This window comes from Phyllostomus hastatus, unplaced genomic scaffold (assembly GCF_019186645.2).
Source record: "Phyllostomus hastatus isolate PE091 unplaced genomic scaffold, TTU_PhHast_1.1 phas_scaffold_28, whole genome shotgun sequence".
Lineage (NCBI taxonomy): Eukaryota > Metazoa > Chordata > Mammalia > Chiroptera > Phyllostomidae > Phyllostomus > Phyllostomus hastatus.
The window spans coordinates 13,240,251-13,312,339 of record NW_025334022.1 but is presented as its reverse complement, the minus strand read 5'-3'; the positions used below and the strand labels follow the sequence as shown (position 1 = coordinate 13,312,339).

The 72,089-nt window shown below is 38.6% G+C and overlaps 1 protein-coding gene and 2 pseudogenes across 3 annotated transcripts; 1 reads left to right on the top strand and 2 right to left on the bottom strand.

Moving 5' to 3' along the window:
- Positions 1–17,183: 17,183 nt before the first annotated feature.
- LOC123805095 lies at positions 17,184–41,657 on the bottom strand (annotated as a pseudogene).
- On the bottom strand, positions 25,171–25,291 carry LOC123805268 (annotated as a pseudogene).
- Positions 41,658–42,028: 371 nt separating the features above from the next.
- Positions 42,029–65,928, top strand: CSTF2 (cleavage stimulation factor subunit 2). 3 transcript variants are annotated; one of them, XM_045817502.1, is made up of 16 exons: positions 42,029–42,164; positions 43,234–43,312; positions 44,063–44,232; positions 44,911–45,047; positions 45,502–45,621; positions 45,731–45,868; positions 48,144–48,267; positions 54,386–54,448; positions 56,725–56,784; positions 56,958–57,059; positions 57,423–57,564; positions 58,330–58,505; positions 58,790–59,097; positions 62,684–62,794; positions 63,537–63,662; positions 65,702–65,928. In XM_045817502.1, the coding sequence occupies exons 1-15, from the start codon at positions 42,107–42,109 to the stop codon at positions 63,657–63,659; spliced, it is 1,911 nt and encodes a 636-aa protein (XP_045673458.1). In that variant the 5' UTR covers positions 42,029–42,106; the 3' UTR covers positions 63,660–63,662; positions 65,702–65,928. The 3 variants fall into 3 exon arrangements, with proteins under 3 accessions (XP_045673458.1, XP_045673459.1, XP_045673460.1); XM_045817503.1 differs by lacking the exon at positions 56,958–57,059; XM_045817504.1 differs by lacking the exons at positions 56,725–56,784; positions 56,958–57,059.
- The last annotated feature ends 6,161 nt before the right edge of the window (positions 65,929–72,089 follow it).

The following is a 72,089-nucleotide window of genomic DNA, read 5'->3' as shown; positions in this document are numbered from 1 at the left end:
CTTGCCTGGCTCACTGTGGGGGGGGTGACATTGGAGCGGGGTCACAGGTTATTAAATATTTTACCACATTTTTTGCTTGAAAAATTTTTTTACCTATTTTCCTCCTCTACAACCTAGGTATGTCTTATGGTCTGGTGTGTCTTATAGTCCTAAAAATATGGTAAAACCACAATGAGATACCACTTCACACCAATCAGAATGGCCATCATAAACAAATCAACAAATAAGTGTTGGAGAGGCTGTGGAGAAAAGGGAACCCTAGTGCACTGTTGGTGGGAAGGCAGACTGGTGCAGCCACTGTGAAAAACAGTATGGAACTTCCTCAGAATACTAAAAATGGAACTGCCTTTTGACCCAGCAATTCCACTGCTGGGAGTATATCCTAAGAACCCTGAAACACCAACCCAAAAGAGTCTGTGCACTGCAATGTTCATAGCAGCACAATTTACAATAGCCAAGTGCTGGAAGCAACCTGGATGCCAATCAGTAAATGAGTGGATTAAAAAACCGTGGTACAGCCCTGGCTGGTGTAGCTCAGTGGATCGAGCGCGGGCTGCAAACCAAAGTGTCACAGGTTCGATTCCCAGTCAGGCCACATACCTGGGTTGCAAGCCACAGCCCCCAGCAACTGCACATTGATGTTTTTCTCTCTCTTTCTCCCTCCCTTCCCTCTCTAAAAATAAATAAATAAAATTTATTTTACCCCACAAAACAGTGGTACACTTATACAATGGAATACTATGCAGCAGAAAAAAAGGAGCTCCTAGCCTTCACAACAGCATGGATGGAACTGGAGAGCATTATGCTAAATGAAATACAGTCGCCCCTCGCTATATCATGGTTCACTTATTGAGCCTTCACTGTATTGTGGTTTTTTTAAAACCGCGATTCAGTGAATCCGCGATAAATGAACTGCGATATAGCGAGGGACAACTATATTTCACTGGTGAGTACCCATATAGAATTTTATATGTTGTTAAAATTATGTGGGTTTAAGAGTATAGAAAGTGTTTAAGAGCATATGAAGTGTTTATAAGAGTGTGGGAAAGGTTAAGAGAGTGACAAAGGTTTATAGGAGTGTGGGAAGGGTTTATAAAGCCTTAAAATATATATAAATGATAAAATAAATATAATGCCGCTACTTCATGTATTTTCACCTATCGCGGGGATCTATAGAACATAACTCCTGAGATAGGTGAGGGATCACTGTAAGCCAGGTGGTGAGGGACAAATACCATATGATCTCACCTTAACTGAAACCTAATCAACAAAAGAAAAAAAGCAGTCAAAATATAACCAGAGACATTGAAATTAAGAACAATCTGATAGTAACCAGAGGGGAGATGGGAGGAAATAAGGGGGGGAAGGGTTTTCAGGAACAATTACAAAGGACACATGGACAAACCAAGGGGAGGTGGAAGCAAGGGAAGGGGTTGGGTTTGGCTGGGGTGGGGGGGGAGTGGTGGTGGGTAAGTGCAAACAACTGTAATTGAATAATAAAATAATTTTTAAAAATAAAAATACATACTCCTGTAGCCAAAATTGTTTCATAAAAGACACAAGATGTTTTATAGAATTTCTAGCAAAAAATAAGAATGTGAAAAAATGACTATATATGGAATGTATAATGCATGGTTTTGAATATATAAAAAGGGATGTGTACCCCAGGAAATGATACTAAGAAGGGCTCCTTAGGGCTAACTGGGTTCAAATTATATACACATATATAAAGTGACATGTAAGACACAGACAACAGTATGGTGATTTCCACAGGGAAAGGGAGGTGGGGAAAGGTCAAAGAGGACAAGGGGATATATGGAGACAGAAAGAGACTTTACTTTGGATGATAGCTGCACACAATGTAGTATGCAAATTATGTCTTGTTGAGTTGTACACTTGAAACCTGCATGGTTTTATAAACTCAAAATAAACCAAATAAACTGAATTTTAAAAATAAAAAAGCCTAGGTGCCATTTCTACACAAGAGCCTCTCACAGAAACTGCCTTTCAGAGAGAAGCCTGCACTAAGCTCTCTGCCTCCTGCACTGAAATGCCTTTTTACACTGCATTCCTGCCATCTGAGCCAGCCATTATAAATGAGTCCCTGGAATCCTCTTTCAACCAATAAGACTCAGACTTTCCCCATCCAATGATAACTGAGCACACAGCTTTATCACCATCAGCATCTTCACCAGCCAATCAGAGTTGCTCTATTCTTACTAATCAGGACAGTGCTTTTGGATCCAGCCAAACTGTAAGAATTCGGAGGCCTCATCTGCATGAGGCTTGGCCAATTAGGGTACAGTGGTGGGGACTTCTGCATATATAAGTCAAACCCTCTCTGGATCAGAGAGCAGAGCACACTCTCCCTTCCCACCAAAGAGTGAAGACTGTTTCCTCCTCTGGAGCCTCACCAGAGAAGGGTAGGGCAGACTGGCTCAGGAGCAGAGTGAAGCAAACTGGACCAGACTGGTGCAGGTGGAGCAGAGCAGAGCTATCTAGATAGAGAGGGGTCTCACCCCAGGGCTGCCTTACCCCAGAATCACCTCAAAGCCTTGCTGTTTCAAAGCTGTGCTGTATCAAAATTGATCTGTTTGCACTGCATAAAGTTTCCTTCTTTACCACACCCCAAACTGGGGATTCATATCAAAATTGAATTGGTGTCAATGACCATCAATTGACAAGGTCATGGATTTTTTTTTCAGGAAAAGGGAAATAAAATGTTTTTTTTAAAATAAGAAACTATATAAAGGATATGAGTGGGGTGGTGTTTTGGTAAAGGAGAGAAAAAAGAAACTAATTTTGTCCTAAAGTAAAAATATTGTTTCAAAATTAAAAGGGAAAATATAGGATGAGAGCTAAACGGTATGAGAACATTGCAAAAAGTTTGTAGAACTTGAAGTTTTATAGAAAAGAAATCTTGAGAATGGAATTCTATGTGTGGACAAGCTAACTAAGATTGGAATGAATAACTAAGTCAATTGAATCATTTCATGTGTTTATGTGAACTCTCACCAAATATTCAACTATAGTCATTTCAAAGTCTTGTCACATGCAGATAGTTGTTGTTTTACTCTGGTGCTTTTGCAAAAGTGTTCCTCCCAAGATATTTTATCTTCAAGGAGAGTCATGGAAAAAATCTGAAAAGTACAGTTTCCTGATAACTAAAATCAGTGTCTTTATTTGGGAGGACCAACAATAAACCTTCCAAGTACTTTCCCTAGGCTACCTACTCAAACGTCATGGGATGGTACCCTGAGATCTGTCCCTGTTCTGCTTCCCCACATCAGTAAAACAGGCTCATTACATTGATGGTATAATGTTAACATGTGAAAACTTGCCTCTGCTGCAGGACACTCCATAGACTTTGCTGGAACATCTTTGAGAGAGGCTTGGTGATGAACTGTCAGAAAATTCAAGGCCCAGTCACTGCCATAAAGTGTTGGGAAGTCATTTGGTCAGGTAAGACAAACATTGTTGCAGAAGCTGTGAATGATAAGGGGCAAGCCTATCCAACCACTACATATGTGAAACACATGTAAGGCTTTGTAGAGATTTGGGAGTTTGGGAGCACTTTTATTCCCCATCTGGCACAACGTCTCCATCCCTTATAACACCTGACAAAGAAAGGGTACATGTGGAACTGAGGATCAAAACGGTAAGCTTCCTTTGAGAAGGCAAAAATACTAGTTTAGCAATATTAAAGCCCTGGGCATCTCCCAAGCACAGCTACCATTTAGTTGAGTTAGATGTGTCTGTGACTCTGGAGTTAAGGGTCAAATACCGTGGTAGAGACAACAGAAGGGAAAAGTACCCCGACAATTTTGGTCTGCCAAAGGAGTCTGCAAGATCCACCAGAGTTCTCAACAGGTGGGGGCCTAGCAAATTGAATATAGTGGTTGCTATATTGAGAATGGAATGGCATATCAACAACCCTCACTCCCGGTGAGTGAGGGTTGTTGATATGCCTTGGTTTATGTAAACACTATGTCTGGTTTAACCCAAGCTTTCCCTTGTAGTACCGCAAACCAGACTGCCACCATTAGGGGATTAGAGAAGCTGAGTACCACATATGGATACCCTTGTCAAATCAACAGTGATGGGGTGGGGGGTCATATATCAAAGGTCATGGTTTGCAAGACTGGGCAAAAGAACATGACATTGCATGGAGGTTCCATCTCACCTATAACCACAAGCAGCAGGGTTGACAGGAAGAATGGACTATTAAAGCAGCAGATTATATTACTAACAGTATAAAAATACTATCCCAGGCTTAAGAAAAAGATTTATTTATTTATTTTTTAGATAGAGGGGAAGGGAGAGAGAGAGGGAGAGAAACATCAATGGGTGGTTGCTTCTCACACACACCATACTGGGAACCTGGCACGCAACCCAGGTGTGTGCCCTAACTGGGAATCAAACTGGTGACCCTTTGGTTCACAGGCTGGTGCTCAATCTACTGAGCCACAGCAGTCAGGGCCCATCCTAGGCCTTAATATACTTGCATAATCACCCAGTAGGTCCTGTTTCTCCATGTGCCAAACTGGAAACCCCAGTGGAGACACCCAGTACCATTAAGGTATGTAAAGGTATGGAAGCGGTGAGAGACAGCCATCACTGTGACTGTCATCATGGATCAATGGGCTATGTTGCTGATAACGCCAAGCCCATGATGCCTTAGAAAGTCATTATTTACTGGAATTTGCAATAGGACATCCCACCAGGATGGATGATTTACTTCACACTGCTAGGCGAGGGGGAACTACTCAATCAACACTGGGTTCCCATTTCCCTGCTGCAAGCCGGACTTACTGAAATGTACTATACCTGGAATGAAACAAACACCATTAAAAGAAGGGAGAAGGTGGGAGTCCTGGTCTGGCATATCCCATCCCCAGTATATCTCCTCACACCTGACATGCTGCTTCCCCAGGGCAACATATATGGTATGCACAACAAGGTCAAGTTCCTAAAGCTACAACCACATTAACATCTAAGGATCAGGCCACAAGTGTGATTTTATAAAAAGGGGGAAGACCTCCCCATACAAGTTTTTACTAAATATCTGCCTTTATGACCTTAGGCTTCTGCTGTTCCTGTGGTATGTAGTAATGGGATAGGCATATTCTGTTTTCCAGTGGTATGATCATTTGGCTGCTGTTTATTCCCTCCATTGGCCTAGAGGACACAGAAATCCTTACTAAACTCACTCAACAAGACTTAAATGATAGCCAGCAAAGCCTGTCTTTACTGAACACTAAAATGTCTATAATGAGAAAAACTCTCCTTCAAACCAGAATGGCCTTTGAGGTTATTACTGCTTCACATGGAGTCACCTGTGTAATTAACCAAACAGAATGTTGTGCTCATACCTGCTGAGTCTGCTCACATGCCATCTTTAGTAAGTCATAAAAGGACACATGTGAATGCCTACAGTGATCCAACCCCCACCTTAGTGGACTTGGTAAATCAATTGTTTGGAACGTGGGGCTTTTGGCAGAAAACTATTACTTATATTGGCAACCATTATCCTGATCTGTGTTTTCTCTTAATGTGCTTATTATTTTTTTCTGTAGTATCTGCCTCCAGTGCATCCAGACCTCTGCCAAATGAGCCAACTCCACACTAATAAAACCCCTTACAGACTGCTCAGAGATGGAAGAAAGGATCCATATAAGATTCTAAGAGCTGGTTACAAGGGATCAAGTGTTGGAGGAGGTCATCAAGAGGCCGTAATCACCAGTTTACCCAAGAGCTAGACCAAAGCATTTGGAGGCTCCTTACCCCTTCCCTGTCCTTGGGATATACATTCTTCCCACCTTTCCCATGCTAGGAGCTATTTCAAAGAAAGTTTTGAGTGAGTCATGTGTTGTCCAGACCATCTGGACTGTTTTCATGACTGAACCCCATTAAGGTTTCTATATAAACTTGTTTTTCTTTTCTTTTTATTTAATTGTTGTTCAAGTACAGTTTTCTGTCTTTTACTCCCATCCCAGCCAACTCCCCCAGCCCTCCTCACCTCCCTCCCATTTCCACCCCACCCCCAGTTTTTGTCCATGTGTCCTTTATACTTGTTCCTGTAAACCCTTCCCCTTCTATATAAACTTTTAAGATTCTGGCTGGTAGAGGTAGAGATTTACTAGTCTTGTGGTTACACAAGATGAGCCTTATATACAAGTTCCCTTGCTTATTAAAACTGCCACCTGGAGCATTCTGGAGCACTCTGCCTCTTCAGTCTCTCCTTGCTCTACTTTTACAAGTTTCAAATTTCACCCAGGGAACTCCTAAGGTGGAAAACCAACATAGGCCCATATCAATAAATTCAGCCTGATCCAACTTCATGTCCATTCCACTACTATCCCATACTCTTAGTATACATTCCTAGAATTTCCCCAAGATTTATTCTTGTGAAAATTAGAAAATTCACATAGTTCATTTGGAGTGTCATTTACCTCCTCATGGGTCACTCTTTGTGCCTGGCATTTAGAGGCCTGCTGGAACTTGAGACTAGTTACAGGTCTAGAAACAGAGAGTGGTAACGAAAGTGGATCCTGGGGAGACTCGGCACTGTCTTCCATGGCAAACTACCTAAGGGGAGGCAATACCATTCCTTAGGCAATGTATGGTTAATCCCCAGTAACAAGTGGGGAGGCCCATACCATTGTGTGGAGTCTCCTACAGTTGTGTGTGGGCATGCTGCTGACATTGTGGGTAGACAGGCTACTTCTGCTGGAGTTGGGAAAGACACTTTTTCTGGAACTGGGGAGTTCAATTATGCTTCCATTGATGGGTAGGCCACTTCCAGTGGGAGTGGAGAGACCACTTTTTTTACTGGCAAAGATGATGAAATCAGTATTTCAGGGCTCAATGTCCTCAGCTTCATAAGGTGCACATATCCCCACCCCTACTTACAGGATCCCATTCTTTCCAAGTAAATGCTCTCACTTTAACAGTAGACACTCTTTAAGACTGAGTCAAACTTGTGTTGTAATTCAGCCAATCACAGGGTGATTGTTTGATTTCCAGAAATTCCATCCCTGCAGCTACTGGACATAAGACTCTCCTTCAGGGAACACATAGAAGCTGTTAGGTCATTTACTTGGCATTTGAACTGAAAATTTGAATCCTAAAGCTTATGTTTTTTTTTTATCTTTTCCCACTTTGTCTAGCAAAATTAGGAGAAAATAACCAATGCCATTATATTCCTTAGTTTTCAAGAAATGTCCAAAAGTATATACTGAATCCCTTAACTACTTGCTTCCTATAAGTAGCTGATTAGGAATATCCAATGCAGATATTTTGTGTATCTTTATAAGCAGTTCACACCATAAGCTATGGATGCTCATTTTACTACTGGAAATAGTTATCAGTGTCTTTAATCTAATTGGATTAGAGAGCCAATTCCAGAAACAACAGAATCAAATCAGAAAATTCACCCTTAAAATTCTGTTTCTCAAGAACCATTCTGAGTACCTATTCCAGAAACAGAATCAATAGGGGGAGGGAGGGATGAGAGAGTATTTATTATACAAATTGAATCATGATATGCCATCTGCAAGCTGGAGAACCAAGAAAGCCAGTGGTATAATTCAGTCTGAGTCCAAAGGCCTGAGAACCAGAGGAGCTGATGGTGTATGACGATAACCAAAGGCCCAAAAACCAGGAGCACCAATGTTCAACAGCAGGATATGGATGTCCCAAGTCATGCAAAGGGAGCAAATTTTCCCTTCTTGTGCCTTCTTGTTCTACTCAGGCCCTCAACAGATTGGATGATGCCCACTTGTGTTGATAAAGGTGATTTTTACTGTCTACCAATTCAAATGCTAATCTCTGATGAAAAAAATCCTCACAGACATACCCAGAAATATTTTGTTATCTGAGCTGCATCCCAGTCATAATGACACATAAAAGTAATCATCACAAACATGAAAGTGAGATTATGAATTATTGTGTTTCTGTATCTGGCTTATTTTACTTAGTTAGCATAATGTCTTCCAGATTTACCTAAGTTTTACAAATGGAAGGATTTCTTTCTTTTTCAAAGCTAAGTAATATTCATATAGACAACTTTATTTATCTACTCATTTATTATGGATATTTAGGCTGTTTCCATATCTTAGCTATTGTGAATAATGCTGCAATAAATATGGGACTGCAGATTTCTCTTCAAGATACTATTTTTTTTCTTTTTTAGATATATATCAAGAACTAAGATTGCAGGATCATATGGTAGTTCCATTTTTAATTTTTTTGAGAAATATCCCTACTGTTTACTATAGCTGTTGCATCATTTTACACTCCCATAAACAAAGTTGTCCTGGCTGGTGTGGCTCAGTGGATTAAGCACCAGACTGTGAACCAAAGGGTCACAGGTTCAATTCTCAATCAGGGCACATGCCTGGGCTGCAAGCCAAGTCCCCAGTATGGGTGCACAAGAGGCAACAACACATTGATGTTTCTCTTCCTCTATTTCTTCTTCCCTTCCCCTATCTCTAAAAATAAATAAATAGAATCTTCAAAGTTTAAAAAGAAACAAAGTACAAGTGTTTCCTTTTATCCACATTCTTACCAACACTTATTATCTTTTGTCATTTGAATAATGGCCACCCTAACATGTATGAGGTGATATGTCATTCTGGTTTTGATTTGTATTTCCCTAATGATTAGTGATGTTGAGCACCTTTTTGCATATCATTGGTCATTTGTACGACTTGTTTGGAGAAATGTATATTCAACTCCTTTGTCCAATTTTTGATTGGTTATTTTGTGGGGTGTATTAAGTTGAATTCCTTATACATTTTGGGTATTAGCCCCTTACAAGATTCATTATTGACAAATAGTTTCTCCCATTTGCATAGATTTCCTTGTCATTCTGATTATTAATTCTTTTGCTGCACAGAGGCTTTTTTAGTTTCATGAGTTCCATGTGTCTATTTTTGCTGTTGTTGTTACCTGTGCTATAGGTGACATTACCAAGAACTCTTTGCAAAGAGCAATGTCAAAAAGCTTTCCTGTATGTTGTATTCTAGAAGTTTTACAGTTTCTTACATTCAAGTCTTTAATTTATTTTAAATTATTTTTTGTATGTGATGTAAGGGTCCGATTTCATTCTTCTGTATTTGTATATCCAGTTTCACCAACACTATTTGTTGAAGAGACTATGTTTTTCCAATTGTGTGTTTTGGCACGTGGACTCTCTATTCTGTTCCATTTATCTACATATCTGACTTTAATGTTAGTACCTTACTGTTTTACTTACTGTGGCTTTGTAATATATTTTGAAATCAGGACATGTAATGCCCCCAGCTTTGCTATTTTGTCAAAATCCCTTTGGCTATTCAGACCACTTGAAATTCCATATGAAACTGAGAACTGGCTTTTCCATTTCTGTAAAGATAGTTGTTGGAAGTTTGACAGGGATTTCAACAAATTTTTCATAGTTTTTGTAATACTGACATCTTAACAAGATTAAATTTTCCTATCCATGTGCATAAAATATCTTCCCTTTATTTAGGTCTTCTTTAATTTCTTGCAGTAATGTTTTCTATTTTTCAGCACACAAGGTTTTTGCCTCCTTGGTTAGATTTATTCCTAAGTACTAATTCTTTTAGATGGCATTTTAAATCAAATTCCTATTTTAATTTCCATTCAAGATGCTAATTGCTGGTATATAGAAACAGAAACTGGACTTCCAGCCAAGATGGAGGTGTAGGTAGACACACTGTGCCTCCTTGCACAACTGAATGTTTAACAACAATTAACCAAATGTTTAACAACAATTTAAAAACAAAACAAACAAACAAACAAACAACCAGAACTGACAGAAAAATTGAACTGTATGGAAGTCTGACAATCAAGGAGTTAAAGAAGACACATTCATCCACGGCAGTAGGAGGGGCAGAGACGGGCAGCCAGGGCAAAGAGGGCTCATGACATAGCGGCGGCTGAGGACCGAGCAAGGCAGCAGATTGTGGAACAGAGTGCAGTGTGCAAGGCAGCTGGTGGACTGGGCAGTCCCACATTCATGTGCCGATAAACCAGGTGAAACTGGGTAGCAGGACAGACCAAGCTGCAACTCAAGGTCCCAGTGTGGGGAAATAAAGCCTCAAACCACTGACTGAAAACATCTGTGGGGGTTGATGTGCCAGGAGAAACTCCCAGCCTCACAGGAGAGTTCACTGGAGAGACCCACAGTGTCCTAGAATGTACACAAGTCCACCCACCAGGAATCAGCACCACAAGGGCCAACTTTGCTTGTGGAAAGTGGGAGCAGTGACTGAAATCCGACAGAGAGCAGAACAAGTGACATAGTTCCCTCTCAGACCACTGCCCCACATACAGCTTCACAACCCAGCAACTGGGTTGCCCCGCCCAGGTGAACACCTAAGGCTCCGCCCCTCACTACATAACAGGCATATCAAGACAAAAAAAATGGCCCAAATGAAAGAAAAGATCAAAGCTCCAGAAAATAACACAACTAAGCAATGAACAGGTAGCCAACCTATCAGATGCACAGTTCAAAACACTGGTAATCACGATGCTCACACAATTAGCTGAATTTGCTTGCAAATTAGATTAAAAAATTTGGCTATGTTAAGTGAAATAAAGGCAAATGTACAGGGAACCAATAGTGATGGGAAGGAAACTAGAACTCAAATCAATGGAGTGGACCAGAAGGAAGAAAGAAACACCCAATCAGAAAAGAATGAAGAAACAAGAATTCAAAAAAATGAGGAGAGGCTTAGGAACCTCCAGGACATCTTTAAACATTTCAAGATCTGACTTTTAGGGGTACCAGAGGGGAAGAGGAAGAGCAACAAGTGGAAAGTTATTTGAACAAATAATAAAGGAGAACTTCTCCAATCTGGCAAAGGAAATAGACTTCCAGGAAGTCCAGGAAGCTCAGAGAGTCCCAAAGAAGCTGGACACAAGGAGGAACACACCAAAGCACATCATAATTGCATTACCCAAGATTAAAGATAGGGAGAGAATCTTAAAAGCAGCAAGGCAAAAGGAAACAATTACCTACAAAGAAGTACACATAAGACTGTCAGCTGATTTCTCAAAAGAGACCTTACAGGCAAGAAGGGGCTGGAAAGAAGTATTCCAAGTCATGAATGGCAAGGACCTACATCCAAGATTGCTCTATCCGGCAAAGCTTTCATTGAGAATGGAAGGGCAGATAAAGTGCTTCTCAGATAAGGTCAAGTTAAAGGAGTTCGTCATCACCAAGCCCTTATTTTATGAAATGTTAAAGGGATTTGTCTAAGAAAAAGATAAAAAACATGTATAGTAAAATGACAGCAAACTCACAATTATTAACAACCACACCTAAAACAAAAACAAAAACAGACTAAGCAAACAACTAGAACAGGAACAGAACCACAGAAATGGAGATCACATGGAGGGTTATCAACAGGGGAGTTGGAGGGGGACAGAGGGGGAAAAGGTACAGAGAATAAGTAGCATAGATGGTAGGTAGAAAATAGACAGGGGGCGGGTAAGAATAGTATAGGAAATGTAGAAGCCAAAGAACTTTATATGCATGACCCATGGATATGAACTAAAAGGGGGGGAATGTGGGTGGGAGTGGGTGTGCAGAGTGGAGGGGAGTGAAGGGGGGATAGGACAACTGTAATAGCAAAATCAGTAAAATATATTTTTGAAAAAAGAAACGAAACTGATTTTTATTTGTTGATCTTGTACACCAACTTTGCTGAATTTGTTTATTAGCTTTAGCAGTTTTCTTCTGGTGTCTTTGGGATACAAAGGGGGACCCCAAAAAACAGAATTATCTTCTGGAGGGTGGACCCCTTATAGTACAGGCTTCCCCTGGTAGGTGGGTGTTCTAGGAACCCATCAGTATCAGTGAACCAGCTGGTGTTGTGAAAGGCTGCGTTCAGCTCCTGTGAATTTTTTTGAAGGCTCAATCCACTTGCCCATTTCATGATGGGTGATTTACAAGTGCACCTGCTTACACCACGCTGAGTGTTCAGGAGCTTTTGACCAAAAGCAGCATGGTCCCTGTGCCCCACCCTCCCTATTCACCTGATCTCAAACCAAATGACTTTTTTATTGGTTTCCCCAATTGAAAAAAAGGCCTCAAAGGGAAACATTGTTGCTGATGTAGGAGAGGTAAAACAAAAAAAACTGCAGAAGCACTAAAAGATACCAAAATCAACAAGTTCGAAAACTGTTTTGAGTGGTGGAAAAAAATGCCTTGATAGGTGTATTGCATAAAATGGAGGATACTTTGAAGATGACTGAATTTTAAACACGTAAGAATAAATATACAATTTTTTATAGATAAATTCCAGGATTTTGGGGTCCCCCCCTCATATTTACATCATGTCATCTGTGAATGGAAATAGTTTCACCTCTTTCTTCCCAATTTAGATGTTTTTTTTTCTTGTTTAATAAGTCTGTATAAAAAATCCAATATAATGTTATTAAGCAGCAGTGCAAACACAGCTCTTCATCTTGTTCCTGATCATAGCAAGAAAGCTTTCAGTCCTTCACCACTGAGTATGATGTTGGACATGGGTTTTAATAAATACCATTGATCATGTTTAGGAATTTTTCCTCTATTCCTGCTTTTCTGAGAGTTTTATCATGAAAGGTTATTGAATTTTGTCAAAAGCCTTATCTGAGTCAATAGAGAGGATCATATGGTTTTGTTCCTTCATTTTATTAACATGATATATTAATATTGATTGATTTTCTAATGTTGAACCACCTTTGCATTCCTAGGCTAAATCCCACATGGTCATGGTAAATAATCATCTTAATATACCATTGGGTTCGATTTGCTAATATTTTGTTGACAATTTTTACACATACATTCATAAGGGAATTAGTCTATAAGTTTGTTTATTGTGAAGTCTTTGTCAGGTTTTGGTTTCAGGGTAATGTAATGCTGGCCTCATAAAATGAATTAGAAAGTATTCCATTATCTTCAATATTTTTGAAGGGTTTGAGGAGGATTGGTGTTAATTGGTATTTAAATATTTGGTAGAATTCAATGGTGAAGTTCCTCAGGTAGCTAAGCAGTATGGGGAAGGGGTTACCTTCTCCAGTACCCTGACATCTGGCAAGGATAAGGAGAGGGGAAGCCATCCAAGCCTACTGGTAAAATAAGCCAGTTCCAAGGCGTGGTTCCATCCTGTCTTACAGGGGTGTCTGTTGCCATGCCTAGTTTGTGGGGTGCTGTTTCCATGATCCGAAGTATAATAGGCAGCTGACTATAGAGGGTCAGGCTCAGGGTCTATGAGAGGCATTATTACCAGAAGAGACAGTTAAGCAGTCAGTCATTTGGTGTTTTAATGGTGTATAGCATGAGGTCAAGAGGGGCAGTTTCTTGTATCAGAAGCCCTTGGGCAACTTATAGCCATCAAGTGGCCCAGATAGTCCAGGAGGTATGAAAAGAGATTATCAAACTTCTACAGTTCAGGAGCTCTTGAGGGCACTAACAGGAGCATCTGTTAATGTTGACTGGGCAGCAAAATTTGTAATTGAAGACTATGGTGCCACCAGAACCCAAAAAAGACTAAAAGATGTTGAAGTTATATATCATTAATAAGTATGTCCAGTGAATCTCCTTAAAGGATAATGTTATCAGTGTAATACTATACTTGTTTCTAGGCAAAGGTGGATATAGTCAACATCTTGTCTGTAAAGACTCTGTTGTGGCAAAGCTGTATTGGTGCCCCATGGGTAATCTGGGAAAGGTGTATTGTGTCCCTTTGGAGGTGGAGGCAAACTGCAGTTCAGAGGCTATTGAAATAGGCACAGAACATAGTATATTAACAAAATATATAAGAGCAAAATATTTGCCAGTTGTTTATTGAATACAATAAATAATTTTAACAATATTGCATATTCAGTATGGGGGCCTTGGTGGATGAAAACACAGTACTGAGGTTGTAGTAATACATCATGAGGCACCCTTTATTTTTTCCAGACTTAAAAACATGCAATATTGGCCTGTCAAATGAAGAAATTGTGGGGATAAAACTCATTTGTTAAATTTAATACAATAAATTTTAATCCATGAAGGCCCAGTTTAAATTTACATTGGGTCCAACTAACTGATTTAACTAGGTGTTCATGGAGTCCCATTTCATCATGCCAATTTGGAAGTGTTCAAAGATTTAACTTAATTTTAATTCATTTTTTATTGTGTCAGATCATCCTTGCCCAATATGAAATATTTTAAAATAAAATAATGGCAATTGCAACTATGATAAATTTAGACCAAGCTACAATTAAAGAGAGGTATACTTTTTTCTTCCATTTTATATTTAGTTATCCTCTTATGAGTATTGGCAGAAAAAACTGTTCCAATTTAGTGGGATCTCCAAGTATAACAATAATCTCAGACCTAGTATTAAGTCCATAGTTTTTTTCAATTAGTGTATTTTTTTGGAATGTAGGAAAATTTTGTTCTTCTTTAAATGTTTTATTATTACTTTTTGCATTACCATTTAGTGCCCTTCTACCACTTCCCTGCCGCAATCAACATCATGTTGTCCAACCATGAGCCCCTTTTCCTTTTTGCTCACTCTCTCCACCCCCTAACAACCCCTGCCCTGCACCTTAACAGTCATCCTGCTCTCTATGAGTCTGTATTTTGTCTGGTAGTTCACTTTGCTGATTAGATTCCACATATGCGTGAAGTCATATGCTATTTGTCTTTCCCTGGATAGCTTATTTCACTTAACATAATGTTCTCCAGGTCCATCTATTCTTTTGCAAAGGGTAAAATTTTCTTCTTTTTTATGGCCAACTAGTATTCCATTGTTTAAACATCCCATAGTTTTTTTATCCACTCATCTATTGATGGACACTTGGTCTGCTTCATTTCTTGGAGATTGTAAATAACATTGCAATGAACATGGAGTTGCTGATGTTCTTTCAAATTAGTATTTTGGGTTACTTCAGATATGTTTCCAGAAGCAGGATAGTCAGGTCAAAAGGCAGATCCATTTTTACTTTTTTTGTGATATCTCCATACTGATTTCTACAGTGGCTTCAACCAGTCTGCATTTCCACCAACAGTGCAAAATGGTTCCCCTTTCTCCACATTCTCCCCTTTCTCCCCTTTCTCCTCAACAGCACTTGTCATTTGTTGATTTATTGATGATAGCCATCATGCCAGGTCTGGGGTGGTATCTCATTGTCATTTTAATTTGCACTTCTCTGATGATTAGTGACTTTGAGCATCTTCTCATATGTTTATTGGCCATCTGTATGTCCTTTTTGGAGAAGTGTCTATTTCGTCTTTCCTCATTTTTTAACTGGATTATTTGTTGGGGTTCTTTTTTTTGGTATTGAGTTTTAAAAGTTCTTTATAAATTTTGGATATTATCCCCATATCAGATGTATCAGCAAATATGTTCACCCATTCCATAGGCTGTCTTGTTAGTTTGTTGATGGTCTCCTTTGCTGTGCAAAAACTTTTTAGTTTGATGTGGTCCCTTTTGTTTATTATTTCTTTTGTTTCTCTTGCCTGGAGAGATATAGCCAATAAAATATTTCTACTGGAAATGCCCAAGATTTTACTGCCTATGTTTTCTTCCAGTTTAATGGTTTCCAGTCTAATATTTGTCATTAATCCATTTTGAATTTATTCTTGTGTGTGGTGTAAGAAAGTGATCTAGTTTCATTTTTCTGCACATATCTAATTTACCTAACACCATTTATTGAATAAAATATCTTTAGTCCATTGTATGTCTTTGCTTCCTGTCAATAATTGATAATAAAGGTATGGATTTATTTCTGGTCTCTCTAGTCTGTTCCATTGATCTATGTGTCTTTTTTTTAAGCAGTACTAAGCTGTTTCATTAATATGGCCTGAAAGAACAGTTTGATATTAGGTAGTGTGATTCCTCCAGCTTCGTTCCTTCAGGATTGCTGTTGCTATGCAGGACCTATTGTGGTTGCTTATAAATTTTTGAAATTTGTTCTCATTCTGTAAAATGTGTCATTGGAATCTTCATAGGAATTGCACTGAATCTATAGATTGCTTTGGGTAGCATGGGCATTGTAATAATGTTAATTCTTCCTACCAATGAACATGGTATATGCTTACACGTATTTGTATTATTTTCAATTTCTTTCTTCAATGTCTTATAATTTACTGAGTACAAGTCTTTTACATCTTTGCTTATATTTATTCCTAGGTATTTTATCCTTTTTGAAGCAATTACAAATCAGATTGTTGTCTTAATTTCCCTTTCTGTTAGTTCATTATCGGAATATAAAAATACACCTAATTTCTCGATATTAGTTTTGTATCCTGCTACTTTACTGAGTTCATTTCTCAGTTCTAGTAGTTTATTGGTGGAATCTTTGGGGTTCTCTGTATATTGTATCATGTCATCTGCAAATACAGTTTTACTTCTTCCTTTCCAATTTGGATGCCTTTTATTTTTTCTTCTTGCCTGATGCTATGGCTATGAATCCAGTACTGTGTTGAATAAGAGTGGTGAAAGCATACATCCCTGTCTTATTCCTGATCTGAAAGGGAATGCTTGTGGTTTTTGCCAGTTGAGTATGATGCTGGCAGTGGGTTTGTCATAAATGGCCTTTATTATGTTTAGGTATGTTCCCTCTATGCACACTTTGCTGAGAGTTTTTATCATAAATGGGTACTGGATTTTATCAAATGCTTTTTCTGCATCTATTGATTTGATCATGTGGTTTTTACCCTTCATTTTGTTTATGTGGTTAATCACATTGTTGATTTGCAAATGTAGTACCAACCCTATATTTCCAGAATAAATCCCACTTGATCATGGTGTATGATCTTTCTGATATTTCACTATATTTAGTTTGCTAGTATTTTGTTGAGGATTTTAGCATCTATGATTACCACAAATATTGGCCTGTAATTTTCTTTTTTGTAGCATCTTTACCTGGTTTTGGAATTAAGATAATGGTAGCCTCATAAAATGAGCTTGGGAGGCTACCCTCCTCTTGAATTTTTTGAAATAGATTGAGGAGAGTTGTTAGTTTTTCTCAGAATGTTTGGTAAAATTCACCTGTGAAGCCATCCAGTCCAGGGCTTTTGTTTGTTGGGGGAGTTTTTCAATTACTGCTTCAATTTCACCAGGGATAATCTGCCTATTCAGATTCTCTGATCTTTCCTGATTTAGTTTTGGAAAAGTATAAGTTTCTAAAAAAAAATTTGTTTTAAGTTTTGAAAAATAAATGTAAAGCAGCCTTCTTCCCCAGGCAACTAAACAGAAAGAAGTTTGGTTTTGTTTACTGCGACATACACATGAAATCGAGTATACAGTCCATGCAGTGGCACAGCCATTGGTGAGGACATCCTGATGCTGGCCCCAGGGCAAAATAGTCCCAGCAACGTCATCTGCTTGCTATCGCTGCTGCCCCTGACACCTTCCCTGCAGCCACCTAGCCTGACTTGAAGAGAAGGATTGCAACTTGACCCAAGTAAAAATAGGTGAAGTGCTTTGTCTCGTGTATAACGTAGCTGCCAAAATTTTGGCTCACGATACAATGCCAGGTAGGGTTGTATTTCTTGTCAAATTCCTTCTTGATCTATGTTGTCCTTCTCCATAGCCTGCGTGGCGCAGTCATCGGCATCCTGTTGCATGTCCTCAGACATGTCTGCGTTCTTGATTACTGCCTTACGGTCAGACATTGTGACACTTCACGCAGGCGAGTCCTGTGTGAGAGGGGGGAAGGGAGTGTGAAAGGGAGAGAAACAGTGGTTTCCTTTTGTATGCCCTACATTGGGGACCCAGTCCACAACCTAGGCAGGTGCCCTGGCTGGGAATCAAAACAGCAACCCTTTGAGTCACAGGCCAGTGCTCAGTCCACTGAGCCACACCAGCCAGGGTGGTTCCATATAAATTTTTGAAATGTCTTAAGCTTACCAGAAAGCCTGCCAGCAAAGGCAGATTTCTAGGAGCACTGAGATTTTAGCTGACCCTTCCCTGGGCCTGGTGCTGGTAAAAGCCAGCCATGGTGCACCACCAGTCAGAGAAAGACCAATACCGTATGATTTCACTCATATGTGGAATCTAGTGAACAAACTGAACTAACAAGGAAAATAAAGACCCATAGATAGAAAGTAGGATGACAGCTATGAGGGGAGGTATGTCAGGTGGAAGAGGGAGGGAGCAAAAAGGAATAAGGACTCATGGACATGGACAACAATGTTTTGATTGCAGGTATAAGGGTGTTAAATAGTAACTTAAAAAAATTGAGTAAGTAATGTTTTTAATAAAAGAATGAAATCTGACCATTTGGTTAGAATAAGGACTCATGGATATGGACAACAATGTGTTGATTGCAGGTATAAGGGCATTAAATAGTAACTGAAAATAATGAATACATATTTTTTAAATAAAAGAATGAAATCTGACCATTTGGACAACATGGATGGATTTTGATGGCATTATGGTAAGTGAAATAATTCAAAGACAAATACTGTATGATCTCACTTATACTTAGGTTCTTAAAAAAACAAACCAGATACAGAGAACATACAAAGGTAAGGGAGTGCCAGAGGTGGGGTGAGGAGTGGAAGAAATACATAATGGAGTCAAAAGGTACAAACTTCCAGTTATAAATAAGGCATGGGTATAACTTATATCATGGTGACTATAGTTAATTATATTGTTGTATATTTGAAAGTTGCTAAAAGAGTAAATCTTAAAAGTTCTCATCACAAGAAAAATATTTTAACTATGTATAGGGATAGATGTTAATTAGACTTATTATAGTGATCATTTCATTTTTTATGTATATATATATATATATCAAATCATTTTGTTGTATACTTGGAAGTACTATTACATGTCAATTATATCTTAGATAGAGTACAATATTTGAATAAAAATATGCAAATCTTGCTGTTTGAAATAAACACAGATGGATCTTAAGGGGATTATGCTAGGAGAAATAAGTCATACAGAGAAATACAAATACTATGTGACCTCACTTATATGTGAAATCTAAAACAAATAAAAAATAAACTGAACTCATACAGAGAACAAACAGATTGGTGGTTGCCAGATGTCAAAGTGGAGGGTGGCAAAATAGGTGAAGGTGGTCAAAAAATACAAACAGCCAGTTATAAGGTAAATAAGTCCTGGGGATGTAATGTACAGTAAGGTGACTATAAATAATAATAGTGTATTGTACAGTTAAAGGTAACTAAAAGAACAATCTTAAAAGTTCACATCACAAGAAAAAATTTATAACAATGTGTGATGATAAATGTTAATTATACTTATTGTGGTGATCATTTTGCAATATGTACAAATATCAAATCATTATGTGGTACACCTGAAACTAATGTTATACGTCAATTATATCTCAATTTTTAAAAAATTGTAAAACATATATCAAGTAAGGGACTATTATCCAAAATATACAAAGAAGTCTTGAACAATAAGAAAACAAGCACCCCAACTGAAAAATGGTCTAAAGACTTTACCAGAAAGTTCACTAAAGATATACAGATGGCAGTAACCAATATAAAAAGAAAATGCACATCATATGACATCAGGAAATTGCAAATTAAAACAACAAGGAGATACCACTAACACACCTGTTAGTATGACCAGAATGCAGAATACAGACAACACCAATTGCTGACAACAATGTGGAGTGAAAGGAACTCTCTCATTCATTGCTAGTTGGAATACAAAGTGGTACAGCCACTTTGAAAGATAGTTTGCTGGTTTTATTACAAAACAACTTATCATTACCATACAATCTAGCAGTCACACTCCTTGATAAATACCTAAAGGGGAGGAAAACTTATGTCCACACAAAAACCTTCACAGAAATATTTATTGCAGCTTTATTCATAATTGCCATAACTCTGGAAGCAACCATGTTGTGCTTCAGTAGGTGAATGGACAAAGAAACAGTACATCTAGACAATGGAATAGTACTCAGTGCTACAAAGAAATGATCTATCATGCCATGAAATGATATGGAAGAATCTTAAATGCTTATTACTAAGTGAAAGCAGCCAATCTCAAAAAGCTATGAACTGTACAATTGTAATCAAATGATATTCTGGAGAAGGCAAAACTATGGCAACAGTAAAAAGATCAGTGGTATCTGGGATTGTGGAGTAGGAGGATAATGAGCACAAAGGGTGTTTAGGGCAGTGCTCTGTATGATACTACAATGATGGATATGTAATATTATACAACTTGTCCAAGCCCATAAAACGTACATCAAGAGTGAACCTTAAGATAAACTATAAACTTTGGGTGATCATGATGTATCAACATAGGTTCATCAATTGTAACAAAAGTATCATTCTGGTGGAGAATGATGAAAATAGGGGAGGCTGTGTAAGTGTGGAGAGAGGCAGGGAGTATATAAGAAACCTCTGTATCTTTCTCTCAAATTTACTATGAAACTACAACTACCCTAAATAATAGTCTTACCATAAAAGGAAGACAACCCACAGAATGGAAGAAAATATTTGCAAAACATATACCTGATAATTGTCTACTATCTAGAGTATTATAAAGAGCTCTTACAATTCAATGACAAAATGACAAATAGTCCAATTAAAAATAGACAAATGACTTGAACATACATTTTCCAAAGAAGTTATACAAATGATCAATAAGTACATGAAAAGATGTTCAACAGCCTTATTAGAGAAATGTAAAATAAAACCACAAGGAGATAGCACTTTATACCCAATATGCTAGCCATAATCAAGAAAACAGAAACTAACAAGTGTTGATAAAGATGTGGAGAAACTGGAACCTTTGTACATTGATGGTAGGGCTGGAAAATGGTGCAGCTACTATGTACAGTTTGGCATGTTCTCAAAAAGTTAAACACAGAATTACTATATTACCCAGCAATTCTACTCCTAGGTATAGGCCCAAAAGAACTGAAAACAGGTATTCTAATATGACCTAAAACAACTCATAACTGCATGCCTCTGTGATTATACTAAATATTATTGCAAATAAATACATTGTATTTAGTATTTATTATTCTTGTGTTACTGTATTTTAGTATAAATATTATATTATTTATGCTAAATACAATAATATTTAGAATTTTATTTTGTTTTTAGAATTGTTCATTTTAAATGTGTGAATTGTACTGTGTATGAGTAATATCTAAATATAGGTGCTATATTATATACATACACACACATATACGAGGTGTGTCTAGAAGGCATCCAGTCATGTAATACAAAAAGTAGAGACATTTATTGAAGAAGATACAAGAAACATTGTACATAGGACAATGACACCTTAGTCCCCTCCAAAGTAGGCACCTTGGGACCTGACACAGTTTTGCCAATTGCTTTCAGCTGCCCCATCGTATTTTCCTGAATCTCATCGATGGTCCAAAATATTTTTCATTTCAAAGGTGATTTTAGTTTTGGGAAGAGCCAGAAGTTAGGGGGCACCAAATCTGGGCCTTAGAGGGGCTGAGTCATCTGGGTGATTAGATGTTTCACAAAAAAACTCTACATGAGACACAATGCATGAGCAGGTGCATTGTCATGATGAAGCTGCCAATCACCAGTTGCCCATAGCTGTGTCCTTCTGAATCATCCAAATAGTTTTCATGGAGGAATGTTTAAGCTTAACACAAAATTTGATGCAGATTCATTGCTCTGCTCACTCAGTCATTTTGAATGTGACAACCACACAGTACACATGCTTACTCAATGGCATCCACTACCCCCACTGACTAGTACAGTGAAGTCATCATTGTTTACGTATGCACATTCCAGTCCACTTTCCTTTGCTGCCAGGTTACCTTGATGTCACACAAACCATTCTCATTATATTAACAATGGCTGGACTTTTTCCAGACAGACCTTATATATGGAATGAAGTACTATGAAGTACTAATATGCTACAACATAAATGAACCCTGAAAACCATGCTAAGTAAAAACAGCCAGTCACAAAAGACCCCATATTTACAAGGTCTGGCAACCTGGTAGGGTAATAATATGGGTGTAATAATTTATAGTTTTATTTGAACATTTCACCTAAAATGTCATATGGTGTACTTGAGTGTGATATTGTTATGCTATAGAATTGCATGCTTATCATTTTGTAACAAAATATTTTGCAATAAAAAAGGGGCATTATTTGTGCTGGACCCTGTATTATGATTCCATTTGTAATATATGGAATGTCCAGGATAGGCAAATATATAAGGGACAAAATATACATTAGTGGTCACCCAGTGCTTGAGGGAATGGAGGATTAGGGTGGTTATAGCTAAATGTTATGGGGTTTCTATTAAAGAAACTATTCTAAAAGTGACTTGGTGGATTTTCCACAATTCTCTGTGTATACTAAAAACCATTGAATTATACACTTTAAATGTGAATTGGCTCATAATAATGTGGTTTTCTCAAAAAACAATTAAAACTGTTCACTATGAGACAAAGGCAATAACTATAGAAGCTCACTCACACATGGAACCTATGTGCACCAGGATTCACCTGCTCTAGTCAACTAGAAAACAGGACAACACTTCAGATCGAGAACTATGTGATCCACATGGAAAGCAAAGGAACTCACTGACTGCATATGCATGATCTGTGTACTCCATGGTTTTCCATGCACTAGCTGAAGATGAAGGGCAATGCATGTTTTTACTGACTGAGCCCACCTTTTTACCACTCTGAATTTCCCTCTAAGAAACCCTAGTAGCTTTCTATTTTCAGTGGTCATTGATAATTTCCTGAGGATAATGACAATGCTCCTTCTTCTCTATTTCCCTGCTTCCAAGGTGCTGAAGATTCTTCCTCAGAAAAGATTCTAGTGTCCTGAACATTTGTAACATTTGGCAGGAAATGAATCAGACCACTTCAGAGTAAAGGACCAGCCCTAGAATTACACAGTCACAGATGTGCCACAGTTTCAGCTATAAGTATAAAGACATAGAAAGTACACAAGATGGTGTAGGAGTGAATTGAAGACACAGAAACCTCCTCCCAGGACCAGCTTGGAATTACAACTAAATTGTGGAGAAATCACCCAGAACAAACAGTTGAACAATAGCTAGAGAGAAACCTTAAAACATCAGGCAGACAGAAGAATCAGCTTCAGTACAACCTGTCTGGTAAGGAGTGCGGTGGAGACTCGAGAAGGCTGGCTGGGTGCCCACGGGCATCAGTGCGAGAGGGATAATTAAGTGGCTGATTGGATCCCCCTGAGAAGAGTGGGGTCTAAACCCTAAGCAGGGATCCCCAGCCTAAGGCACCAGAGCCCAAAGAGTACACATATAACACCCAGCAGCAAAAAGTGGCAGGGTTACACTCTGCCAGAAATGGACAGCTGGAGACACAAAGAGCCACTTAAAGGGTCAATGTGCAAATTTTCTTGGCTCTTCTTGAATGTACCCTGGGCTCCAGCAAAAGTGGGTGCAGAGTGGCCTGGAGATGCCTGAGGAGAGACTGGGGACAGAAGCTTTAAGGATAGAACTAAGAGAGTAGGCTCTGTGATTCCAGTGCCGAGTCACACCCCATACAGTAGCAGCCATGCTGCTCAGGCAGACCACCCTCCTCTAAGTGGCAGCAGCCAGAGGGGAAACAATAGTCCTGACCCAGGAGGGACTCTGTCCTGGCTCTTTGGTACTTAAGCCTGACTGCTGAGTGCCGAGTGACTAGATTAACAACCAAAGGAGACAGCCACAGGAGACAATAGATCCCTGGCAGTCTCAGAGCAGGCTGCCTAAGGTCAGATGGGGTCAAGATCTGACATCACCAGAGGTGGATCCAGAAAGAAAAAACAGTGGTAAATACTAGAGGCTACTAAGACAAAATCCACTGCATTTTTCTCCATGATTTCTGGTATTTTCTTTCCTGAATTGCTTTTTAACATTCATTTCTTGTCCATCAAGTTTGTGCATATTAAGTTACTACATTTTATACTACAGTTTATTTCAATTCACATATTTTGTCCCTCCCTTCTCTTACCCCATTTTTCACCTCAAATTTTGAATTCTTCCCTGTCTCAGCCTGTTTCTTTTTTCTTCTTTTCTTCTCTCATCCTGCCCTCTTATTTTTCTCTATTCTCCTTCTCTGTTTCTTTTTGTCTCAAATTTTAACTTTCAACTGTCTTATCCTGCTTTTTCTTCCTCACTCTTAGTATTCCCTCTCCCACTATCATATCAAAATCATTTCCCATTCCTCTAGACATCACTTAAGCTTTTCTTTCATTTTTCCCTCTTATTCCCATCCCACCTATATTAATTTTAACTCAATTGTTGTTGATAGTACTGTGGCAGATTGTTCTCTCCAACTTGGCTCTTCTATTCTTATTATTTACTTTTTTCCTTCATTTTTCTTTCTCGATCTCACTTTATTTTATCTTCTGTTTAAAACTAATACCATATGCTTCCCTTCTCATACATCATTCTAGGTTCTTCATTCTTTTTTTTATTTATAATGTAAATTTTACTTTCTCTCTTCACATTGCTCCAATTCCCAATTCTTATTAGTGCTCCTCCCCCTACCCTCTCAAAATCCTTTTCTTCCAGTAGGTCATTTCATATTGCCTTCTTTCTTATAATACTCTTAATCTCTTTACACACTTCCCAATACTAGTTCACTTGCTGTTGATAGTGGGATTGCAGGGGGAAGTTATTTTTCTAGGTGTGGGTTTATTTCCTGGGTTTTGTGGTTTTGTTCTGGCAGCACCTGCACAACAGCATACAAGATGTGGTGGGTGGAGTGATCCTCAGTCAACCAGCTGGAGGGAAGTCCTGACCAAAGAAGGACCCAACAACAACCAAAACTCAATTACATCCAGAGAACCAACATAAATAGCAGAAAGGGCATCCCAAAAGAAACAAGTTCAGGAGATCAAGGAGACTGCACTACTGAATATCACAGATCTCCTACCATGGAGGTTCACAAAACAAACTCAGAGAATTAACACATATTAATTAAGCCCTGGCTGGTATGGCTCAGTAGATTGAGAACCTGCTTGTAGACTAGGTGGTCATGAGATCGATTGCCAGACAGGGCACATGTTTGGGTTGAAGGCCAGATCTCCAGTGAGGGACACATAGGAGGCAACCACACATTGATGTTTTTCTCCCTCTTTTTCTCCCTCTCTTCTCCTCCCTCTAAAAATAAACAAATAAATAAAATCTTAAAAAAGAACTTTTTTTTCATATTGTCCTCTCTTGCCTTTAAAGTGGCCCTCCTAAACTGAGATGGAGATTGTGGTGTGTCCTGCTGGACTCCCCTGCTACAACTAAGTACATGGGAGCAGAGAAAGCATAGGCCAGGACAAGAGAAACAGAATAATTTAAGTTGCAGAAGCAGACAAGAAGAGACTCACAAATACCTGGAAGACAAAGAAACAATGGGCAATCAAAAACAAAGGAAGAATTCTCAGAAAGAGTGCCAAATGGCACAGAGCAGAGTTGACAAAATCATTTTCACTGGGGCCACATTAGCCTCACAGTTGCCTTCAAAGGGCCGAATATAATTTCAACAGGAACCTAAACAACAAAACAAAGAAACAAGCAAAATATAACCAAAGACACTGAAATAGAGGACAGGCTGATAGTGACCAGAAGGGAGAGAAGAGAGAATTTCAGGAGACAATGGGAAGGGTTTACAGGAACAAATTTAAAGGACACATGGACAAAAACTAGGGGGAGGGTGGTAATGGGAGGGAAGAGGGGAGGGTTGGGTGGGTGGGCTGGACTGGGAGTAAAAGGGAGAAAACTATACTTGAACAATGATTAAAATAAAATTAAAAAAAGAAAATAAAAAAAGAAATACATAGAGCAATGTTAAAAACAAAAACAAAAACAAAAAATACTCCTTAACAGTTAAGGAGTAGTTACATTTATATAGTCCTAAAATTATGTCAGCACTTTGAAGGCAACTGCAAGGCTGATGTGGCCCCCAATGAAAATGAGTTTGACACCCCTGGCATATAGGCAAGTAAACTATCAGATATTGAGATCAAAACAATGGTTATAAGGGAGCTTAATGAGCTCAGTGAGAATTACCAAAAACTACAGGGAAGCTACAAGAAATTTACAGCAAACTATATCACCATGAAAAAGGACATAGAAACATACAAGAAGAGCCAAGAGGAAATGAAAAATACAACTTCTGAACTGAAGAACACAGTAGAAGAAATCAAAAGTAGATTAGATGATGCGCAGGATCAAATCACTGGGCTGAAGGAAAAGGTAGAAAAACCTCAAGAAAAGGAAAAAAGACTCAAAATGAACAAAGAAGGTTTAAGGGAACTGCAGGAAAACATGACATGGAAAAATATCTGTATAACAGGGATACCAGAAGGAGAAGAGGAGGGCTAAGGGGCAGAAAAACTGTTTGAAAAAGTAATGATGGAAAACATTCCGATTTTGATGAGAGAAAAAGCCATACAATTTCAGAAAGTTCAGTGGGTCCCAATCAAGAGGAACCCAAAGAGGCCTACTCCAAGAGACTTCATAATTAACATGGCAAAATTCAAAGACAAAGACAGAATCTTAAGGGCAGCAAGGGAGAAACAGGAAGCAACATACAATGGAGCTCCAATAAGGTCAGCAGCTGAGTTCTGAAGGGAAACACTATGAGCAAAGAGAGAATAGCAGAAAATATTCCAAGTAATAAAAACCAAAGTCCTTCAAGACTACTCTACCCAGCAAGGCTGTCATTTAAAATGGAAGGCAAAATAAGGAGTTTTCCAGACAAAGGAAGGCCAGAATATACCTCCACCAAACCAGCCTTGCAAGATACACTGAAGGGACTGATGTAAGAAGATGAAAGAAAAGAGACAGAAAGGAACACAGGTACAAAGGGGGAAAATGGCAATGAATTAGTACCTTTCAATAATAATGTTAAATGTAAATGCATTAAATGTTCCAATCAAAAGACATAGGGTAACTGAATGGATAAGAAAACATGACCTGCACATATGCTACCTACAAGGGACCAACACCAAAACAAAAAACCTACACAGACTGAAAGTGAAGGATTAGAAAAACACATTCCAAGCAAACAGACAGAAAAAACAGCCACTGTAGCAATACTTATATCAGAGAAAACAGACTTCAAAACTAAGGGCTTAAAAAGAGACACAAAAGGCCACTTCAAATTACTCAAGGGAAGAGTCCTTCAAAAAGACATAAATATTATAAACATATATGCACCCAACATAGGAGCACCCAAATATATAAGGAAAATCTTGGAGGGCTTCAAGAACAATATAGACAGCAACACACTTATAGTAGGATTTTAACACCCCACTGTCAACAATGGATAGGACTTTCAAAGAAAATATCAACAAGGGTATATGGAAAAGAAAGATGTATAAGACAAAATGGACTTAACTGATAAATGTATAGAACCTTTCATCTCAAAGAAGCAAAATACACATTCTTTTCAAATGCACATGGAATATTTTCAAAGATAGACCACATGACAGGACACTAAACAAGCCTCAACAATTTCAAGAAAACTGAAATCTTATGAAGCATTTCCTCAGACCACAAGGGTCTGAAACTAGAAACCATCCCCTCAAAGAAAAAACTAAAAATCACTCAAAGTCATGCAGATTAAATAGCATGCTATTAAACAATGAATGGGTTAATAATGATTTCAAGGAAGACATTAAAATGTTTCTGGAAACAACTGAAAAAGAACTCACAACAACCCAAAACATATGGGACACAGCGAAGGCAGTCCTGAGAGGGAAGTGCATAGTGATACAGGCCTACCTAAAAAGGACAGAAACATTTCAAATAAACAACCTAACCCTACATCTATAAGAACTGGAGGAACAACAACAAACGAAGCCCAGAGCAAGTAGAAGGGAGGAAATAACCAAGATCATAGCAGAATTAAATAACACAGAGACTAAAAGAAATATGCTAAGGATAAATAAATTCAGGAGCTGGTTCTTTGAAAAGATAAACAAAATTGATAAGCCTTTAAGCAGGCTCATCAAGAAAAAAAGAGAGAGGATCCAAATAAACACAATCAGAAATGAAAGAGGAGAGATTACCTCTGATACCACAGAAATACAAAGGATTGCAAGAAATTTCTATGAAGAACTATATGCCAAGAAATTTGAAAACCTTCCAAAACTGAATGAAGAACAAGCAGAAAGCCTGAACAGACCAGTAACAGCTGATGAAATCAAAGCAGTAATAAAAAAACTCCCAGCACACAAAGCCCTGGGCTGGACTGTTTCACAGGAGAATTTTACAAAGCATTTAAAGAAGAGTTAACCCCTATCCTTCATAGACTATTCCAGAAAGTCCAAGAAGACCAAAACCAGGCAAAGACACAACAAAGAAAACTACAGGCCAATTTTACTGATGAACATAAATGCTAAAATCCTCAACAAAATGATGGCAGACTGCATCCAGCAATACATCAAAAAGATCATACACCATGATCAAGTAGGATACATGATGGGGAGTCAAGGATGGTGCAATAGTCATAAATCAATTAATGTAACACATCACATAAAAAAAGAAAAGATAAAAGCACATGATCATATCAAGAGGTGCAGTAAAAGCATTTGATAAGGTAGAGCACTCAATTATGATAAAAATACTCAGCTAAGTGGGGATAGAGGGAGCATAGCTCAGCATACTAAAGGCTATATATGAGAAACCTAGAGCCAACATCATATTCAATGGTTCAAAACTAAAAGTTTTCCCACTAAGACCAGGAAAAAATCAAGTGTGCCTGCTTTCACCACTTCTATTCAATACAGCATTGTAAGTCCTAGCCACTGCGATCACATAAGAATAAGAAATAAAAAACATCCAAATTGGAAAGGAGGATGTAAAATCATCATTGTTTACAGATCACATGGTAGTGTACATAGAAAACCCCACAGACTTCAGGAAAAAACTACTCAACCTAATAAGTGAATTCGGCAATGCAGTGGGATACAAAGTCAATATTCCAAAATCCAGAGCATTTTTGTACACCAGGAATGAAATGTCAGAAACAGAAATCAGAAAAAAATCCCATTTGCTATAGCAAGAAGAAAAATAAAGTACCTAGGAATAAACCTAACCAAGGATGTAGAAGACGTGTACTCAGAAAACTGCAGGACACTGAAGAAAGCCATTAAGGAAGACATAAATAAGTGGAAGCATATACCATGTTCATGGACTGCAAGAATTACCATCATCATAATTTCCAAAGGATTTTATAGATTCTACACAATCCCTATTAAAATACCAATGATGGCCCTCATTGGAATGGTTCAGAGGGTTGAGTGGTGGACTGCGAACCAAAAGGTTGCTGGTTCAATTCCCAGTCAGGGTACATGCCTCCACTGTGGGCCATGTCCCCATTTGGAGGCTTTCAAGAGGGAAGCATCCTCTTGAACATCAATGTTTCTCTCCTCTCTTTGTCCCTACCTCCTTCTCTCTCTAAAAATAAGTGGAATCTTTTAAAAAATTATTTTTAAAAAATTTCAATGACATATTTTACAGATATAGAACAAAAAATTGAAAAATTTATATGGAACCATAAAAGACCCTAAACAGCCTCAGCAATTTTGAGAAAGAAGAACAAAGTAGGAGGAATAACAATACCTGATATCAAACTATATTACAAGTCCACTGCAATCAAAACAGTCTGGTACTGGCATAAGAATAGACACATCAATGTAACAGAACACAGAGCCTAGAAATAAACCCAAGTCTCCATGGTCAATGAATATTTAACTAAGGGTGCAGAAGCATAAAATGGAGTAAAAATTGCCTCTCCAAAAAATAGCGTTGGGACATTGGGACACCTACATGCAATGAAATAAAACTCGACCACCAACTTCCACCACATACAAAAGTAAACTCAAGATGGATAAAAGATTTAAATATAAGTCATTATACCATAAAAGTCCTAGAGGAGAACATAGGCAGGAAAATTTCAGATATCGCACATGTCCATATATTCACCAATATGCCCCATAGAGCAAGGGACATAGAGAAAAGAATAAACAAATGGGACTTCATCAAAATAAAATGTTTCTGCATGCCTAAGGAAAACATCAGCAAAACTAAAAGGGAATCAACTACATAAGAAAACATATTTGCCAATGATACCTCGTACAAAGGTTTGATCTCCGAAATTAAGTACTCACATGACTCCATACCAGAAAGACAAACAGTCCAATTAATACATGGGACCTGGCTGGAGTGGCTCAGTGGATTGAGTGCCTGCCTGTGAACCAAAGGGTCTCTAGTTCATTCCCAGTCAGGGCACATGCCTGGGTTGTGAACTAGGTTCCCTGGTGTGGGGCACCGGGGGCACAGAAGATACAACCACACATTGATGTTCCTTCCCCTCCCTTTCTCCCTCCATTCCCCTCTCTAAAAAACAAATAAATAAAATCTTTTTAAAAACTGGGCAAAGGGCCCCAGCTGGTGTGGCTCAGTGGACTGAGTGCTGACCTACAAATCAAAGGGTCGCTGGTTTGATTTCCCAGTCTCGGGCACATACCTGGGTTACAGACCAAGTTCTCAGTTAGGGGGTGTGCAAGAGGCAACCACACATTGATGTTTCTCTCCCTCTCTTTAATCCCTCCCTTCCCTTCTGTCTAAATAAATTAAAATGTTTTTAAAAAATGGGTAAAGTTCCTGAACATACATTTCTCGAAAGAGGACATACGGAGGGCCCAGAGACATATGAAAGGATGCTCAGTATCTCTATCCATCAGAAAGATGCAAAATAAAACCACAATGAGTTACCACTTCATACTGCTCAGAATGGACATCATAAACAATCAACAAACAACAAGTGCTGACCAGGTTGTGGAGAAAAGGGAATCCTAGTACACTGTTGGTGGGAATGCAGACTGGTGCAGCCACTGTGGAAAAAAGTATGAAATTTCCTCAAAAAACTAAAAATGGAATTGCCTTTTGACCCAGCAATTCCACTGCTAGGATTATACCATAAGAATCCTGAAACACCAACCCAAAAGAAACCATGCAGCCCAATGTTCATTGCAGCACAATTTACAATAGTCAAGTGCTGGAAGCAACCTAAGTGCCCACCAGTTAATGAGTGAATAAAAATGTATGGTACATTTACACAATGGAATACTAAGCAGCAGAAAGAAAGATGGAACTCCTACCTTTCATGACAGCATGGAAGGAACTGGAGAGCATTATGCTAAGTGAAGTAAGCCAGGAGGTGAAAGAAAAATACCATATGATCTCACCTATAGTGGAACCTAATCAACAAAACAAACAAGTGAGCTAAATGGGAATAAGACATAGAGACCAGAAACATAAAAATAACGAACAAAGTGAGAGTGACCAGAGTGTCCCAGGCAACAGGGATAATGTGGGAAAGAAGGGGAAGGATGAAGTTAAGGAACATGTATAAAGGACCAATGTACAAAGGCAAGAAGTTGGGGAGGATTGAATGTGGGAGGTGGGCATGGTTAGGGCAAAGGAGAGTAAGGGGGGTAGAAATGGGGACAAGTCTAATTGAACAAGAAAAAAAAAGTGTAAATAAAATGAAATGATGAACAATAGTATGAAATGGGACACAGCCATAGTACAGCAGGTTAAATTATTATGCAAATTCCCCAATTCTCTTTTCCCATTGTGTATTTTAAAAGAAGAAACAAATTCTTCCCCACTTTGTTTTGTAGGAAATGAGAATGATTCATCTTTCATCAGTTTTTAGTCCAACTTAACATTTCTTCCATTATATTTTTCTCTAATTTCTTTTAGAACAGACAACATATTTAAACTACATTAAAATTCTAAAGCCCCACAGTTTTATTTTAGCCAGTTTATTATCATTCTGTAGTGGTTCCAGACTTTGGCTATAGGTGACCATTCTGCATGGTGTGGGCCCAGCTCCCACTCAGAAAGGCTAGTGGAAAGCGAGGTCCAATGCACAGAATCCACACCCACAGATTGGTTGTCTGTCCCATGGGGAATCAGGCCTGCCTTGCACCTAGGCCACTTTGAGACTTGCTTTTTGCTAAAACTCCCTCACCCCGAATTGAGGCAGCAAGTGCTTACTGTAACTTCCTAAAGTCTGAGCTAAACCTCTCCAGTATGGAGTGTAACCAGTTCAACCACTTTTCCCCTTAGTCTGCATCATCCTTCTCTTTGAAGTAATTAGCAACATACTTTCTTTTGTTTTCTGTAAAAGGTAACCACCTAAAGCGAACCCGTGTATAATAAATGTGGACCGTCCTCAATGTAATGTGCCCAGAAAAGCAATAAAAGCTTGTCAAGGCAAGAGTAGTGGTGCTCTCCTCTTGAGAGTGACTGATGCGCTCTGAGACACTCTCCCCTTGAGAGAGTGGTAGTGCCATCCCTTTTCTTCTGCAGGACTCAGTAGTCTGTGTGAATTTGTCTCATGGCTCATCCACAATGCAGCGGACACTGCTTGCCGGTGTCCACATCTCTTGGCTGCTTACCTAGTGCCCTCTCCAACCCAGTTACATGCAAGTAACTTTGTACATAGTATCATGTGAATTCTGAGTAATATCATTCAATGTGAGAGTAGTACTTTGTATATTGAGGTGATAAAGGCCAGCAATACCATTGGCCATGTTTTGTTTTTAGAGAAACAGATATTTTATGACAGTTACTGCAGGGTAGTATGTGTGGAAAGTCAGTCTGAATTGTCAAAAATCGTATTTCCCCTGCACTCACCTTCCTGTTATCCTCAAAGTATATTTGGCACTCACCTGCTATTCCATTTACATCTAGATTTTTGTCTCAGAGCAGCTACAGCATGAGGATTCCTGTCACAGGTATGGATGAAGGCTGTGCCAGCAGAACTAGAAATGACAATGTTAAACAGTCAATTCCTACAGAAATATTAGACACTGTTTGAGATAATGGGCCCCAAGTGGCCAACCATAAATAAAGGTTCCAAGCTTTGATACTCAGAAATAGCAATCTCTTTGAGAGACATCTAGCATTCGATGAGTTGGGAGTTAATTCTTATCATCATAGTCAATGGATTAAGGCAGGTACAGGGAAAATGATCACCTCAGATGTAAGAAGTCCCCTTATTCAGCCAGTCAAGGGAATACCCTTATTTCAGTTTTGCATGAGGAACCTTAATGTAGCTAATTGATGATCTCTACTTTAATAAAAATCATGAAGAGAGTTTCATTAAGACTTCCTACAAGTTTAATGCTTTAATTACTTTTAGAGAAAGAAAGGGAGAGAAACATCAATGTGTGGTTGCCTCTAGCATGCCCCCTACTGGGGACCTGGCCCACAACCCAGGCATGTGCCCTGAGAATCGAACCAGCAACCTTTTGGTTTACAGGCCCACACTCAACCCACTGAGCTACACCAGGCAAGGCTTCTTACAAGTTTTAATAGGGATGTTAGCAGCTTATTTTGGTTGCAGTTTCCAATTTTTAAAAGTGTTTAGGTAATCATGTCCACTTTCCCCAAATCCTAATTATTGTAGATACATTAGCATTGAACCAATGTTTTCTCATGTCTAAATTTTTGTATATGCATTGTTTTCAGATGTATTAATCAAACACAAAATAAAAACCTTCACAAGCCAAAAAAGTCTGTTTTTTAAAATTTGTAGATTACTACACTCTAGTGCTATTAGAAAGTCTTTATCTTCCTCCTCATTATCAATGAGCAGATACTTAGTACTGTCTTGACTGGGGTACTTATATACATGTATTCTTTAGGGAGAATACAATATCAATACAAATATTTAGAAGATACATAACCAAATATTGAACACTTTGAATAACACCATACACATGTCAAGGGACAGTTCATTCTAGGGGATAATTGAATGATAGTGTTCAAGAGACGGTAGACAGAGAGGTGTTAGCACTCCTTAAATTACTACAAGTGGAGTTTCAAAAGTTATTTAAATGATAAACTAGTGGAGGAAATGATAAGAAAAAATATGTCAGGCATGGGTGTCATGGGAGAAGCTTCACAGGTATAAAAAAATGTGGTGATCTAATAAGGGGAGCTGAAATTCAGGAGGGACATTTTAGACTTCATCCACAGTGAAACAGGAGGGGTCTTTGGGAGGAGAACCACATGATAAAAAAGAAGATAATTTCTTCTCAATGGAATCACTTTTAAGAGCTCCCCTGACAAGGCACCACTAAATTTACTGGCAGGGCAATAAAGAATTTTTGTTCAATTAACAAAAAAAAGAGATTTGGTGTTCAGTGTACTTTAATATGACTATATAATATTCAAACAACACAATTTTCTCCAGGAAGTGAAACTTCATCTTCTGAACAGGAGTCTGGGGAACAGGCAGCTACTTCAAGCCAATGGTCCCAAGAACTGTCACCTTAGAGCCCTCTAGAGTTTGTCCAGCACAGGGCAGTGATAACAGTCGCTTCTCACTGATGATCTCAAAGGAAAACATGCACTGAGTGAAATGAAAATTATTCTTTGGGAAAGAAATGAAACAAGAAGGAAGGAACAATATAAGCATCAGACAAAAAAAGCAAGGGCTCACAGTTCCCGACATTATGCTACCTCATTCAAATAAGCATATAACTGAAACTAATAGCTAACATATGACTGCTTACTATGTGGCAGGTGCTGTGCAAAGGATGTGTTCTATATCATTTAATCACTGTTCCAACAACCTCATAAAGTTATTATACCCATATTATAAATGAGAAATTTGAAGTGCACAAACATACAGCTAGACAGTTACAGAGCTGTCATTGGAACCTTAGATAACTAACTCAGTTTCCACTCTTAAATTGCCACCAAATGTATAATAAGCTATCATTCAGAAGAGAATCAGATTATGGTCCTTCCAGCTTTCTGTTTCTTTTGCCCATCAACCACTTCCTACACACACATACCCCTCCAAATGGGTTTTCATTGGCTCTACTACAATCTACTAAATCTTTCATATTCTGGAAGACATTTTGATTTACTAAAAGGAATCAGGGTTCCTTGGAAAAATGACTGATTCTGCAATGGATGTAGCAGGGAATATGCAAAATGAACATCTAGTAGTACCAGAAAGAAAGTGCTCAAATAAAAAATAAAACAATGGGGGCATACCAAAGGGCATAGGAACCAAACTGAAATACCTTCTAAAGGGTGAAGCTCAAACAATTTAAGAAACCAAATATCTCTTCATTACAGAAGAATGCTAAATAATTTATACATATTCTTACCCTCCAGAAAGTGGAGCTGTATCTTCGCAAACCCTTCTTGAATATGGGCTGGACTTAGTGACTTCCTTCACTAAAGGAAGGTAAGATTTTTTAAGTTTTTACAATCTTAAAAAAGTAAGATTGCAGATAGGAGGGAATATGACTTTACAGAAGAGAAATCTGGCAAAACTACCATGGCCACCAGATCAAGACCTTGAAATGATATGATGAGAATGACATTTTCACTGTGTGGTCTTCTTCCCAAACACGCATAACCCCAGTCTAATCATGAAGAAAGCATCAGACAAACCCCAATTGAGGCACAGTCTACAAAATATATCAGTAGTTCTCTTTAATACTGTGTAGGACATCAAAACAAAGAAATTCTAAGAAACTGTCATGGTCAACTGGAACCTAAGGAGACATAACAACAATGTGATGTGGTAATCCTGGACTGGATCCTAGAACAGAAAAAGACACTAGGGCAAAACTAGGGACATCTGAGTAAAATATGGACTTTAGTTAATAATAATATATCAGTATTGGTTCATTAATTATGATAAAAGAATCATACTAATCTAACATGTTGATAAAAGGGATAACTGTGGGCAAGGCAGGGGTAGGTAGATATGGGAACTCTCTGTACTATCTTTGGAACTTTTTAGTAAATCTAAAATTATTCTATAATACAAAGTTTATTTTAAATAATCACAGAACTTGGAAAAAGAAACAGAGTTAAATCCCAGCTTTGATTCCTATTAACTGTATAATCCTGTACAAGTCACTTTCTGAGCTTTGGTCTCCCTGTTTATAAATAGAATAGTACTATTTTATGACATCTGCAACTTGGCAGACTAGGAAGCTCCAGGCTCTCCTTTCCCCACCCACATTAACATTTTAAGAAGCAACTACACACTGGCTAACTTTATAGGAGCTCTGGAAAACAGTCTACAGCAATCAAGCAAATGCTTAATGAAGAAAATGCCACATAAATAATATCAGGAAATACCACAGCATTTTACATACCTGTACTCCACCCCTCCTTCCCCCATTATGCCCACAGCACCATATAAGGGTAGGAGTGGCCCAGCTGCCAATTCCATCCCTCTAACTGGGGAAAGGAAGGTGGACCTTTTTTGTAATGTTCTAATCTTCCTGAGGGCTCCCTGAGGTAATGGTCTCTGATTCACATAACTTGCAGTTCAGACAAACAGAAGTGTCATAGCATATCTTGGATCTCAGGATAGGAAATGCTGCAGGAAATGGTGGACATTGCTCAAAAAAGCTGTAGAAGTACTACAGCTTCTCAACACCTGGGGCAAGAGCATAGAGTTAGAAAACACAACAGCACATCAAAAGCCCCCAGAAAAAAAGCAAAGATGAGACTTGTTGGGAAATTAAGACACTTAAAAAACAGAAGTGTATTTAGGGGAGTTGAAAAAAAGCATACAACAGGCCCAGACAAAATGTATGCCTAGAAAAGATCTAAGAAAACTTGAAGCCTCCACATGAGGCTTATCAGAAGGCATACAGCTCTCTTTGCTAATTAGCAAAGGTAATGTCTTCCTAAGCACAGAGCCTATCTGCAAAACTGTTTTTTCAAATGCCCATTTTTCAAAAAAAAATCGTAACACATACAAGGAAACAAGAAAATATGCCACATTCAAAGGAAGAAAATAAAGTGGCACAAACTCTCCCTGAAGAAAACACAGGCATCAGAATTATGAGACAAAGATTAAACAACTGTCTTAAATATGCTCAGAGCCAAAGGGAAACACAAAGAACTAAAAGAATGAGGAAAATAATATATTTTAAAAATAACAATAACACCAAAGAGAAAACAATTATAAAAAAGGACCAAACAGAAATTCTGGAGTTGAAAATATAATAACTGAATTGAAATATTCACTAGCAGGGTTCAACAGGGTTCAACAGAAACAGGAAGAAAGCATCAGTGAGGTTGAAGACCTCCATCTGAAGTGATGGAGTCTAAGAAGCAAAACACAAAACACAATAGAATGAAGAAAAAAAGTGGACAAAGATTAAAGAAAGTTATGGGATATCATCAAGCAATATATGCATTATGAGAGTCCCAGAAGGTTATGAGAGAAAGGAGAAAGGGGCAAAGAGATTATTTGAAGAAATAATCACTAAATGCTTTAAGTAAGATAAACCCAAAGAGGCCTACACCAAGATACATTATCATCAGACTCTCAACAACCAAAGTGAGACTCTTGAAAGAAGCAAGAACAAAACAACTCTTCACATACAAGGGATGCTCAATAAGATTATCAACAAATTTCTCAGTGGAAGCCTCAAAGATGAGAAGGAATGAGATAATATATTTAAAATGCTGAAAGAAAAAAATGTAAACCATGCATTCTCTATCTAGCAAAACAGTCCTTCAAAAATGAAGGTGGGATTACAGACATTTTCTGATAAACAATATTTGACATCACAAAGGAGATTTTAGCCACAGCAATTAGGTAAGAAAAATAAATAAAAGGCATTCAAATTGGAAAGGAAGAGTTAAAATTACCTCTGTATGCAGATGATATGATCTCATATTAGAATACCCTAATATTCCCTCCAAAACTCATTAGATAAAAAAATGAATCCAGCAAAATTACAGACTACAAAAATGCAACAAATCAGTTGCATTTCTGTACATGAACAATGAACAATCTGTTAAGGAAATTAAGAAAACAATTCTACTTATAATAGCATCTAAAAGTATAAGCAAAGGCAACAAAGCAAAAGTAAACAAGTAGGACTACATCAAACTAAAAAACTTCTGCACATCAAAAGAAACAATCCAGAAAATGAAAAGGCAATCTACCAAATCAGAGAAAATATTTACAAATCACATATCTGATACAGGTTTAATATCCAAAACATATAAAGAACTCATACAACTCAATAACTAAAAAAAAACAAACAATATGATTAAAATATGAACAGAGGATCTGAATAGACATTTTTCCAAAGAAGACATACAGACGGCCAACAGATACACGAAAAGATGTTCAACATTACTAATCATCTGAGAAATGCAAATCAAAACCAGAACAAGATACCACCTCACAACTATTAAATGGCTCTCTTATCTATTATAAAAAAGACAAGAAATAACAAGCATTGGGAATGATGAGGAGAAAAGGGAATGCTTCTTCACTGTTGGTGGGAATGTAAACTGGTGCAGTCTCTATGGAAAACGGATGGAGATTTCTCAAAAAACTAAAAATAGAAACTACCATATGGGCCAGCAATCCCACTTCTGGGTATTTATCCAAAGGAAACAAAAACATTGTCTTAAAAAGGTAATATGTACCCCATGTTCATTGCAGCATCATTTATAATAGCCAAGAATATAGAAACAACCTTAGTGCCCATGGGTGAGTGAATGAATAAATAAAATGTGGTATACCTATACAATGGAAAATTATTCAGCCATAAAAAAAGAATGAAATCTTGCCACTTATGACAACACAGATGGACCCTGAGACATTATACTAACTAAGTCAGATAGAAAAAGACTAATACCTTATTATCTCACTTATACATGGAGTCTGAAAAAACAAAACAACAAATTCATGGATACAGAAAACAAATTGGTGGTTGCCAGAGCCAGGGTTTGGGGAGTGAATAAAATGAGTGAAGGTGATCAAAGGTAAAAACTCCCGGTTATAAAATAAGTAAGTCTTGGGAATGTAAAGCATAGCATGGTGACTATAGTTAATAATACTGTATAGTATATTTGAAAAACTGCTAAGTGAGTTGATCTTAAAAGTTCTCATCACAAGAAAAAAGCTGTAATTATGTGTGGTGATGGATGTTAACTAGACTCATTGTGGTGCTCATTTGCAATATATACAAATACCCAATCATTACTTTGCACACCTGAAACTAGTATATGTCAATTACCTATCTATCTGTCTATCTGACAAAGAATAAAATACCCAGGAATAAACTTAACCAAGGAGGTGAAAGGTTTCACATTGAAAACTACAAGTTTGCTGAAAGAAACTAAAGAATACACAAATAAATGGAAGGATATCCTGTGTTCATGAGTTGGAAGATTCAATATTGTTATATCAATACCACCCAAAGTGATCTAAAAATTCAAAACAATCCCTATTAAAATCCTAATGACATTTTTGCAGAAGTATAAAAGTCCATCCCAAAATTCATATGAAATATCAAGTTATTGTGAATACCTACACAATCTTGAAAAACAACAAAGCTGGTGATCTCACATTTCCTGATTTCAAACCTACTACAAAGCTATGATAAACAAAACTGTGTTACTGACATAAAGAAAGACATATAGATCAGTGGAACAGAATAGAAAGCCCAGAAATAAACCCTCACACTTATGGTCAAATGATTTTTTACAAGCATGCCAAAATTACTCAGGGCTACAAAGGACAGTCTTTTCACCAAATGGTGCTGGGGAAACTGGATATCCACATGCAAAGGGAAGAAGTTGGACCCTTTTCTTAAAGCATATACAAAAATGAGCTTATACTCAATCAAACACCTACATGTAAGAGCTAAACCTATAAAGCTCTTAGAAGAAAATATAGGAGAAAAGTTTCATGCCACTGGATTTGGCTGGATATAACACCAGATGTACACACAACAAATAAAAAAAATAAGTAAGTTGGACTCTAACAAAATTAAAAACTTTTATGCATCAAAGAACACTATCAACAGAGTAAAAAGGCAAGTCTCAGTATAGAAAACATGTATCCAAATTATTGATAAGGGACTGGTACCCAGAATCTATTAAAAAAAAAAAAACCTCAACAACAAAAAACAAACAACCTGACTTAAACATGGGAAAATGACTTAAACAGACATTTCTCCAAAGAAGATATACAAATGGGCAGTAGGACATAAAAAGATGTTCAACCTCACTAATCATTAGGTAAGATAACAGAAATACGTATTTTGGTCTCTGTCCCCAGTTCCTGGCACTAAGCTCTAAAACCCTTGTAATTTCCTTAGTGATAAGATCAGTAGGAGCAATTCTTGTTCTAGTATTTGAGCTTTGACTCCATCCCTGATACAGGGCTTCTAAAACTCTTGTAAGTTCTTAAGTGATAAGAACATTAGGGGCATCTTTTGCTCCAATGAGGCAACTCAGGGTGGGCTTCTGGATGGGGGCTAATCACCAGAATGACCAAGCCATGATTAGAAGCTTGGAATTTTCAGCCCAAGCGCCCCAGTCCTCCAGAGAGAGGAGCTAGAAATGGAATAATTAATTATGCCTACATGATAAAACCTCCATAAATGTCCCAAAAGAGTTCAGAGAACTTTCAGGTGGGTGAACACATCTATCAGGAGGGTCTGCAACTCCACAAGGATAGAAGCACCTGCAGTCACCATGCTCCTAGACCTTGCCCTATGTATCTCTGCATTTGGCTGTTCATCTGTATCCTTTATCATATATTGTACTTTAGTAAACTGGAAATGTAAGTAACTATTTTCCTGGATTCTGTGAGCCACTCTAGCAAATTAATTGAACCCAAGGAGGGGGTCATTGGAAACTGATTCATAGCTAGTTGGTCAGAAGCACAGGCGACAACCTAGATTTGAAATTGGCATCTGAAGAGGAATGGGGGCTGTCTTGTAGGACTGAGCCCTTAACCTATGGGTTTTGACAGTATCGAAATTGAGTTAAGTTATAGGATACCTATTTGGTGTTGCAGAGAAATGCTTGTTGTGGGGGAAAACACCCACATTTGGTTACCAGAATTATCAGACATGAAGGGTTCTGCATGAAAGTAAAGGAGACACATAGGAGAGGAAAGCGTTAAGTTCTTCCAATATAGTAGGGAACTTAGAGTCAAATCCCAATGAAATACCACTTCACGCCCACTTAGGGTAGCTATTATTTAAAAAAAACACACAGAAAATAATAACTGTTGGTAAGGGTGAAATGAAAAACCTTAGCATCGCTGGTAGGGATGAAAAATGATGCTGTAGCTGTAGCAAATGGTATGGTGGTTTCTCAAAAAAGTAAACAGAATTACCATATAATCTAGCAATTCTACTTCTCAGTATTTACCCAAAAGAATTGAAATCAGGGACTCAGATATTCTTACAGCCATATTCATAGCAGCGTTATTCACAACAGCCAAACTGCACTAACCCAAGTGTCTGTCCATCAATGGATGAATAAACAAAATGTGGTATTCAGCCTTAAAAAGGAAGGAAATTCAGACACATGCCATAACATGGATGAACCTTGAAGACATTGTGCTAAGTGAAATAAACCAGTCACAAAAGGAAAAATAGCTAATGTCCTGTTCTAATACCCTGTGCAGTCCAGCACCATCACGACCGCCAAGCACATGGAGCTCAGGGGCTATACAAGAGCAGACATAGGTCTGTTCTCCCTCTACCTTCCCATCTCCTCAGCTATGTGTTAACACTCTGACGTTGAGTACTCCTCATTCGTTCATTCTTCTAGGCTCCCGCGGCTCTCTTTCCCCATCTCCGTACACTGCCAGCTTTCACAAAATAATAATTTGCTCGCCGCTGGGCGGGGCCAACCACTTCCCTCCCCCAACAGGATGTAATTAAAATCAAAGTGACAGTTGTTAGCAAATGACTTCCCTGTTACCATGGTAAAGCTACTGATGCCATCTGTGATGTGGTCAAGGATTACTTACATTAGTCTAAGAAAAAAAAACAAACGATTAATAAAAGATGCTATTCGCCCGGGGAAGCCTGAATCCACCTCACAAGGAAGTTACTGCCGGAGCCCGGCCAGTAAAGGGTACCACCCTCGTAAACGTAAGGCACGCTTCCTGTGATACAATGACGTCAGGGGAGGGGCCCTGCGTCCGCCCCGCCCGGGCGTTTCCGGTTCAGGAGCAGTACGACACCGTGTGGGTCCCTGGGCTCTCGCACAGTACGGAAGTGTGCCCCGGCATACCGGAAGCCGCAAAAAGAACGATGGCGGGTTTGAATGTAAGAGATCCTGCGGTAGATCGTTCACTACGTTCGGTGTTCGGTAAGAGGAATTTATTGTTGCCAACCACCGGGGAAGGACGGACAGAGTCCGTGAGCGGCGCGGAAAGTCCCCTGCACCTCTTGAATAGCCTTGGGAGCCTTTGCTCTGTCAGGCGTGCAGCTCTACCTGCCTCAGTTATGGGGCGCCCAAACTGGTGAGCTCGTGGACAAAGTGAGGTTCCCCTTCTCCCAGGGGTTGGCATCCTTTCCACGACGTGGCCGAGGAAGTGAAACTAGCGTTCAGCTTCTGTGCGTTTCTCTCTTAATTTTCTAGCTTAAATTATTTTCTAGAAGCGAGGGCTCTTGGCAGGTGTCCCATACTACTTTTCACCCCCTATTTCAGAATACAGTTTATGTGGTGAGGGTATAGATACTTGTGTCCACTTCCCGCCCTGTTACCAGGACTTTAATTCTGTGCTTAGGAGCCCGTTACATTTTACCGAATAGTTCATTGATAGTGGTAGCAGCTACCTGGCGTTTCAAGGTGGATTGTAAGTAAATGAATGAACGGTTAAGACATCGCGAAAGATATTTTAAAAGGATCAGATATCTCCTAAGTAATCCTTTCAGCCGAAATAAGTTACTTCTTTTTAAGTACGTGTTATGATTTTAAAGCACCGTTTTAAAGGGGTATGACAAAACAATAATTTTTAAACATCTTCCACTACATGCATGGTCATTCTCCTTTGAGACTGTGTGTGTGTAAATGTGGACAGATTTGCTGGTTACAATGTTGATATTTTTAGTATTGTTAAGACTTGCAAACATTTAGGTACTAACAACGCCTAAGTGTTTTCACCAAAGTTAAGGAAAATGTAACTCAGATCAGTCTGAGAACTGATATTTACAATGGTACACTTTTTGTATTTAGACTCTGGTTTGTTTTTCTTGAAGTTAAAGTCAGCAAAGATTGAAATTCTAAGAGAGTATCATGTAACTGGGATTGGAGGAGCACTATTATTTCAATCCTGTTATTACATTTTCCCTGATAACTTAGAAACTGTTTACTTTCTTACTAAAGATCTAGGTTACAAACTCAGAATTTTAATGTTACTTATTTTCTTCTTTAGTGGGGAACATTCCATATGAGGCTACTGAAGAGCAATTAAAGGACATCTTTTCTGAGGTTGGACCTGTTGTTAGTTTCAGGTGTGATTCTCTTTCGCTACTTGGTGGGAGTTTCTTTAAAAATCACCAAAAAATTTGGCCCTTGGTAATAATGGCAAGATTTTTACTGATGACTTTTCACGTGCATTCTTCTTTTTTTTTGTAACAACTTTATTGAGATGTAATTCACATACCATACAGTTTACATTAATTTTTACTAAAAGATTAATTTTTTTGATGCAGGCAGCATTCAAAGCTCATGCCATTTCCAAGTATGCACAGGGTTTTACTCTCCTGGGCCTTTTGTGTTTTCTGTGCACATGTGTCCAGCTTCAGGGTCAGCCAGGTATGTGTGTAACTGGTTTGAGTTTTCTCCAGAATGTGCTGCACATGCACACAGTCAAGCAAAAAAATGTGCGTTCTCCAACAATGACTACAACCTCAAGCCAGTGGAGCTGTGAGCATTCTCTGCTCAACCACCCCTTGTTGTTGTCACTTCTACCAATAACACTGTAGAGTATGGGCTCTTCCCACTACACAGAATTGAGCAGGATCCTTCACTAGTCAGAGAAGCTGTTGATCCTCATTAGCATCCCACTCATATCAGCTGAGCTGGGGGAAGAACTGTAATTAAAAAGTAAAGTTTTTTGAATATTTAAAAAATGTTTCAGTGAGGCAGTCAGAGTGATAAAGTTATTTGCCTTACAGTTCACCAAATTAGAATATGGCAGTGCTTGCAAGAACCCTGTGTGTATGTAACATTTGTGCCTGATACTTGATTCTGCTCTTCAGGTTGGTATATGATAGGGAGACAGGAAAGCCAAAGGGTTATGGCTTCTGTGAATACCAAGACCAAGAGACAGCACTTAGTGCCATGAGAAACCTGAATGGGCGTGAATTCAGTGGGAGAGCACTTCGAGTGGACAATGCTGCTAGTGAAAAGAACAAAGAAGAGTTGAAGAGTGAGTATAAACCCCAGTTGTATGCAGCATAAGGTAGTAAAGATTTAACAATGAAGATTTTCCATTTATGGTATGTTTTAGCATCTGCTTAAATGGTTACCCACACACCTTCTTTACTTGACCCATCTGAGGTGCCTACATCAGGGAAGTGTATATCTCTGAGAAACAAGGTAAAGATGACTTTAGAAATCCTTCAGTTGCTGAGGAGTTAATTCCAGTTGAAGAGGAATTCAGGCTTACCAAGTGATTAGTAGCACTAATTATGTTACTGGTGTTTGCCATTCCTGTAACTATGTTGCCAGATCTGTAACTGGTGGGGATACTAAGGCATTCTTAAGGTTTTTTTGAGGTTATAGATTCAGGAATTCCATTTAGAAATTAGCATCTTTTTCTATTTAAACCTTTTGCTTCAGAAAGTGCTTGTCAAAGGAAATTGATATGCCCAATCCCTAATTTAGGTCCACCTATGTTATTGTGGCCAAGCTTTATTCTAAAAGCAGAAAATATACTCTGTCACTTCTTCCACAGAAATAAGAGACTTGCAAATCACCTATTTCTCAGCTCCAGAGAATTTAAGTTATCAACAGATCCTTATAGCAGCTCTGGAAAATAGGCACTTAAAATGATTTAGCTCTTTATTTTGCCTTCTTAACATTTTTGTACTTTCTTCCCAATCAGGCCTTGGCACTGGTGCCCCTGTTATTGAGTCACCCTATGGAGAGACCATCAGTCCTGAGGATGCCCCTGAGTCCATTAGCAAAGCAGTTGCTAGTCTTCCACCAGAGCAGATGTTTGAGCTGATGAAACAGATGAAGGTGGGAAGAAGCATTAAGTTATGAATAAATCCAATCACATCAAATTTTCAAGAGTTAATTGATCAAGTTAATGGAAATTATTCCCTGTGCTCAAGTAGAAGGTGTACCTGTTGAACACCATGTCTTTCTCTTTTGCTTTTCCATGTGTCCATGGTATACCTTACATTTTGTGCAGAGTTTCCATTAGTACACAAACATACCAACACAACCTGGCTGGGTTTTTGTAGCCCGTAGATATCAGATATAGATATTAAAATGTGGATTTTTTCCCTAAATGATGGTATTATGGTATTTGAAATGCCTCTTCCTTCTCTTGCCTGCCATGACCAAGATTTTGTGTGCTGTGCAAAAACCACGACATTATTACATTTTTCAGATGGGGATGCCTCTAAATCACTATTGATTTTTAAGTAATAAGCATTGAACTTGACCATTTTTCTGTTTATTTCCTCAGCTGTGTGTCCAGAATAGCCCCCAGGAAGCACGGAACATGTTGCTCCAAAATCCTCAACTGGCGTATGCTTTGTTACAAGCTCAGGTAGTGATGAGAATTGTGGATCCAGAAATTGCTCTGGTGAGTGCCTCTGGTTCTTTTATGCTGGGGTAAACCTTGAGTGAGGGTAGGAACTACCTGATTGCTTTGTTAATAAGACAGCTCATAGATTTGTCTTTTTACCTTTTAGAAAATTCTGCATCGCCAGACAAATATCCCAACACTGATTGCAGGCAACCCTCAGCCAGTCCACAGTGCTGGGCCTGCCTCAGGATCCAATGTGTCAATGAACCAGCAGAATCCTCAGGCCCCTGGGGCCCAGTCTTTGGTAGGGTTTTACCCCTTAACATTTTTTTATCTGTCTTAGAATGTCATTTTCATTTTAGGAGGGTATATTGAAAGAAGAATGGTCAGGAGCCAGTAGGTAATTTCAGTTTCTAGGCATAGAAGCAGTTTCTAGTTTGCAGAGTATATGGCATCTGAATGAATATAGATTTAGTGCCTAGTTTGTGGGGGAAAAAAGATGCCCTTCCTGTAAGCCCTTTTTGATAAGCTAATTTTGTGTGTCTGTGCATATGTAGCACTGGGGTTGGCACGTTGTTACTTTATACACATTGTTTCATTTCATACAGCGATTGTATTATCTCCATTCTTTCCAATGAAAAAAGTAAAAACCTAGCTTTCTAAGTGTGACACAAAACTGAAACCATAAAAACTCAATACACGTGAAAACTGAAAAATTTCTATATGGAGAAAAAGAAATAAACACCAAAGACAGATGACAACTTGGGAAAAACTTGTATTTGCCATACACGTGAACAACAGGTTTATTAAGAGCCCTTACTCATGTTTAAGAATGTTCGTTGCTACCTTATAATAGTGAAAAATTAGAAACATCCTAAATATACATCAGCAGAATGGAATTTTAAATAAACTGCATATGTCACCATGACTGACTTTTAAAAACATAATTCCATATAGCAATTAAGTTGAACTAAGATTCATGGTATTAACACAGATAACTTAAAAACATATCATACAGAAGTGAAAATAAGTGAATGTGGAAGCATTCCCAAAATACGGAATGTATGTGTCTGCATATACCCCAAAAACATGTTGAGTGAATTGGAAAGAATATCTTTAGTATATAATGATTTACATAAAATTTCAAAACATCTGTAAGAATTCTTAAGTGGTTGTCTAAGAAGGGGATACAGGGTGCAATTGGAGAAGACCACGTGGGAGATTACAGTTGTGTATATAATTTATTTCCTAAGCTGCATGGTTAATTTTATTTTCTATACATTTTATATATCTGGAATTTTTCGTAAGTAGCTGAAAAGACCTGTAAATTAGTAGGAAAATTACCAATAACACAGTGGAAAAGTTTGCAATGGACATAAACAGTTCTCAAAAGTGGAAATACAAATATACATTAAATATATGGAAAATTGTTCAACCTCAAAAAGATAAATATAAACAAAGTACAAAAAGCTACCATTTTTCACCTATCAGATTGGCAGAGGCAAAGAACTTGGATGGATCATATAAAGGTTTAGGGTGGGAGTTGGCAAACATCTTCTGTAAATGGCCCAGTAGTAAGTACTTTTTGGCTTGGCAGGCTGTGGAATCTGTCCTGGCTGCTCAATTCTGTCCTTGGAGGTATAAAATCAACCACAGACAATATATAAACAAATGCGTGTGGTTGCGTTCCAGTAAAACTTTATGAAATGAGGCAGTAAGCCAGATTTGCCCCATGGGCCATAGTTTGCTAACCCCTGCTCTAACTCAATAAATATTTTTTCAGAAATAGAATGAAATGAATTAAGGCCCAGAGAGGTTAACCGATCCAAAAACAGCATAATTGTAAGTGGAACATCCAGGATCTAAACCTGGTTTTATGTGACCTCTTAGCCTGTTTTCTCTTAACCACCTCACTGTACAACTCTCTGTTTTAGAATTTGTTTGTGTTTTCTGAAAGTATATGTGGTTTTTTTATAACAGCTATTATTCTTTCTTTATTGAGCTTTTTCTATTCCAAAGAACTACTTAATTCTCTGGGAAATACACAGGTGAAAACATAACAGTTGGTTTCCCTCCAGGAGCCTTCATGTAGCATTAAATTAACATTCCCCTTAATCCAAAATTGTATCTCAGGACCAGGATGAGAAAAGATTGGTCAAAATTTTTTTAAATCTTAAAAAAGGAAGACTGCCCTCAGTTTCTTTATAAAAATGTCCCAGTCTCCTCTTTTTCTCCTTGGGTTCAAGGCACTTATTTTTTTTTTACTCTTATTTCCAGGCCCCAGTCATGAAGTCAACAATAGGTGCTACATGTAGCCTCTGCATACAAATAAGAACTTCTCCATCTCAGCTTTCAGAATATGGTCCACCTTAACTGTGTTACAAGCAGGCTCTTCATGTGTATTGCATCTTCTCTTCAAATTTTGTTATAAACCTAAATCTGCCTCTGACATGCTATAGAAAAAGGATATTTGGTAGCGTATTTGGGGGTATCAATTTGAAGAGTTCTTTAAGGTCATAAACTTTGTATGTTGCATGTCCACAGAAATATCTACATACTCTGGTTTTTCTCTTGCTCAGGGTGGCATGCATGTCAATGGTGCACCTCCTTTGATGCAAGCTTCTATGCAGGCTGGAGTTCCGGCACCAGGGCAAATACCAACAGCTGTAACAGGGCCTGGCCCTGGTTCCTTAGCTCCTGGAGGTATGTTTCATTTAGAGTCTTCACCATTTTGGTATTTTGCTAAAGTTTTTTATTGCAAATGGGATAGATCTTGATATAAAATTAATATACAACTAGGAAATATATATCCTAGGAGGAGGAAATAGTTGATTTCCTATATACAAATCCTATATGTGTGATTATGACAACAGGGAAAAGGACAATAAAGTGGAAAGGTACAGTAACACTTCCAAATTAGTGAAGGGAAAATTAGAATGAATGGAAACCAGACCAAGGCAACAAAGACAGAGAAAAGAAAATGATATTGTGAAGTAAGTAAAATAAAAGTAGAGTAAGGGGGAAGGAATAAAATCGTGTATAGTCATTATTCTACTAAGTGTGAAAGACTGAATTCTTCCATTAAAAGCCAGAGACAAATTAGAGTAAAAGCACATGGAAAAAAAAACAGATACAGAATACATGGACACATTTCTTCATATGTAACAGCTATAAAATTACATTTCATTAAGTCAGACCAAAAAACAGGAAGAAAACAGAATTTTGAAAATTGCATGTGTTCATTGAAAGTATACATAGGAATTAATAGAGCATTGCTATTATACTGTTAGCTTTTTGTCATTGAACAGTTGTAACTGAAATTATGCATGAAGTGGTGATTCCCCATATGAAACACCTGTATGAATACACAATGTATATCAGTATTAAAAGTTTTTATACAGCAAACTTGCTTCTTGTTAATTTATCTAATCTGGGTTAGAGTGACTGCAATGCTACTCATGGGGGAATTCGAATCTAAATTGTTCTGTTTTATACAGAGACAAGTTAACAAGTAATGGAAGAAGGGATTTTTACAGAAATTTCAGCAACTCACAGTTTTCATTTATCCTATAGTGTTGTAGTTAAATTATCTTTCAGTGAAAGAGAGTCTGTATTTTATACATTTATGAAATATAGGTGCATAACTTACCTTAAAATAGTTGTAATGTGGTTCTACTGTACATGACAAGTATGCAAGCCATGACATATACAGCTGATTACATGAGTTGAAAAATATCCAAATACCCTGTTCAGTGAGACTAGTGCACCGACCATGCACTTGGATGTCACAGCAATGTCAAATAGCTATAACGGTTTCTAAGTGACTGCTCTCCATTTCTGGACTTACATTGTCATGAACTGTTAATGACAGTTTCATAGAGTGAACAAGAGTTCACCAAGTGTGAGTCAGCATTGTCTGGGGACCACACTTTCAGTAGCATTGTATTAGTGCACAAAAAATAAATAAGGACATTAAGGGATAAAATAATGGAATCAGTAAGCTTGATTTAATATATAGAAGGCACCTTACATCTTTTGACTGGAGGAGTCACCCCCATGCCCCCAAGTGACCATGGCATAGTAAAACAAACAAATAAACAAAAAACTTGACCATGTACTTCGCCATAAAATAAAAACAAATTTTAAAACATTAAGGTTGTATAGGCTGCATTCTCTGATTATGAGCCAATAAAATTAGAAATAAATAAAAGGTACCTAGTAAAACCTTTACTGGAAGAATACCCTAGGTAATTTTTGAATTAAAGAAAAGTAGAAATTTTAAAATTATCCAAAAGACAACAAAAAGTATTACACTTCATATAAAAAAGTACGGGAAATAGTGAAAGCAGTACTTAAAGGAAAATGAATATCATTAAGTGCCTATAGTATTTTTTAAGATTTTTTAAAATATATTTTATTGATTATGCTATTACAATTGTCCCATTTTCCCCCTTCACTCCCCTCCACCCTGTACCCCCTCTCCCACCGATATCCCCCCCTTTAGTCATGTTCATGTGTCATACTTATAAGTTCTTTAGCTTCTACATTTCCCATACTATTCTTACCCTCCCCCTATCTATTTTCAACCTACAATCTATGCTACTTATTCTCTGTACCTTTTCCCCCTCTCTCCTCCTCCCACTCCCCTGTTGATAACCCTCCACGTGATCTCCGTTTCTGTGGTTCTGTTCCTGTTCTAGTTGTTTGCTTAGTTTCTTTTGATTTTGCTTTAGGTGTGATTGTTAATAATTGTGAGTTTGCTGTCATTTTACTATACATGTTTTTTATCTTCTTTTCTTAGATAAGTCCCTTTAACATTTCATAAAATAAGGGCTTGGTGATGACGAACTCCTTGAACTTGACCTTATCTGAAAAGCACTTTATCTGCCCTTCCATTCTAAATGAAAGCTTTGCTGGATAGAGTAATCTGGGATATAGGTCCTTGTCTTTCATGACTTGGAATATTTCTATCCAGCCCCTTCTTGCCTGTAAGGTCTCTTTTGAGAAATCAGCTGACAGTCTGATGGGAACTCCTTTGTAGGTTACTGTCCCCTTATCTCCTGCTGCTTCTAGGATTCTCTCCTTCATTTTTTTTAATATTTTATTTTATTTATTTTTTAGAGAGGGAAGGGAGGGAGATAGAGAGAGACACACACACATCAATGTGCGGTTGCTGGGGGTTATGGCCTGCAACCCAGGAATGTACCCTGGCTGGGAATCGAACCTGGGACACTTTTGGTTCCCAGCCCGCGCTCAATCCACTGAGCTACGCCAGCCAGGGCTTCTCCTTCATTTTTTACCTTGGCTAAAGTAATTATGATGTGCCTTGGTGTGTTTCTTCTTGGGCCCAACTTCCTTGGGGCTCTCTGAGCTTCCTGGATTTCCTGGCGGTCTATTTCCTTTGCCAGACTGGGGAAGTTCTCCTTTATTATTTGTTCAAATACGTGCTCAATCTGTTGCTTTTCCTCTTCCCCTTCTGGTACCTCTGTAATTCGGATGTTGGAACGTTTAAAGATGTCCTGGAGGTTCCTAAGCTTCTCCTCATTTTTTTGAATTCTTATTTATTCATTCTTTCCTGTTTGTTTCTTTCTTCCTTCTGGTCCACTCTATTGTTTTGAGTCCCAGTTTCCTTCCCATCTCTATTGGTTCTCCGTGCATCTTCCTTCATCTCTTTTATGGTAACCTGCATTTTTTTCATGTAATTTGCGCCCAAAATCAACCAATTCTGTGAGCTTCCTGATCACCAGTGTTTTGAACTGTCCATCTGATAGATTGGCAATCTCTTGGTCGCTCAAAAGGATGAGCCCTGGGGCATTGATATGTTTTTCTGTTTGAGACATGTTGCTCCTGTTACAGTGAGGGGCGGAGCCTTAGGTGTTCACCGGGGCTGGGCACCCCAGTCGCTAGATTGTGACGTTGTATGTGGGGGGTGGGCCGGGGGTGGGGCGGGGGTGGGAGGGAACAATGGCGGTAGCTCCATTCTCCTGGGATCTCAGTCCCTTCCCTGAGATCCTGGGTTGTGCGCTCTGCCCTGGTTCACAATTGCAGCCTCACTGGGTCCACCAGTTGCCGCTTGCGTACTCAGGGTCCACCGCTGCGATCTTGTGCGACCCGGATGCCTCACACGCTCCCGGTTGCCTATGCACCCAGTTCTCCCTGTTCTCCACGCTCGAGACCTGCACTCGGCTGCTGCTCGTCTCCGCACCTCCTACCAGTCTGGATGAACGGGTCTACGTCAACTTCTTGGCTCTCCAACTTCCATTCAGATAAATTCTCTATCAGTTCTGGGTGTTATTCTGCCTCTAAATTGTTGTTCTAATCTTGGTTGTATATGGAAGTATGGTGCGTCCACCTATGCCTCCATCTTGCCAGAAGTAGATTTTTTTATTATTATTTATTTTTAGAGAGGGAAGGGAGGGAGAAAGAGAGAGAGAGAAACATCAATGTGAGGTTGCTGGGGGTCATGGCCTGCAACCAAGGCATGTACCCTGACTGGGAATTGAACCTGCGACACTTTGGTTCTCAGCCCCCGCTCAATCCACTGAGCTACGCCAGCCAGGGCTACGTGCCTATAATATTAAAGAATAAAGGAACTCTAAATTCTAGTTTTAAAGAATTGCAAAAATAATTTTAAAAAACCAGATCAAAAAGAGGGAATTATAAGTATATAAAAGTTGTTGTTAAGTGTAAATGAATTTTTAAGTGATATTTTTTGTGAGCTTGTAGCATTCATACTTCTGAAATTATTAAAACTTCACTAAAAGTTTTGAGATACCCTGGACAAAGCTGTTTGACAGTTGATGAGAAGCAAGAATAACCTACTAGGAAAGTAGGCAAAGAAAATAAGTAGGCACTTTCCAAATGGCAACAAGAACAAATTCATTTACAGTCAAGATTGTAAGTTAAATAGCAAAATTTTGTTTTACTTAAACCCATCCAACTAGCAAAAGTTTCAAAGAGAGATGACACTATTGATGGGAAATGTGGTATCATTAACAACATTGCTGGTGGAAATGTGAAGTTTTTCAGCCGTTTGAGAAAGTATCCTCACAGTAAAGATTCATAAACATTTTGACCTACCAATTTCATTTCTGGGAAGCTAGTGCATACAATAAAAGTGCCATTATGTGATAGTTTATAATATGAGAAATCATGCCCATAATTCCTTCTGCCACCACATTCTTCAGATCCTAAATATTTATATTGTTTTGGTGAGCAGTCTGAATAAATCAAAATGTTATGGCTAGAAGAGAGCTTTGAAATCAATTAGACCTGCAGTTATCAAACATTAGTGTGCATTAGAATCACCAACAGAGCTTATTAAAATACAAATTGCTGGTCTCCATCCCCAGATTCTCTTAATTCAGCAGGTCTGAGGTAGGGCCCTGCGAATTTGCAGTTATAACAAGTCCTTTATGATGCTGAATCCACTGGTCTGAGGTCCATATTCTAAGCAGTGGTTTAGGCCAGTTCCTTTGTATTACATATCAGAATGCCTGGAAATAAGGTAATTTTATCAAATTACTTGTTTGAAATCACATTTAGTGGCAGGACTTGGGCTAGCACAGGTTCAGGTTTTTTATCCAGGGCTCTTTGATACCTGGCATGTTAAATGGAATAAGAGAATGTGAAGTGTACTTGGTAATGTAGGTAAGTATTAATAACTGCAAACAGTTGAGCTTGTCTCTTTTCCCCACTCGTAGCATATACTGTTCCTTTGAAGAAAAGAGAAGTATTTCTATGTGCAAAGGACAAGACAGGGACTTAGGGTACATGACTATTCTTCATATAGCAGTCATCACACCCTAACTGGTTAGAATAGACCAGTAGTTCTCCATTCTATTAGACCCAGTGCTCTCTTTTCATAACAGATACTTTGCAGTGACTCTTTACTATCCTGAAATGAAGTGCACACATGATGATATAACCTACTTAACATGATTTCAAAAAAGATAATCAGCACAACTCCCTAACTATACTATAAAGGATAAATTAAAAGGAATTAATTTATAACAAAAAGTAATTTTTAATATGCAAGTATTCAGGCAGAACTACACTAGAAAACAAAAGGTAGCAGTCAGATGCTTGCACATATACCATGAATGTAAAGGGTACAAATGTAGACAGATACAGGTATTTTTTTTTTTGCAAGACAGATACCACAAGGACTGTTGACATTGGTGATGTGATTTTCTGAAATGGTGAAAACTCCTGGTAAAGTTCATAACAGAACAGAATATAGTACCCATAATTTACTCAGTCACTGCAAAAGACCATTTTGTTTACAAATGAAACAGACCTAGGTTTTAAGTTTGTATGACTATAAACAGATTTTCATTTGTGTGAATGTTCAATGAGACATTTGAAAGTTTTGCAAGACAAGGTAATTCTTGATTTTGTGGAACTATCTCATACATTGCAGTATCCCTGTTAGCTTCTCATTAAATGCCAGCAATGCCCCCACAAATCTTTGTTATAACTAAAACAGTATACCCATACATTTACAAAATACCCCAGAAACAGTACAGTCTCCTGTGAGAGGAGTTACATGGTTGAATGCCATTGTTCTACATTACAGAACTGCCTGCCAAGGTACTGGTAACCAGTGAGATTAAATATTCTTATTTAATTCACTTTTATGTCACTGAAGCTTAAAATATAACAAATTTCCGTCTTCTATGTAGCTGCATTGTTTCGTGGTAGTTATCTTTGTAGGTTTCTGCTTGTGGGTCAGAAAGAGGAAATTTGTTAACTCAGCCACTGTGTTAATTTTTTACCACTGTTCTAACGTGTAGTTTCTTTCCTGCCCTTTATATTCTAGGAGGAATGCAGGCGCAGGTTGGAATGCCAGGAAGTGGACCTGTGTCCATGGAGAGAGCACAAGGTAGATAAATAGTAATACCTGATTAATGTGAACTGGACTTGGAAATGTTCTCTATCTGCACTGTCTAAGATGGCAATATGGAAGCCACTAACCACATATAGATACTTGCATGTCAAAATAATTAAAATTAAATTTAAATTAGGTAAAATCTAAAATCCAATTCCACATTACAACTGCTCAATGGCCACAGTAGGCTCATGGATACCCTGCTGGATATTATAGATATAGAACATTTCTGTCATTGTAGGAAATTCAGTTGGATACCTCTGGTCTACACTTTCCATCTAGTGATTCAGAGCCTAGCTCTACAAGAATTGATGATGAAGCAAATGAATCCTTTGGTGCCATTTAGTTTATTTTACCTTTTCCTGATAGTCGAATGATTCTGCTGACATGTTTGCTCTCTCTGTGTAAACATTTGTTGATTTAATAAATTTTAATAATGAGTTTGTAATATGCGGCTGGATATGTAGAATACTAAATTGAAATCCCAGAGGAAACAGGGAGGGACCAAAGGCCTATGAAGCTTACTTGATAAGTGTATATTGTGCTGTGGCAGTAACACTGGATACCATAACAGTAGACACTCCAAAATCTCCATGTTATCTCTCTATGTTACCTGAATTTAAAGAAAAGGAAGTACAGTGGTGCAGTTGAAAACAACATTAGGTAGAGAGACAGTGAGAAAACAGAAAGAACTAACCAGTAAAACTGAATGCATATTGTAGCACAGGTCATTTAATTTTTATAAACAACCTATGAGTTAGGGTCAGCACCTCAGTTTCCAGGTAAAGGTGTGGAAGCTGAAAGTACTGAGTTATTTACTGAAGGGGGCATGGTAAGTAAATGCCAATATCTGAGTAACTTGGACTGGACTTGGTACACTAATCTTCTCTTCCAGCTAGTAAGTGACAGAGCTAAGATTCTGAAGTCTCTAATTCTAGAATCTAGCCTCTTGTTCAGTCCGCACCACCTCTATTAACCCAAATATATTTTCTTTGGATAGTCATAGAGAAGCTTAAGTTACTTCTTAGCATATGGCTTATAAGTGAAACCTATTTTTAAGCAAAATATTAAGATACAGGACTGTATACTTACTCCTTGTCTATGTACACTGGGGTTGGTTACTGAAGTGACAGAACTAGTAATCTTGTCAGACAGTTGGTAGTAGGACAAGCTGTTAACTAAATACCTCATCTGAGCATCCCATGTTTTTGTGTAGTTGTGCCCAACCCCCACTGGCTGATCAATACATTGTGTATGTATCCCAAAGTATGTAGTCATGGGAAGGAATTGGAGTTTCAGTCATACTTTTACCTTTCCCCCAAGCCATTATTCAAGCTAGAGCTTTTTAATGTGTACTTCCATAAGGCATCTTCCTTCCTGCTATAGTTATCTTCATATTTTTCTGGTCAAAAGTTAACAAAGGGAAATGGCTCAAGTTTTGAAGATATATCGGGGCTACTTTCATGAAGAGACAGAGTGAGATGAGTTTCCTTTTATAGTTTTCCTTCAATACCAACAAAAAAAGCAAGAATCTTTGCATTTGTACCTAGTTTGTCTTTCTTTTCTTGGAATCTGTTTCTTTTGCACATTTGTAATGGTGAAAGGAGACAGTGAGATGTTTAAGAAGATACTTCCTCTTGCCTTCTGCAGCCTTTGTTTAGTGTTAGTGCCCTTGTCATCTCATTAGTCCTCATTTGCTCTTATCATGATGTCTGTTTATTATCAAAGACTTGCAGTGGCATAGTATTTCTTGAAGAGTGATATTCTCCTTCCTTGTCTAAAGTTCATTCACTGCCCTTTCTCCATTTGGTACTTCTGCTATAGTAGTCTCCAGAATAAATCTTGCCTTCTACATTCAGTCTTTCATTTTTACTTATGAAATATATTTATATTCTTTACCTAAGTTAGAGATTCAGAACCACCCTTTTTATATTTTGTTTCTTTTTTTTAATGGAATCATAAAGTGATTTAGGAGACTCGTAGTAGCAGAGGTGAAAATTAAAAGTGGCTGGTTATTCCTGCCCAAATAAAATCAGTGGCCCAGAGGTGTCAGCTTCAGAAGCAAGCTGATCAAAGCAGAACAGTTTCAGATTCCAAAGACACTAAAATAGTTTAGGAAGATTTTGTAGCCTGGAGCAAACTAATGAAATCTTGTCTTTTTAACTTAACATGTGTAAATCTCCAGTGTCTGTATGTGTATGTTTCTGCATGGGTATGCAAGCTCTTTTAAATGTCTGCTCTTTCTCCTTTTGAACTGAATGCTCACCTAGGAACCCTACAGCACTCGCCCGTGGGACCTGCCGGGCCTGCATCAATTGAGCGAGTTCAAGGTACCCATTGTATCTGTGGGTTTCCTTTTGCTTGTGGTGTTCAGGGTGGGACGTTGAGAGGACAAGGGCTGCTTGGCAGTCATCCTCGTGTTCAGAACCCAAAAGGGTAGTGTTACGGGTTTTTAATTTACTCCTGTTGGGGCCACAAGCCTAAGATTGACCTCTTCACACAGGGCAGAGAACATGGATGATATGGGCATCTGTCCGAGGCTGTACTCCCTCCCTACTGGTGTCAGGAGGCTTGGATGGAATAGCAGTCTGCAAGGAGACAGCAGGTTCTTGCAGAGCCATGGCAGTGTTCACATATGCCAAGACCCTACCTCTCTTTTGTGACTCTGGTCCTTGACCTAAGATTGATTATAAGGAAAACCAGGAGCATAAGTTTCTTCAGGTTGCAGTGCTAGTCCTTGGCAGGTTGCTCCCCAGTTTGCTCTTTATATAATTCCATCCATACCTCTGACATGGTACAGATTCTGCCTACACCCTGCTTCTGTTCTTGAGCTGCAAGAGGAGTCTGCTGTGGTGAGGTTTCACCCACTCTAAGGTGTCTGAATTATGTTGTCAGTGGTATATAGAGTCATTTCTTGTTTCCTTGTGTGTCCTTCACAGCAGTAACTCCCCGTTTGTTTCCCTGTCAGTGCCGATGCAAGACCCCAGAGCAGCTATGCAGCGTGGGCCCTTGCCTGCCAACATCCCAACTCCTCGAGGTCTGTTAGGAGATGCTCCAAATGATCCACGTGGGGGCACTTTACTTTCTGTAACTGGAGAGGTAGAGCCTAGGTAAGCAATGACACAGCAGTAAAATCGTAGACAAATCAGAATTTTCCCTTACTTTGAGAACAAAGTCTTTCCATACAGTTATACCTGTTGGTTGCTGTCCAAGACTTAGTACTTCCCCTTGGGCAGAGGTGTGTAGTTGGGTATGTCATTTGGAACTAACCATGACTACTCCCATCTTCAGAAATTAGAAATTCTAGTGCACATACCTGAATAGGAAAAATTTATACTGCTTCTTGGTAGTAGTAATTTTAATAATGGCAACAATAATAATAATAAAATAATAATTGATATTGGGATTATGCCTCTGGCTCTGCTCTGAGTATTATTAGATCATCTCATTAAATCCACACAAACCTATGAGATTGATACCAATATCAGTCCCATTTTACCAATGAAGAAACTGAGTCATAGAGAAGCTAAGTAAATGTGCCTGAGATTACACAACTAACAAGTGGTGGAACTTAGATTTTAACTCATATGGTAACAATGTTCTTCAGCACTATGCTGCCTACTCACTGTGTATAATGGATATGCATTAATTTCTCCTTAATTATGAGTGCCCTGACCAAATACGAATTTCTGGAATATGTTGATTTGTATCTCCATAGCTTTTCTTCAGCATGTTTGGTGTTACTCTCTTAGCACTCATATACTGATATTTGCAACAGTTCTTGTCTGATTTTTACTCAGTTATCTTCTGGTTGACAATTTTGTCTTAGTTTTTTGGCTCTGTTTTAAAATATAACATTTTTTTTTCATCTGTAGAGGTTACCTGGGACCACCTCATCAGGGTCCACCCATGCACCATGTCCCTGGCCATGACAGCCGTGGCCCACCCCCACATGAGATGAGGGGAGGGCCATTAGCTGAGCCCAGACCTCTAATGGCAGAGCCCAGAGGACCCATGCTAGATCAGAGGGGTCCACCCTTGGATGGCAGAGGTAAGGGCAGACCATGGCACAGCACTGCCTGGCAGTTGTAGGTTGGTGATAAACCCAGCTGTCTTAGGCTCTAATCTGGAATAAAGAATGCTGGAGTGGTAGGGTTGGCAAGCATTTTTAAGATTTATCTGCAAATCTGAGAAATTGAGGAGGAGAAAGCAGTCTCCTATAGTTGGAGGTAAATGTGACTAAAGGAATTGGTTTCTGTCTCTCTTGGATTGTTCATTCTTCTTGTAATAAAGGTGAGTAACTACACAGTGGTTTTCTTTCACCTTGCTTCATAGGCGGAAGGGATCCCCGAGGCATAGATACACGAGGGATGGAGGCACGAGCCATGGAGGCGAGAGGATTAGATGCCAGAGGATTGGAGGCCCGTGCGATGGAGGCCCGTGCGATGGAGGCCCGTGCGATGGAGGCCCGTGCGATGGAGGCTCGTGTGATAGAGGCCCGTGTGATGGAAGTCAGAGGGATGGAGGCCAGAAGCATGGATACGAGGGGCCCAGTCCCTGGCCCTAGAGGACCTATACCTAGTGGAATCCAGGGTCCCAATCCAATTAACTTGGGGGCAGTTGGCCCCCAGGGATCCAGACAGGTATGTATGGCATTCACTTCTGGCTTCTATGTGAAATCTTGATCTGTTCAGGAACTACTTCTTGAGCCTGATTATAACTATTTTCTGATTTGGGCTATTTGTCAGCTTGTTGGAAAGGGAAGATTAGAATCTCCCTTCCTTTAGTTTCTCTGTCCCTTAGGGTGGTGATTTTTTGATTACCAAGATAATAGTCCAAAAGGGCAACCTTGTGCAACAATTTCAGAAGCTTTTCCATTCAGAGCAGAGACCCTGAAACTCTAGAGATAAAGAGTATATCTGTAGAATCTAGGCATGGGTCACTTGTAAAACCTCCCAAATGATTCTAATGTACAACCATAAAAGCCACTGCATTAGAGCATGTAAAAAGCATGTAAAGATAATCTTAGGTGTACAGAAACCTGTTTTAATTGCTTTCATTGCATAGCCTAAATAGTGGAGTGTGAAAGGCAGTTTACTAATGCTCACCTTAAGCCCATGTAACTGAATTCTGATCTTTGCTTTCTTTATATTTATGTCTCTCCAGCAGTGAGAGTATATGGTTGTCTGTGAATGTCTATGTCGTCATCTCCTCCCTCTTCATCCCCAGTTGGTTATGGGGAGGTGTGTATCTTCCCTGAGTTTTTATATGTCAGAACCTTCATCTCCCTCCCAGGAGTGTCCAACCTTTTGGCATCTCTGTGCCACACTGAAAGAAAAAGAATTGTCTTAGGCCACGCATTAAATATACAAATACTAGTGGAAATTTTAAAATCTCATAATATTTTAAGTAAATTTACAATTTTGTGTTTGGCTGCATTTATAGCCATCCTGGGCTACAAGTTGGACACCCCTGCATCTGGCCCTTCCACTTTCCTTTTTCGTATATATGTTTTCCTCCTTCCTCTGCATAGTTCTGTCTCTCTTTCCTCTTTCATATGCTTCTGTGCCTTCCTCCTTTTGTGTGTGTTGGGGGAGGGGGGAGAGAGAGGAGAGAATGTCAGAGCTGAAGTAGAACATGTCAATCATCCACTTCTCTCATTTTGTAGGTTTGGAAACTGAGACCCAAGAATTCAGGTGACTTGTCTAAATTAACACAAGTAAAAAGTGACAGAGCAAGGAATAGCACCCACTCTTTTTTCCAGTGTACCACTCTTTCCTATTACCTGCACACTGCATATGGGTATATGTGTGCCTACATCCCCCTCTTTAAAATGAAACATCATTATCTTGTTTCTGATATATGTAGAAGAAAACTCTTTATTGTTTTTCAAGTTGTGCTTTTAAAAAATGTATTCATGGACCTCTGTGTTTATTGTGTGTGCACTCTATGGTCAGTAGCCTCATAATAAAAATGGTCTCCAGGTGTTCACTCAGTCATTGAACAAATGTTTATGTAGCAGCTACTATGTACCAAACAGAGCTATAGGTAGTAGGGATATAGCAGTGTCAACCAAAAAAGTCCCTGTCCCTATGGGCTTATATTCTAATTGGGGAGAAAAAAAAATAACTACTTGATGTGCTTATATAATTCTGTCGATAATTCTGTGGAGAAAGACATTGAAAATAGTGGTTGGAAGACTATTTCTGGATGTCTTGCTCCTTTGTCTCTGCTAGTTTTTGAAGTAATTACCCTGTAATATTAGGCTTATATAGTTCTCATTAGTCGGTTCTATAAAGCTAATTAGGTCTGAGGTAGAGAAAGAAATTTACATTCAAACCATTTAAAAATGGTTTAAGTCAATATGTACACTTATAAATAAATATGTAAAATATATTCATCCATATATAATAGATACACAATAAGAACCTCACTTCTGCCCCTGTACCTGTCTCCCCTATAACCCCATCTCCTACAGATAATTGCTTTTATTAGATTGTTTTGTTTCTTTCTAACAAATAAGAATATATACTCATACTTTTTCAAATGTGAATATACATATATTTTTACATTTCACTCCTTTCACTATTCTGTGCCTTGTTTTTCACTTAACAGTATATTCTTAATTGATAATTTCAAATCAGATTTTAAAATTAACTCCAGTACACATAAGTTGGAAACTCATCATCAGTAAAAGGATTATTGTTACTAGGGTGATTGTGTAACTTACCGAACAGGGACACATTTGAGAGTGAGTGAGAGGTCTGTTAGTATTGACTGTTTTAGGCAAACCTAGATGTGTTATCACACATATCATTATTTATCTGCCTAGAGTAGGCACTCTAGAAATTTTAAATGGCAGTTAGTGAATGGTTACATCGCATTATGTTACTTCAAGTTAGTATTGACCGAAGGTTCAGGAAGGTTATTCTCAGAGATGTTTCAGATCTGTAACAGATCAGATCTGTCTCTGGATTTAGTATCAATAAAGAACAGAAAGTAATAGTTCAGCAGGCTGTACAAAGCCATACTAATACTTCATCTCTTTAGTGTCTTTAGGAAATGAGTCCATGCATGTAAGTGAATGTTTTGGATAATAAAACTATTCTATCAAATTTATTAAACTACTTAGATGAGAAATAACTTGTGAAGTGCATTATGCTTTCTTCCCTTCTTAAACAGAATACAAAAAATGATTTTAATCATTTTGATTATACAAAGTCATCATTAAATGTATCCATTATTATATATGCTATAGTAGAGGAGTTATTTCCTGTTTGGTTCCTAGTTTCTGTCACTGTCAGGCTGTCACTTGGCTCCTCACATTGCTGTCATGGTATCTGCTCCTAACAGTCTATCCACATTTCTTTTATGCTTTGCTTCTTCTAATCTGCTGGGGAAGCAGGTAACAAGTTTGTTAACGATGTGTGTTTAGTAAGAGTACCTAAGGTCTGGTTGAATGCCTGAATGTGAATATAACTACAGCATAGGGACATTTTCACAGATTCTAGGGGCTCTGAGGCCTTTCCTTGGGTTATGGTAGTCTTCTCAAAGATTGAACTCACCAAATATCTGAAATACTAGTAAGTATGATATAACTGCACTTTGTTCTTTTAATTTGGGTCAGTCATATTTCTTGGTCTATATTTAGCATCTGCTGCATATTCTCTCTGGAAAGTTACCAAAAGGAAATGTTGTGCTAATAGCAATCTTTTCCCCAGAGGCCTTCCCATCTCCTTTCTGCCTCTGCCATTAGGAGCATCTCTGCCTTACTTGTGGGATAGGGCCCTTTGGGATGAACAACCTATATCTGATTGAACTAGAGGTAGGCGGTATCCCTGTGAATGTAGCTTCCCAGTGGGCCAGCATACATTATCTCTAGAACCTGTCAGCTTTCATTTCCACTGACCAGTAGTTTCCAGGATGCTCCGTGTTCTCTGTGCTTATGTGGCTGAATTTTGCTTGATTTAATGGTATCCAGTTGTGCTGTGTGATATTTGTTGATGATGCTGAAGCTGTTGTAAGCAAACGTGTCTAACTTGCTAGTTGATCTCTGCCTAAACCCTGCCTTCTGCCATTGCTAGCAATAGGAAATGATCTTCAGAATCATTAATTTGCTTTTCTTACTTATATCCATAATCAGATCATATTTTTAACATTGCTGTTGCTGAATTCTGGCTACCTGTATGAGAAGTTCGAAAAATCTCTCATCTCTCTTTGTGCACACAGGTTCCAGTCATGCAGGGAGCAGGCATGCAGGGAGCAAATATCCAGGGTGGGGGCCAGCCTGGTGGCTTTAGTCCTGGCCAGAACCAAGTCACTCCACAGGACCACGAGAAGGTAAGCAACACAGAAGGTAAGCAATGCTGCCTGACTGCCTCCATGTGCACAAATCCTTTGGAATCCTCTTTTTAGTAGTTACTATGTGCCAGTGCTAGGTTTTCAGAGTCCCTTTGGCAGTGATGTGTACTCTTAGAACTCTGTGATCTTGTTGACCTGAAAATTTGCGAGCCATTCCTGAAATCCTTAAATGGATGTATGTAAACGGCAGCTAATCTTACATTTTTAGGTTTATCTGCCAATAGCAGTTATTTTGTGCAGGCCAAATTGACCTGAAAATCTAAATCCTTTTTTTCATCCCCTTCCAAGCTTATCCCTAAAAACAGTAGCAGATTCCCCACAAGTGTCTTTCTGTTTCTGTATTTGACCATTATGAGGAGCTCATGCCTGATGTAAAGGCCTAAAACTTGTGAAAAGGAGAGACTTTGAAAAGGATTGAAAACCAAAAACTTCCCAGAGCTCACAGATATCAATTTACTCTGCAAGACTTTTGGGTTCATAAAGGTGTCTGTTTTGAATCTTCTAATCTTAGATGATGTTGTACTTTTGCTTTTCATTATGCCTTTTCTCACCAGCTGGTTTTGGTTTCTTGTTTGCTTTGGGTTGATTTTCCGGGAGGCTGTTGTCAACGTGTGAAATATCCTTCCTTTTGGACACAACTGGTATTGTTTTTGTTTTTTTTTTTAGCTGCCATCATTAATGCTCACTCATTAACACTCACTATTCTTTCTTCTCTTTGCAGGCTGCTTTGATCATGCAGGTTCTTCAGCTGACTGCAGATCAGATTGCCATGCTGCCTCCTGAACAGAGGCAGAGTATCCTGATCTTAAAGGAGCAAATACAGAAATCCACTGGAGCACCTTGAAAGGTGAGCGTACTTATCTAGCCTGAATCAGACATGCTCCTTGTGCATTTGGGGTATATACTTCCAACCTTAACTAACAAGACTCTCCTGCTCTCAAGACTCCCTGAGGCCTGCACTCCTCTTGGCTAGACTCTTCAACCTTCAGTAGGTCAGCCCCTATCAGAATAACAGAAGGCTACAGAGCATCTGTTCAGCTCTTGAATTAGTTGCAATGTTTTTAAACCTTTTTACCCCGATAGCAAAAGTAATATATAATCAACTGTAACAAAATTAATCAGATACAGAAATGTAAAAAATTTGGGGTAATAAAGCTCTGCTTCCTCAATTCCAATCCCCAGACATAACCTCTAAATATAGTTTGATGTATATCCTTCCACAGTCAATTATGTTATTTTATAGCAGGCTGTCCTGTCAAACTGGCAAGAATACAAAGCATTTCAATAAAATGTATAAATGTTTTAGTTTCCAGTATTTATTTTATATTGAATATTTTGAGGTTAAACTGTACTGCAGCACATAATTAAGCTAGTGAATGTCTACCATCACCATCGGTCCCTATACATTTGAGAGGTTGCTGTACGCTGCTGCCCTTATTTTTCTTGCTCATCATTAAATAAAAAGAATCTTAACCATGTGACCTAACTTGATTACATGTATTGGTGTTTCCTTTAAAAAAATTTCCCCCTACAGCTTGTATTTCATAAACAATTCTGTTTTGTATCACCTCAAATATCACATTTTGAAGTTCTACTTTTTATCCCATTCATATTATAATTTCCATCTGTATATCATCATATAATAGTGAACTCATTTGCAGTAATTAAATGAGTACAGTATTTACTAAATACATTGTATTTTAATCCACATTTATAATATCATTAAAACATCCAGACTGGAAATAAACATCATATCTGTCATAGATGAATGCTTAGCTAGACTTTCGGTATGACTAGTACTTTAATTTTTCAGTTCACATACCATGGGCATTCTATTTTCTTTCAGTAAAAGTATAGAGTACCTAATATATTCAGAGGAACAGATAAAAGACACTTCCTCTTTTTTACTTTTTTCTAATTAATTTATGCCAGAGAAGGCATTACCTACAATGTGAGGAAATGGTTTTGGGGTAGTGGAGGTAGAAATGTTTCTAAAACTTCTTTCATTATGTATTGTTGCTTATGAGATAACTCATTTCAAAGCCTTGCACATAAATCACATGGCAAAGGTTTTTGTTTATTTTACCTTTTATTTTGAAATAATTGTAAATTCACAGGAAGTTGGAAAAATAGTACCACATGTACCCTTCTTACACCTTCCCCCAGTGATAACATCTTGAGAAGCTGTCATACAATACCACTTTGGCCTGTAATACAAAACCAAGAAATCGACATTGACGCATTACTGCTAACTAGACTACAGACCTTACTCAGTTTTTACCATTTTTTTAAGCTTACATTAGTTTGTGTGTATGTATGCATGGTGTGCATGTAGTTCTGTGCAATTTACATAGGTGAGGTTTTAATGTTTAATTGCTGATATCTGCATACAGTAGCCAAAATATTGGCTTTCCCTCCATCATATACCTCGCTTGCTGTCATCCATCTCTGCTATCACTGACAGATTTATATACCATTACCATTAGGACACCGGTTGTCAACCAGAGGCAGTTTTGCCCACTACAGGACGTTTGGAAATGTTTGGAGACATTTTTGGTTTTCACAACTTTAGGGGGATGGTGTGCTGCTGGCATTCAGTGGTAGAGATCAAAGACGCCTCTAAATATTCTATAATGTACAAGATACACTCCCCCATAAAAAAGAGTTATCTGGCCTCAAATGTCAGTAGTGCTGAGGTTGAGAAACCCTGCTGTAAAGGATGATTCCTTTTGAGAGGCAGGAGGCAGACACATTAGGAATCTGCCCCTGGTGTTTTACTCTTCTGCATGGCCTCCCTCCCCTACCTTTTAAATGTTTTTTCCTGGTGTTTGGGGAAGAGAACATTGTCTCAACTTCTAATGGCTTTCTCCCAACTTTTCCTTACAGGTTTTCAAAACTACCTGGCAACAAATCCATAAATTAATTCTATAACTTTGTTGAAATGTTACAAAAAATGACTTCTACATCCTAACCCTTGAATGATTCAAATCGGTGCCAGGTGGAGGACTCCCATCATATTCTCTCAGAACAAAACCAGACCATTCTGCTGTCTTAGTTTGTATATTTTCTGTGACTTGAAATAAACTTTAAACACAATTTTACTATACTGCAAATTGATATGCATGACCTTTTTGTTTTGAAAAAGTGGGATACCATGGGTGAAACCTTACCTGTATTTTCTTCCCTTACTGCAATTGTACTTTAATGTTATGTTGCCATACCTGTTTTTCCTTTCAGTTAACCATTTATTCTTCTTCATGATATTTGAGAATTTATCAGAAACACTGTTTTCTGAAACTTAGTTTTTACTGAGTTTGCTTCCACTGGGAATAATAAGATTTACCATTTGAGAACTTGTTAGAAGTTCTGAGTTTATTAGAAGACAATAGCACATGCTTAGAGCTATAAAATGGTTCAAAGACCAATAATGCAAAGAGTCAGGCAGAGCAGTATAGTTAGTTTAGAAAAATCCAATATCAAAATGCATTTTTTTGTCAATAGCAGGTCTAATCACATACATAGTTCAGAGTTAAAGATGTATTAGCCACTGGTTCTAGTCAGCAACACAAGAGACCATTGACATTTACTTCTCTGTTCTAAAACTCTTTTTCTTTTAATAAAAATAATTTTATTTTTTGGTTCTTTTAAAAATAGTTTACTGATTATACTATTACAGTAGTCCCACTTACCCCCTCCTCCCTGCACCCCCCTGCCACCTGCATCCCCCCCCGCCCACGCTTAGTTCCTGTCCATGGGTCATACATATAAGTTCTTTGGCTTCTACATTTCCCATACTATTCTTAACCACTTCCCCCTGTCTTTTTTGTACCTACCATTTATGCTTCTTATTCCCTGTACCTTTTCCCCACTTTCCCCACTCACTCCCCACTGATATTCCTCTATTGATCCCCATTTCTGTGATTCTGTTCCTGTTCTAGTTGCTTGCTTAGTTTGTTTTAGTTTTAGGGTTTTTTTTTTTTTGGTTCAGTTGTTGATAGTTGTGAGTTTGTTGTCATTTTACTGTTCATAGTTTTTATCATCTTTTTCTTAGATAAGTCCCTTTAACATTTCATATAATACAGGCTTGGTGATGTTGAACTTCTTTGACTTGACCTTATCTGGGAAGCACTTTATCTGCCCCTCCATTCTAAATGATAGCTTTGCTGGATAGAGCAATCTTGGATGAAGTTCCTTGCCTTTCATGACTTTGAATACTTCTTTCCAGCCCCTTCTTGCCTTCAGGATTTCTTTTGAGAAATCAGCTGATAGCCTTATGGGAACTCCTTTGCAGGTAACTGTCTCCTTTTGTCTTCCTGCTTTGAAGATTCTCTCTCTCTGTTTAATCTTGGGTAATCTCTCTCTGGGTAATCTCTCTGGGTAATGTAATTATGATGTGCCTTGGTGTATTCTTCCTTGGGTCCAACTCTATGGGACTCTGAGCTTCCTGGGCTTCCTGGAAGTCTATTTCCTCTGCCAGATTGGGAGAATTTTCCTTCATTATGTTTTCAAATACGTTTTCAATTTCTTCCTCTTCCTCTTCTCTTGGCACCCCTATGATTCAGATGTTGGAATGTTTAAAGTTGTTCCACTGGTTCCTAAGTTTCTCCTCATTCTTTTGAATTCTTGTTTTTTCATTCTGTTCTGGTTGGATGTTTATTTCTTCCTTCTGCTCCAAATCATTGATTTGAGTCCCAGTTTCCTTCCTGGCACTACTGGTTCCCTGTGTGTTTTCCTGTATTTCATTTCATAGCCTGACTTTTTCCTCTATTTTGAGACCATACTCAACCCATTCTGTGAACGTCCTGATTACCAGTGTTTTGAACTGGGCATCTGATAGGTTGGCTTTCTCTTCACCGCTTGGTTGTATTTTTTCTGGAGCTTTGATCTGTTCTTTCATTTAGACCATTTTTTTTGGTTTCAGTGTGCCTGTTACATAGAATGGGGCGGAGCCTTAGGTATTCACCAGGGTGGAAAAACCCACATCCCTGTTTCACACTGTATGTGGGGGAGGGGTCTGAGGGAACAGTGCCACTTGCTGGGTTCTTGGCTGGCTTTCAGCCACCTTCCCTGCTACCCACAAGTGAATTGGGCTCTTCTGGTGCTGATTCCTGGGTGGGTGGTTTTCAGTACATTCTAGGACCCCGTGGGTTTCCCCAAGGAACTCTCTCGTAAGGATAGGAGTTTCTCCTGCTGCTTCAACACCCACAGGTTTTTTCAGTCAGAAGTTTTGAGGCTTTATTTCCTCACACTGGAACACCCTGGGTTGTGGTGGGCCATCTTGCTCCCCAGTTGTTCCTCCTGGTTTATCCATACACAGATGTGGGACTGGGTGTCTGCCATCCACCTCCTGGCCGCCAGTCCCCTACATCCCCACTGCCTATCTCAGCCTCTCCTACCAGTCTGAATGAATCTTTAACTCCTTGGTTGTCGGACTTCCATAAAGTTCAATTTTCTGACAGTTCTGGTTATTTTTTGTTTTTAAAAAACAAAAACATTTGTTGCTGTCCATCTTTTGGTTGTGCATGGGGGCAAAGTGTATCTACCTATGTCTCCATCTTGGCCAGAAGTCACCGACCCATTGTGCATTTTTCTAAGACCTTATTAAGTTTAGACAGCTAAAATCCAGGAAATTGGCAACAGTAGGGGTGCTGCAATCTATTCCTACAGAAACATCCACTAGTACTTTTCATTGATGTCCAATTAATAAATGAAACAAATTACCATGAGTTCATGACTTTATTTTCTTCAGACTAGTGACTGAAAAAAGTCAATCTTACTAATGCTCCAAGTCATATAGATTGCTAGATAATTAGAAACAATCATTTATTGATTTTGGTCACTTAATGGTAGAGAAAGAAATATGTGCTATAATGCTAATTCAGCAGAAGCATTCCTATAAATCTGATAGATTGAATTGTCTTTGGGCACAATGAAGTGTGAGGGTTTTTCTCCCCTCTTTTGAGGGACCTGGTCTTCTACTGATTCATTGTGACGACTAACATTCCATAGCCAGGTTGATGGGAGAAATCAAAAGCATTTTAATAGAAAGAAAAGGCATTTTGCTTATGTCTTTATTTGAATGGTTTGCTCATGAATAAGGTATGACCAAAAGAAATTACCAGGATTCTAAATTACCTTTTTTTTTTTTTAACTAGAGATTAGCCCTGGCTGGTGTGCCTCAGTGGATTGAGCTCTGGCCTGTGTGCCAAAGGGTTGCCAGTTCAATTTCCAGTCAGGGCACATAGCTGGGTTGTGTAGGCCAGGTCTCCAGTAGGGGGCATGTGTGAGGCAGCCACACATTGATGTTTCTCTCCCTCTCTCCATCCCTTCTCCTCTGTCTAAAAATAAAATCTTTCTTAAAAAACTAGAGATTAATAAACCCCCTTAATAAAAATGGCGATAGAGAGCAACTACTGACTAAAATTGTCCTAGGATCGAGTTCAAGCTTTCACAATTATTTCCAACAGAGCACTGCAAGCTAATGACACCATAGCCTACTCGCAATTACACAATTTCAATTATGACTAGGATACGTTTAAGATTTTCTTTCCCAAATGGAGAGCCTAGCTAAAGTAAAAAGTCATGAAGCAAAGAAAAAAAATCCTTCATTTTTTTGACAAGGAAAATTAAAGCATATATAGCTGTTCATACTGGATAAGACCATGTTTAAAAATAACAGAGGAAGGGAAGGTGGTGAGATAGGTGGTAGCAGAGTCCGCATCCCCCTGCACACAGGTGAAACACTTAGTCAATATACTGAGGAATAAAGCGAATAGCCAACAGTATCCCAGCATATATGAAGATTGGAGACCAAAACTTATAGAGGACATTGAAAATTCAGATAGTAAGGAGATTGCTTCAGGACAGTGAGGTCCCTGGGACCAGTGTGGGAACCAGAGCGGCTGCAGCCCCAGGTCCGGCACCTGCCAGGTCTGCCACAGGGTTCTTGGGAGAGAGCTGAGTCAACGCCTCCCTCCCCAGCCAAACAAGGTTTGAGCAGCACCAGGAGATACCTGGTTGCTTGAAGTTGCAGAGAGGGGAATAAGATTGAAGTGGCAAACACACCGGGACTATGAGCACCCATGGAGTCTGTGGATGCCAACTGGGAAGAGTTGAAAATTGGGCCACGACGGCCCCTGACCCTGATAGTCCTCGGTCTAGTTGGAGAGGTGGGCTGTGTGAGAGGACAGGCCCTTGTACAGAGCATCAGGCTTGAGTAGGAGGAATTTCTCAGAAAGAAAAAGCGAAGAGACACTTGGTGGCTTCTTTGGGAATTCTCCTGCAGCAGCAGCTCTGGCCTCCTCCCCACCCAGCTGTGCAGCACTCCCACGGTGGTGTGGAAGGCCCTGCACTCACCATGGAAGCCCCAGGGGAGAGTGTGTACCAAGGAATGCCCCACACTCACACCCATACCAGCGCAGAGAGTACACACACCCAAATCTGGGGAGAGTGTGCACCCGAACCTGCAGGACCAGAGACTGTTGGGGAACTGGGCTGAAGACTGGCTGAGTGATCACGAAAGGAGAAAAGTGAAACAAATAACCCCTTCAGTCTGCTGCAGCCAGGAAGACCAGCAGAACTGCCTTGGCCAAATTGAAGTCAGCAGGAGGACTTTTTAAAAAAGTAATTATTTATTTTAATATTATTTTCTTTTAATTCCTTCTTCATCTCTTTCCTACTTTCTTTTTTACACTTCCTTTCTTTTCCTTTTTATCTCTTCTTCCTTTTTTTTAAATTCCCACAAGTGAGACAATAAAATCTATAACTATGAAAACACCAGAGTTGGACCCAAAGAGGGGCATTCCAACAGCTGAGACAGTGAGACAAATTTCACTTTGCTACTCCAGAGAACTTGCAAGTTATTGTATATTTCTATTATTATTTTTTATTATTCTTTGATCTTTCATTTTATTAGTATTTTTCTACTTCTTTCTGTTTAGTCTTCTTCACTTGACTGGTTAAATTTCATTGTTTGATTGGTTTCCCATCTCTCTTTCATAGCGTATTGTTAATTTACTATATTTCATTTCACTTGTGTCCCATTAGCACACTAGTCTAGGTTCTATAGCTCCTATTCTTGTTATCCAGATCACATACATTCTGCCATATGATTGTTGCTCCATTATTATTGTAAATAATAGCTATTCCATACAATTGTAAATACTAAAAAGCACCCTTCCCAGATTTTAGCTCAAGTCACTGTTTCCTGAAATTTGTTACTGTTGTGGTTAACTCTATTCTTTCACACACTACACCTATTTTCTATCCTTTACTCTCACTTTACCTCATAATCTGACCTCCCACAATCTCACTGCTTTCTAGATCCAACTCACAATCCTTCCCTCCCCAACAAGAGTCTTATCTTCTTTCCCCACTTTCTAAAAAGTCACTAGGTGGGTGAAGTATCATGGTTAACACTACACATATCCAAAGGATCTCCTATCTCTTCTCTACAGGCTGGTACTGTAATATCATAGACTACACTCCTGCTGTCTTAAAACATTTCACCTTCCCGTTCCAACTCATTCTAAAAAAGGGTAGGGAGAAGCTGTAAATACCAGGATACCTGCTGGAAGAGGAAATCCACCAACAAAGGAACCATCAACAGTTAACCACAGAAGAAGGTGAAGGAAGGAGTAGAAGCCACACTAACTCAATCCAGGACCTATCTGGAAATACAACTAAATGGTGCAGCAATTACTCAGAACAAACAACTGAACAAGAGCAGAAGAGAATCCTCAAAACCTTGTATACATGGAAGAACCAGCTTCAACACAACCTGCCCACACCTGCACAACAAAATACAAGAGGTGGTGGACACAGTGCCCCTCAGTTAACCACTTGGTGGGAAGGACCCACCAAAAGAAGACCCAACAACAATCAAAATTCAAAGACATACAGAGAGCCAACATAAACATCAGCCCAAGACTAACAAGCTCAGGAGATCAAGGAGACTGCACCACTGAATCCAACAGGTATTCTACCATAGAAGTTCACACCATAAACCCAGGGAGTCAGAACAGAACAATTTAAGAAACACAGGATAACAAGAAGAGTCTCACGGATAATACAAAGACAAAGAAACAATCCCCAAATGAAAGGAAAAGAGGAAGCCTCAGAAGGAATGTTAAATGAAATAGAGGCAAGTCAACTATCAGATATTCAGTTCAAAGCAATGGTTATCAGGAAACTTAGTGGGCTCACAAAGAATTACCAAAAACTACAGGAAAACTACAATGAACTCACTGCAAATTATATCAACATGAAAAAGGAA

Bases quoted from the DNA above. Each gene is read 5' to 3' on its own strand.
- CSTF2 (XM_045817502.1), top strand. From the start codon at position 42,107: ATGGCGGGTTTGAATGTAAGAGATCCTGCGGTAGATCGTTCACTACGT. The intron at 48,268-54,385 runs GTATGTTTCATT...TTTATATTCTAG, and splicing joins TGGTTCCTTAGCTCCTGGAG to GAGGAATGCAGGCGCAGGTT. The intron at 59,098-62,683 runs GTATGTATGGCA...TTGTGCACACAG, and splicing joins GCCCCCAGGGATCCAGACAG to GTTCCAGTCATGCAGGGAGC.